The sequence below is a fragment of the Akebia trifoliata genome, chromosome 8, assembly GCF_017979445.1.
Source record: "Akebia trifoliata isolate Shusen 1 chromosome 8, ASM1797944v1, whole genome shotgun sequence".
NCBI lineage: Eukaryota > Viridiplantae > Streptophyta > Magnoliopsida > Ranunculales > Lardizabalaceae > Akebia > Akebia trifoliata.
The window spans coordinates 8,778,008-8,850,096 of record NC_141382.1 but is presented as its reverse complement, the minus strand read 5'-3'; the positions used below and the strand labels follow the sequence as shown (position 1 = coordinate 8,850,096).

At 33.6% G+C, this 72,089-nt stretch overlaps 4 protein-coding genes across 6 annotated transcripts; 1 reads left to right on the top strand and 3 right to left on the bottom strand.

The window, feature by feature from the left end:
* The first annotated feature begins 7,799 nt into the window (after positions 1–7,799).
* LOC147395934 (protein LATERAL BRANCHING OXIDOREDUCTASE 1-like) lies at positions 7,800–11,317 on the top strand. The gene is made up of 4 exons (XM_086452347.1): positions 7,800–8,113; positions 8,201–8,448; positions 10,028–10,355; positions 10,819–11,317. The coding sequence occupies exons 1-4, from the start codon at positions 7,865–7,867 to the stop codon at positions 11,071–11,073; spliced, it is 1,080 nt and encodes a 359-aa protein (XP_086308473.1). The 5' UTR covers positions 7,800–7,864; the 3' UTR covers positions 11,074–11,317.
* Positions 11,318–16,202: 4,885 nt separating this feature from the next.
* Positions 16,203–28,050, bottom strand: LOC147395933 (putative serine/threonine-protein kinase At1g54610). Of its 3 annotated transcripts, XM_086450515.1 has the most exons (6): positions 26,923–28,049; positions 25,310–25,594; positions 24,901–25,218; positions 23,256–23,480; positions 18,450–18,552; positions 16,204–16,518 (listed from the first exon to the last, which is right to left on the bottom strand). In XM_086450515.1, the coding sequence occupies exons 1-5, from the start codon at positions 27,499–27,501 to the stop codon at positions 18,451–18,453; spliced, it is 1,509 nt and encodes a 502-aa protein (XP_086306641.1). In that variant the 5' UTR covers positions 27,502–28,049; the 3' UTR covers positions 16,204–16,518; position 18,450. The 3 variants fall into 3 exon arrangements, with proteins under 3 accessions (XP_086306642.1, XP_086306641.1, XP_086306640.1); XM_086450516.1 differs by lacking the exon at positions 18,450–18,552 and having other exon boundaries at positions 16,203–16,518; XM_086450514.1 differs by lacking the exons at positions 16,204–16,518; positions 18,450–18,552 and having other exon boundaries at positions 22,991–23,480; positions 26,923–28,050.
* Positions 28,051–33,420: 5,370 nt separating this feature from the next.
* LOC147395932 (putative serine/threonine-protein kinase At1g54610) lies at positions 33,421–39,472 on the bottom strand. The gene is made up of 7 exons (XM_086450280.1): positions 38,747–39,472; positions 38,130–38,414; positions 37,733–38,050; positions 36,455–36,682; positions 35,264–35,364; positions 34,216–34,333; positions 33,421–34,115 (listed from the first exon to the last, which is right to left on the bottom strand). The coding sequence occupies exons 1-7, from the start codon at positions 39,086–39,088 to the stop codon at positions 33,879–33,881; spliced, it is 1,629 nt and encodes a 542-aa protein (XP_086306406.1). The 5' UTR covers positions 39,089–39,472; the 3' UTR covers positions 33,421–33,878.
* A 24,562-nt stretch (positions 39,473–64,034) lies between these two features.
* LOC147395931 (putative nucleolar protein 5-2) lies at positions 64,035–68,547 on the bottom strand. Its single transcript, XM_086450906.1, has 9 exons — positions 68,395–68,547; positions 67,908–68,008; positions 67,780–67,821; positions 66,786–66,965; positions 66,515–66,679; positions 66,047–66,247; positions 65,151–65,648; positions 64,716–64,850; positions 64,035–64,621 (listed from the first exon to the last, which is right to left on the bottom strand). The coding sequence occupies exons 2-9, from the start codon at positions 67,983–67,985 to the stop codon at positions 64,160–64,162; spliced, it is 1,761 nt and encodes a 586-aa protein (XP_086307032.1). The 5' UTR covers positions 67,986–68,008; positions 68,395–68,547; the 3' UTR covers positions 64,035–64,159.
* Between the last annotated feature and the right edge of the window lie 3,542 nt (positions 68,548–72,089).

The window sequence follows — 72,089 nt, the reverse complement described above, 5'->3', positions numbered from 1 at the left end:
TATATATATATGGGTCAGGTTCAAACGACAACCATTTCAATACACATATAGACAACGTGTTTTGTCTTATATGGGCAAAAATGTTTGGAATGGGCTGATTTTTTGTGAGGATGATCTCTGTGGTGAGGAGATCATCCTGGCAAAAAATCAGCTCATTATGAAACTTCTAGACCGTCCAATTTTTGTTGAAAAATTATAGACTGTCCAATTTTTGTAAAACAATTTTGATGGGGTTACAAGTTTTGGAATGGGATGATTTTTTGCCAGGATGATCCCCTCATCACAGAGATCATCCTCACAAAAAATCAGCCCATTCCAAACATTTTTGCCCATATAAGACAAAACACGTTGTCTTTATGTGTGTCGCAATCTGTGTTGCAGGAACCCGACCCTATATATATATATATATATATATATATATATAATATAGTAGCGTTCAATGGCCAACAGTTTGGCAAAACATTTTGGCAAACACATTTTTCAAAACATGGGTTAGAGGTCTTGGAATGGGCTGATTTTTGGTGAGGATGATCTCTATGGTGAGGAGATCATCATCACCAAAAATCAGCCCATTCCAAAACTTCTAACCTCATCAAAAATGGTTTACAAAAAATGGACGGTTCACGATTTTTTCAACTTGTAAAATGGGGCTAGAAGTTTTGGAATGAGCTGATTTTTGGTGAGGATGATCTCCTCACCGTAGAGATCATCCTCACCAAAAATCAACCCATTCCAAGACCTCTAACCCATGTTTTGAAAAAGTGTTTGCCAAAATGTTTGCCAAACTATTGGCCACGGATAGGACCCATATATATATATATATATATATATATATATATAGGGTCCCGTTCGCCACCCTTAGTTTTACCACACACTTTAACAAACGCGTTTTGTCTTACATGGGTTAGAAGTTTCGGAATGAGCTGATTTTTGGTGAGGATGATCTCTATGGTGAGGAGATCATCCTCACCAAAAATCAGCTCATTCCAAAACTTCTAACCCCATCAAAATTGATTTACAAAAAATGGACGGTCCACGATTTTTCAACGTGTAAACATGGGGCTAAACATTTCGGAATGGGCTGATTTTTGGGGAGGATGATCTTCTAATCATAGAGATCATCCTCACCAAAAATCAACTCATTCCAAAACTTCTAACCCATGTAGGACAAAAAACGTTTGTTAAAGTGTGTGGTAAAACTTAGGGTGCTGAACATTTCCCATTATATATATATATATATGGGAAATGTTCAGCAACAAACATTTTGACAAACATTTTGGCAAAACATTTTTCAAAATATGGGTTAGAGGTTTTGGAATGGGCTGATTTTTGGTGAGGATGATCTCTACGGTGAGGAGATCATCATCACCAAAAATCAGCCCATTCCAAAACCTCTTACCCATCAAAAATGGCTTACAAAAAATGGACGGTCCACGATTTCCCAACTTGTAAACATGGGGTTAGAAGTTTTGGAATGGGCTGATTTTTGATGAGGATGATCTCCTCACCATAGAGATCATGCTCATCAAAAATCAGCCCATTCCAAAACCTCTAACCCATGTTTTGAAAAATGTTTTGCCAAAATGTTTGCCAAAATGTTTGTTGCTGAAAGGGACCCTATATATATATATAGGGTCAGGTTCAAAGGACAACCATTTCTACACACATATAGACAACGTGTTTTGTCTTATATGGGTAAAAATGTTTGGAATGGACTGATTTTTTGTGAGGATGATCTCTGTGATGAGGAGATCATCCTTGCCAAAAATCAGCTCATTATGAAACTTCTAGACCGTCCAATTTTTGTTGAAAAATTATAGACCATCCAATTTTTGTAAATCAATTTTGATGAGGTTACAAGTTTTGGAATGGGATGATTTTTTGCCAGGATGATCCCCTCATCACAGAGATCATCCTCACAAAAAATCAGTCCATTCCAAACATTTTTGCCCATATAAGACAAAACACGTTGTCTATATGTGTGTAGAAATGGTTGTCCTTTGAACCTGACCCATATATATATAGGTAGGGTCCCGTTCAGCAACAAACATTTTGACAAACATTTTGGCAAAACATTTTTCAAAACATGGGTTAGAGGTTTTGGAATGAGTTGATTTTGGGTGAGGATGATCCCTACGGTGAGGAGATCATCCTCACCAAAAATCAGCCCATTCCAAAACTTCTAGCCCCAGTTTACAAGTTGAAAAATCGTGGACCATCCATTTTTTGTAAACCATTTTTGATGGGGTTAAAAGTTTTGGAATGGGTTAATTTTTGGTGAGGATGATCTCTATAATTTTTGGTGATGATGATCTCTTCACCGTAGAGATCATCCTCACCAAAATTCAGCCCATTCCAAAACCTCTAACCCATGTTTTGAAAAATGTTTTGCCAAAATGTTTGTTGCTGAACATTTCCCATATAGGTATGGAACATGGGACACATGAAAAAAAATGTAATAATAATAAAATTTCAAAATATGGGTTAGAAGTTTGACATTGAGTTGATTTTTTGTGAGGATGATCTCTATGATGAGAAGATCATCCTAACCTAAAACTTCTAACCTCTCAAAAGTAATTTAGAATGTTGTCCGTCGATTTTGTACCAATAATTTGTAAATGACTTTTGATGGACTTAGAAGTTTCAGATTGAGCTGATTTTTTTGTGAGGATGGTTGTGAGGATAATCTTCTCATCATAGAGACCATCCTCACAAAAAATCAGCTTAATCCAAAACTTCTAACCCATATTTTGAAATACCATTATTTTTACATATGTCCCATGATCCGCCCCATATATATATATATATATATATATATATCATTAATGTATTGAGTCAGTTTAGAAACTCAATCGAGTTATGCTCAGTATTTAATGTAAAATGAAAATAAATATAAGTATTAATTTCAAACATTAAAATTATATTAAATGTAATATAAAACCAATCAAGTTGTCATGCAAGTTGTTGATGAAGTTTATGAATTCTAATTTCAAAGACTTGGATTCGATTCGTGTTCTCACCGAGTTAAAAACACTAGAAGGTGGCATGTGCAAACACACATGTGTCAAAAGGGTTCATTTGTAATTTAAAATATTGATTTGAGGTTTATTTATTTATTTTTATTTATTTTTTATATATATAGAATAGATGGTAAAAAACAAGATACTTTTGTAGTTTTGAAAATTAAGCAACGTGATTTGCATTGTAATTTTCTAGGTTTTGGCCAAAATGATCTTGATTATATTAAATTTAAATAAAAATAGAGGCATGTATGGCCACTCAAATTTTGGTGTCGAACCACCTTCTCTCATTATACTAGTAAAGATGTTTATAAGGTGATAATACCAGAACTTATATATAATTTGTTGTTTAGCTTAGTTGATAAAGTCTATGGGTGGTAATATCTTAAATTTGGATTCATTCCATCCTATTTAATTTTTCAATTAAAAATAGGTTTACCAATAAAAATAAAAAGTATTTTAAAAAATAATAATTGAAAGCGTTTTGTTGTTGCCTTTTCTTTCTTTATTTTTTGAGTTGGCATGTTTTTTCTTTTTTGTCTTAAGGCTATGTTTGAATTGAGAGAAGTGGAGAGAAGGGAAACTCATTAAGAGAAGAGAAGAGAAGGGAAGACAAGAGAAGATAAACTCAATTTCTCTCTACCATGTTTGGATTGACGGGAGAGAACTTGGGACAACTTTGAAATTTTAAAATATCTTAAAAGAGATCTAGGGGTAGAGTTGACATTGTAAAATAATTTAAAAGGGTTTCTCTCCATTTCTCTCCTCTTCTCTCTACTTTTGGAGAGAAAGAAAACTCACATTTTTTTTTCTCTTACCTTCTCTCCAATTCTTTTCTTTTCTCTCTCCACTTAACAATCCAAATTGGAGAAATGGAGAGAAAATAATTTATTCTCTTCTCTTCTCTCCATTTCTCTCAATTCAAACACAACGTAAGAGACAAGTGTTCATCACCGAGTTAAAAGAGAAAAAAAAAAATTGTTGTATCATTTTTCCCACATATGTTGAGGAAAGGAATGTTGTTGATTTTTTAAAACTTTGGATTGGGTCCTATGGGAACCCATCCCATTACCACCCCCTGCATGGATTGGATCCATAAGGGTCGAGTTCAAGTGTAGAGGGCGGGGTGTGGTGCAGAGGGAGAGGATCCTCTGTTGTACTTTTTTCCTGGAGTTCCTTGTTACTCTAATCCATAGTTGAGTGAGTGCTACATTAATTAGACACAAAAAATCTAGTCGTTTAAAATTGGGAGTCTCGTGATTGCCATGTTCAAGTCTTTGGATTAATTAAAATTTTTTTTTCTTCTAATCTAATTTAGACCACGATCCTTGGAGGGATGGGGTGATATATTTTTTATAGGTGAGACTATCTTTGGTTTTGGAATTAGAGTTATAGGAAAGAAGTGCTACAAAAGATTCATGGTACAGTTAATTTTTATTCAAACATAATTATTTAATTATCTATTTTTACTACGCAAAGGATTTTGATGTGTTTTTAGGACTCCTTGTTTTATTGTAGAAGGTTAGAAAACAAGAGTGGTACTATTGATTCATTGTATCGAGGTCCAAGAAAAAAAAATTGAATCACATTTACAATGTCAAGTTCAACACTTTTTATTGTCGAATTCAAAATTTTATTATCGAAATCATCAATTTTAGTATTGAGTTTAACATTTTTATTGTCGAGATTAACATTTTCTAAAAAATATTGATCTCGAAAATAAAAAAGTTGAATTTGACACTAAAATTGTTGATTTCTACAATAAATATGTCGAGCTCAACGATAGAAAGTGTTGAACTCAACACTGCAAACAAAAAAAAAATTGGAACTCGACACTAAAATTATTGATCTTGACAATAAAATTATTGAACTTGACACAACAAATGTGATTCAACCTTTTTCCCCGACCTCTACAATTGTGAAACAAACATTCAAATCAAACTTTACAATAAATTTTTAAAATTTTTAGAATTCAAACTTTGTTTGTCAATTTATTACAAATCATTAAGGTAAAATGCAAAATATATTTAAAGGCTCAAAATTAGGAGTATATCATTCTCCATTTGTCATTCACTGTAAAAAGTCATTTAAAAATGATTGCAATCGCGATTAAAAAATCCAAGTATATGGAGAAAATGAGAAAAGTCAGGGATTATTTAGAAAGAAACCCCTTCCACGTGGTCTATAAAGTAAGTTTTCCATTTATAAACTCTTCATACTTTGTTTTATAACTAGAGTTTGCTCGTATTTACAATACGATCATCCTCTTTGGAGTTAAGGGGGGTAAAAGAGGAAAGACAATAAAGTTGTAAGGGCATTATTAGAAAAGGGATAAAAGGGTAAATGTAATAAAGTTGGAGGAAGAGAAGAAAATAAAGTTAGAAGGGTATTATTAGAACGAGGTAGAGGAGAAAATTCAATAAAATTGGATGGTATTCTTTGGAAAATGAGGAGAGAAAAGGGAATACAATTGAACTGTTCCTCGAACTTTGTGAGAAGATAAAATTCCAAACCTCTACTGATGGGGGATAAACATTTGGAAGATGACAACTATGTTTTATTATATAGACAGGTGCATGAGCATCCTTTTTGAGGTTAAGAGGTAAAAGAAAACACAATAAAACTACTGGGGGTATTTTTGAAAAAAGAGAAAGAGGAAAGATAATAAAATTAGAGAGAAAAATAATATTATTGAAAAGTGATTGAAGAATCTATATAATAAGTCTAATGCTGGAATGACATAAACGGAGATGCAAGGGTGACACAAATGATGTGGTGGCGTGCGCATAACCGTAGATGAATTTTACGCATATCTCGCAAAAAAACATCTATGATTATGTACGCGCCACTAAGTCATTGTATCATTCACGTGTCTCCCTTCGTATCACCCCAATATGACTCATATAATAAAACAATACCAAGTTAGTATAGTTGTGAGACACAAATCTTTATGTGGGACCTACATTAGTCACTTTATTATTTTTTCTCTTTACCCCTTGGGCTTTATTTTCACTCATCTTTTACCTTTTTAACTTCAAAATTATTTAATAAATTTATTCCAACTTTTTTTCTTAACTTTTATGCCCTTAATCCTCCCATCAAATTATAGTTTTGTGAGACCTATATTGATCATTTTATTATTTTTTCTCTTTACATCCCAACTTTATTTTCGCTCATTTTTTATCCCCTTTAATCTCAAAATTCTTTAATAATACTTTTTTAACTTTGCCCTTCTCCCCCCCCCCTCCCCCTTTTATACCTTTAACCCTCAAATCAAGTTACAATTTTGTGAGACCCACTTTATTTATTTTACACTTCACCCCCGATAATTTTACTATATTATTTATTTTATCCCTTTTAATCTATTTTATTATTTTTCATTTCTTACCCTTTTAACTTTAAATTTTTTCAATAATATCTCAAATCCAATTAGGTTTGACGCAAACCTACTAATTTCGTGTTGTTTTCAAGTTGTGTTAAAATCGTTACCACCTACTCCAATTTTATTTTTTTCACTTTTACCCCTTAACCTTAGAGAGGATGCCAGTGCCTTTACTCTAGTAAAGGTAATAAAGTTCTAACTTATCCTTGTAAAGGAGAATATAAGAGACAAAAGTTATCATTGAGATTTATGGGAGATTAAATCTCAACCCCTTCTTATGTGGGGGGATAAACATTGGGCCAGGACTATTGTGTTTTATCATAAAGAGATTTTTTTGCTAATGTTTTTTAGAATTTTATCCTTTATAACTTTGTGCCATCAAATCATGTTTTTGGATGCCACAACAAGATATGTTAAGTAACAAATTAATTGCATCAATTTAAATTTTATGACGTGGATCCCACTTCAATATTTGTTGGGTAACAAATTTAATAAAGTAAGGTCCGGTGGGTAACAAATTAAACTTCATGATGTAAGGTTCCCTTGGAGATTTTGAGAATTTTTTTAAATAAAAATGCAACAGCACATCATAGGACAATATATTTTTTTTCTTGGGGATACACAATTGCACATCATATATCCAATTGTGTATCCCCGTGAAAAAAAAATCTATGATTCTATGCACAGCCACATGGGCAGAGTTTTGGGGGTTATAAAATCAGTCTCTTATACATAGATGTAAACAAGTTGACATGATAATTTCAGTTGTATTTTTTCTTAAATGATAAACTAAAAATTTGATTTTTTCAACTATGAAAGAAATGCAAAATTGAGTTTCGAAACAACCACACCACAAACCCAAAAAGGCAAAAAAGTGAGTGAGTCCAAATTTCATGATAAGTGATTGATTGACCCCACACTCACTTTGCATAAACAACAAAAATTTATCGAAATCTATGGTAAAATAAAGTTCTATTTAACGTTACGTACAAATAAAATATGATATCTTTGAAGGAGCTTTCAGACCCCATACCATCTCTTCAGGAAATTAAAGAACCTAGACAAAATTTTTCATTGTGATTCGTGGTCCACACTCTATAGTCTCTCTTCCTCCTTCATACATTGTTTTAAACCTTTATGATGTAAGCAACTATACCTTATGATCGGTAATCGTCACCATCGATTGTTGGATCGATAGAATCAACCCCCTATGAAACATTGATCATTGATTGGAATGATTGGTGATTAGAGTCTGTTGACCTGATGGTGATCAAGAAAAGTTTCTACGGATTATTTTGTTTGTATAAGAAGTTACTTGTAGAAGTGCTATTACGTGATACATGAGAAGTACATATATACACTTATTCTATATCTATAAATAGACACCTCTCAAGTTAGAGCTTCTACAAAAGAGAGCTTGTACGTTAAGCCAAATTGATCTAGTACTTCTCACTTCATTTCCATGGCACCTGCACCCATTTCTCTCGTTAAGGTCGGCCACATCGATGATGTTCAAGAACTTCGAAAGGCCCGACCGACGACAATCCCAGAGCGATATGTCCGTGACATGGCTGAGAGACCAAAGATCGAATCATCGGTCATGCACATTCCGATTATCGATCTTTCGAAGCTGATTGATGGCCATGGAGATGAAACCCAAAGAGAATTATCAAAGCTCGCCGCTTCCTGCCAAGAGTGGGGATTCTTTCAAGTAAAAAAAATTAATCCACTTCTCTTGCATGCTCATATTTTCATTTATTTATTTTAGAAGCTAAGATTACTTATGATATTATGATAGGTGATTAACCATGGAATCAACAAAGAGTTGTTAGAGAGTATAGAAAAGGTGGCCATGGAGTTCTTTATGTTACCTTTGGAGGAGAAACAGAAGTATCCAATGGTACCTGGGACTGTTCAAGGATATGGGCAGGCCTTTGTGTTCTCAGAGGAACAGAAGTTGGATTGGTGCAACATGTTAGCTCTAGGAGTTGAGCCTCACTTCATAAGGAACCCAAAGCTTTGGCCTACAAAACCAGTCAACTTCAGGTAACGTTGGTACTTAATTGTGTGCATATAGAGAGCTTATACAATTATATTGCCGCACCAACTTTTTAGTGTAAGGCACCACTCATAATTAAATGGCTTTCAAGTGTGTGTAGATGGAGAGAGAGAGAGAGAGAGAGAGAGAGAGAGAGAGAGAGAGAGAGAGAGAATATAGTAATTGTGGGGACAAACTTCATCACCACACCATTCTTTCTCTCTCAGTCATGAGTTCTCTACAACTAAAACTAGAGTGGGAATAGAAGGGGAGTTGGAAAATTAATTAGTTGGTGTGTTTACAGCCTTTTTGGTGTATTATATATAATTAAGTTCATGAATTGGCGTGTTTATATTCTTTTTTGTGTATCATACATTAACTCATGAATTGGAGTGCTCTAATAAAAATTTGGTGTGAAAATATAATCTTTCGTGTCTGTACGACACATAAAACACAACTTAGGTGCTGTTTGTTAAATTGAAACAAATAAGTGTTGAATAGAATTAAGCGCTGAAACTTATAAGCGCTGAATTTAAGTGCTGAAAAAGTTGTTTGTTTAGATGCAAAATCATGTTTGTTGCATATTGTTGAAATTGGTAAATTGTCTTTTTTATTACAATCATATTATAGATTGGTTGCATGTTTCAAATACTTATTTCTTATTAAATACAATAAAATATATTATTTCTTATAAAATTAAAATACAATTCATTTTTAAATAATAAGTAATACTCAAAATTTCAATTTATAAATAATAATTTGTATTTATATAAGTCCACAAATTTTAAATTAAAAACAATAATGCCATACAAGTCACCAAAACTTGAAATCAACATTAAAAGAATTTAATTTGGGATGAATAATTTTTTATGGAAATGAAGGATGTGTAATTATAAAAGCACACCACATATTAATAAGGGCAACCCACATCATAACCAATTTTTTTTGTCTTATATGGGTTAAAGTTTTGGAATGAACCAACTTTTGGTTAGGATGATCTATATGGTCTAGAGATCATACTCACAAAAAATCAGCCTATTCCGAAACCTCTAACCACATCAAAACTAGTTTCCAAAAAAAAATGGACGATTTATGGTTCTTGAACTTGTTTTGATGGGATTAGAAGTTTTGTGATGGGCTAATTTTTGGTGAGGATAATCTCCTCATTGTAGAGATCATCCTCACCAAAAAGCAACTCATTTAAATTTTTTTAACCCATATAAGACAAAACAATTTGGCCATGGTGTGAATTTATTAATTTGTGTGGTGTTTATATACTTATCTATGAGATATAAGAGGTAATATCCTTTTAAGTATAAGGGCATACTTGTCCATGCCCACAAAACGAGGGGTATACTTGTCCGTGCTGAAAAAAGCGAAGTGCTTATCGTTTCAGCACTTTATTTCAGTATTAAAATAATGCTGAATTTTTTTTACTTATTTTCGACAATAAGCACTGAAAATATGGAGTAAACAAATGCATTATTTTGACAAAAAGTGCTGAATTTTATTTTTTCAATAATAAACACTGAAAAATAGCACAAACAAACACCACCTTACATTGTTTCATATTTGTTTTTTTTGCAGTGAAACATTAGACATGTACTCAACACACATAAGGAAGTTGTGTGAGACTCTATTGAGATTCATAGCCATGAGCCTAAGCTTGAATGAAGACATGTTCAACAAGATGTTCGGCGAGGCAGTCCAAGCTGTGAGAATGAACTATTACCCACCATGCTCAAGACCGGACCTTGTGTTGGGTCTGAGCCCACACTCAGATGGAAGTGCTCTCACTGTCTTACAACAAGCTGCGGGTAGCTCGGTAGGCCTTCAAATCCTCAAGGATGACACATGGGTACCCATCCAACCCGTTCCAAACGCGCTTGTCATCAATGTCGGAGACACTATAGAGGTGAAGACCTTGAACACTTCAATTTGTTACTAATACCCAAATACACCATAACAATGATATAATGCATTTCATACACATTATTACTGTTACCATAGAATAATAGATGCGAGAAATGATGATGATCAAGCAAAATAAAATGCAAATCAAAAGCAAAGATTACTTACATGCACGCGGGTGATGATGAAGATCCTTTAAATATTATTTTTGTGAAAACTAGGATTACAATCTCACAATCCCTCGTAGAAATCCTAAAATGAGTTCGCTATGAATATATAGACCATATAAAGATAAAATTGTCTTTAAGGTTAAGAGTTACAAAATTGAGTAAAATAGTTCCCCATATTCGCTCCTAGGTGTGCAGTCCATTATGCCAATATAATTGTACCAACAAAATACAAGGCATAAGCATAAGAATCATAATGCAACCTAATGTGAACCCATCTAATTTTTGGATTATTTACAGGTACTAACAAATGGGAAATACAAGAGCGTGGAACACCGAGCGGTGACACACAAGGAGAAGGACCGCCTTTCAATTGTGACATTTTACGCGCCAAGCTATGAGATTGAGCTCGGCCCTTTGCCTGAACTCATTGACGAAAATTGCAGTTGCATGTATAGAAAATTCAATCATGGAGAGTACAGTCGACACTACGTCACTAACAAGCTACAAGGCAAGAAAACTCTGGATTTCGCAAAGATTCAGACCAGTTTTTAATTTTGGAACCCAATAGTGTGTCACTCTCAATGGTCAATATGGGTGTATCTAAAATATTAACAAGTTTTAAAATTAAAGCTCAGTTCCTAAGGTCCAGTGAACATTATAAAGCACAACAAGTAGGGTTATTATGTATTTCAAATCAGTGTTTCTCACCTTCATGGGTACTACTGTTTATATGCAACTCTCTCTTCTATGGCTCATTATTAATGGGGCCTAGTGTTTATTAAATTTCTCTTCTCAAGAGTTTGTTTTCTGACTTTGATCTTGTGGTGTGTGATTGCATGGAATTTATTTTCAAGGGATTACAAATTTCTTCAAAAAAGGAATTCCACCATTTGTTTGCACCTAAGAAAATATAAAAAAGAGAGTTGATTTTAAGCAAATAGTATTACAAATTGACTTGACTTGATTGAATTACAAGCGACTTGGCCCCAAAACTCAATGGAAACTACTCACCAAGTCAAATCATCATCTTGACTAGATTCTAATTGAAAATGCACCTGAGTCAGGTTAGAAACTTAATCGAGTTATTTGGCTATATATACTATTTTGTGTAGAACAAAAATAAAAAAATATATTAATTTCGGACTTGGCTTGAATTGGTGGACATTCGGAGTCGATGTTTAGATTTTTAAAATTATGATTTTTAGTTTTCGAATTAGGGGTAATCGTGAGAGAATAACATTATGTAGTGGAAAAATTATTTTTCAAAAAACATGGGATGGGAAATCATTTTCCCTCCCAGGATGGAAAATCGTTTAGGATGAAAAATTGAATTCTAGGGGAAACACTTAATCATACACCTAAAATTTACATTTTTCAAGGAAAACTAGTTTTCTTGCCCATTTTCATGTCCAACCATACAAACCCTAAAATTGAAACTCTAAGCATTAGAAGAGAAAGAATCAAAACATAGACAACAAAAATCACTTTAATTGTTAGGGTTGAGATTCCTAAATTGGAAAGAAGCATGCAATCATGGGGGAATCCTCCCAACAACATCATTATAACCCCATATGTCCCAAAAATCAATCAGATGGACAGAAGCATAGGTGTTCCATTGTATATGTTGGGGGAACTTTTTCTCAGTGGAGGAGAGGGGGTGGGACCCACAAATTATACATTGTACAATAGTTGTTTTTTATTGACCTGAAAAGCACTAACAAGGCAACTTGTGTTGGGTTTTTGATGATTCAAAGCTGAAATGAAAGTGAGTGTGCCCCCACAATATGTTTCTTCATAAATACTAAGTTGGAACAAAGATCTATTGAGCTAATTATATCAGGGAATGAAACAAAAAGATGATGTAGTCAACAAAAATATTTATAAAAGAGAAAACCATCTTCACCTTAAATAAAAAAAGGTGATGTAATTAAAAGCATCCATGAAAATTAATTTCCCTAGGTCAAATCCATTGGACCAATAGAAGCTTTAAATCTTTCTATTCATTTGACTCTCACACTTTAACTTATGGGGAAATGTTGTTGTTGTTGTTGTTCTTCATTTTATTTTTTTAAGATTTATTTGATTGCATGGAATTTTGTTTTCAAGAAAATTTAAATTCCTTGAGAAAGTAATCATGTAGTTATATCTCTGAAAAATTGCATTCATATTAGGTTAGATTTGTCTTCATAACTAATTTAAGAGATTATTAGAAATTTAAAAAAGATCTAGACTTATAATGTATAGCATCAATTAATATGCTATAAAAGTATTTTTTATTATTTAAAAAAATAATTAATTTAGATTTGTGTCAGCAATACTTACCATTCTCTCATCTTTATATTGTCGAGGCAAATTCATAATAAATAATTTTTTTAAATTACAAAATTATCTTTAGAGAATGGTGGTTATTATTGACCCTAATCTAAATGAAATAAAATTTTAAATTATAAAATTATCCTTGGATCCCTTAAATGAAAGGATAATTTTGAGACACCCCTCTTATTTTGGTGATAATTAGAGATTACCCCTTGTGTTTTCAAACTGATGAGATCCCTCTTGACTTAGGTCTTCAATAACTGAAATACCATTGTCTTCGATCACTTGCCAAAAAACCTTGATTTTTCTTCCAAAAATCCATAGTCTTCAACCTCCCTCAGAACCCTTTAAGGTTTGAAGTTTGAAGAAAAAAGAATCTTGGTTTAAAAAAAAATTACCCTATAGGTGGGGGGAAAAAGGCTTTAGGGAAAAATCAAGGATTTTTTGATAAAGGTTGAAGATGAGAGCATTTCAGTCATTCTCTCTTAGTCTCTTATAAAAGACCAAATTCAAGGGTGGTATGTCATCAGAAATAGCTAATTTTCTTTAAACTCCCGAGTACCTCAAAATTACCCTAAAAGAAACCATAAATGACTTGGGATATTATGGTATTTATTTGTGTGTGTGTGTGTGATCCTCAAAGTATGGTTTATTAGGTAAAATTCTTCAAAGATGTTGAACAAGTCATCATTATAAGGTAGAAACAATTAGCAAGTTGGAAGTTTACTTGTAGAAGAGAATCACAAACAGGAGAGAAAAAAAATAGTAATGTACACTATGGGCAAATTTGTAATTTCAAGATTTTTGATACATAAGAGATTGTAAAATAAAAACTATAGTTTCAGGTTTTGGAGGTTTTAAGAGAAGTAATGGAGAAATCTGGACTATAATTACTTTCTCAAAACTAGAAAATCACTTTCACATCTGTGGAGATAGGCACTACAAATCCACTGCATTAAATCTTGTTGCTTTCTTCGTGCGTTTTCTTCGTTTTGTTGCTTTCATGATTTTATCTATAATTTCATTCCTAAAGTAAACGATCGAAGGAAAAATTTAGAAGATATAATTGGATGACATATATGATTAGATTTCATTTGTATGCTTGGTGGAATCTGACATATCTTAACCAAATCTTTTACATGAACTTGTCGTGCACGTCTATGGTCTAGAAAGATTTACTTGTCTTATAAGTTAAATTTATATGTATATTTTTTGTTTGGAGCCGAGGTATATGGATCTTTTAGAACGTACCCAATTAATCCTCAGGACACGTATAGTTAATGAAAGACCCCTCCTTCCCGAGGCATGGTCTTGGCCATTTCATCAACCCTTAGATTATTAATTAAATTTTTTTTTTTTTTTATTTGTCTTTGATTTCGTCGTTGCTTTATTTGGTTCAATAATACAATTTATCTTAGTTAAGTTTACGAGATCTACTGAATCAAAAGCTTCACAAACTCAAGCATTCACTTTTTTAGTTAGCGACCAACGTCTTGGGAATAATGGATTGGTGAAGGTGTCACCATGATCTAGGTTCAAAATCTGCCTTCGTTGACTAATTACTAACCCTTAACTCTCTTTCTTATAATAAAAAAAACTAATTTAAAATAAAATAAAATAAAAATCTAAAATATCAATGAACAGATTAAGTCAACAACATAACTTGGACATGGATTCATGGGCTGGAATCCATGTTTTTTTTTTAAATAGTAAAAATAAAACTATGGATGCTTGGACTCTTTGACCTTGACAACCCACTAAAGAATAGATGGTACTCACGTCACGCAAGTAGGCTTGTTGTTGCCTCCTTGTTGCAACTCTTACCAGTAAATGTTGGAACTTTACCTCCCACCAACAACTAAAGATCTATAAGTTGTGGGTGACGTCAGCGAATGGATCACAATCCAAGTAGCATGAGTTGCAAAAGTGCCTAACACACGTACACATATTGAACTTATTTTTCCACACCAACTTCTTTTTATAACACACCAAATAATTAAATTAAAACAATGTTTAATGATGGTCATACCTCTTTTTTGTTTGATATTTGTAGGGCCTCCCTACAACCTTTAGGATGGGGCTAGTCCCACAGTCGTACGCCTTAACTTCACGAAAGTTTTTTAATGTGCAACAGAATAAGTCAGGAGACCCCTCAGCTTTGAAAATACAAACTAGAGGGAGAAAACATTTGTCATTAGTTTTATTACTAAGCTAATCATCTCCTGGGGTTAATGACCACACCACTTGGATTTGGGTTTTTAATGTAAATTGGTTAAGAGAGTTTAGAGAAATCGAGGAAGATATCGAAGATCGATCCCAAGTGAAAACAAATTTATTTTAAACCATCATGATTTTAAAGCCTGGTATCTTGTCCCATGCTCATCCAAATCATCTTGTTTCAGATGATTTAAACGTTTTAAATCAATTTAAAATCATTTACTAATACATATTTGTATTTAAATAGTCATAAACTTATTTTACATAGATAATGACTTGATTGGCTGTTATCTTCAATTCATTGGATAAGTCAATGTGATGGGCAATTCTCATTGACTATCTCGCTCGATTCTCTTCACGATCTAGATGACTTGTACATTATTTGATATGATTCAAACTGACCAGTCATTCGAGTTTTTAAACTGCGGTCTATATTTTTATTTGGTGTGTTATTTATAATTTCGATAATTAATATTTAAAAAAAAAGTTGGTGTGGCAATATAAACTCTATAATAACTAAAGGAGGATAAGGGAAAATCTTTTTTCAACTAATAACAAAAGTGCACCAAAAAAAGAAAAGAAAAAAGAAAGTGAGGAGACATATACTTTGGGGGTTCATAGAACCAAAGATGTTTCTATCATCATCAAGCACTCCATATTGAAACTTCCACATTTCCTCTCATTCAATGAATAATGTATGAACCTTCCTTCTCTTCTTCTTCTTCTACCCTCCCTTTTGTTTGGGAAAAGTTGTCCCAAATTTTAGATTCACCGACACATTTGACTAATAAAACACCTCTGCTTCCAATTGTTTATTGGTGGTTGGAGTTGCTTCCCTGTCAAATCTTGGGATACCCATACACCCACCAATCATGTTGGAAAAGAGAATCATGATGCAATCCTGACCACCCAATCTCGATCTCTATACATGTTGATTAAGAACATAGGACACATTTGTACAAGTTGACAAATACGATGGAAAGAAAACATTGGTTGACCTCCATATATACTACCTAAGTACCTATAGTTTCCTTTACCGAATACGACTTTGTTCATGGCCTAGATTAAATACAATACTTGATTTATTATCGAAGTATGAACCAAGAACCCCAAAAACAGTTACCAAATAACCCATACATTGCTTTCTTTCTTTATTTCTTTGGGGGGAAAAAAAAAGACCAGTAGGAAAGAAAAGTTAGAACCTTATGTATTATTGATTGTTCAACAAATTTATAGTATATTATTTTGTTGAATCCAAAACATGCACACCAAGCAAAAGAAGGGAAAAAAAGGGTTAAAACATAACAAATAAACCACAAAAACAGAACAGCTTTTCTTACATAAATCAAAATTGTCTTGAAACTGAACAGTAACTTCTCAAGCAGGAATTGACCTTATGCTCGATCACTTCTGTGAATTTAATCAACCAACCACCATTTTGGCTTTGCCACCAGGAGGTTTTGGCTGCACAAGAATAAGTGATTTTGTTACAAGGAATGAAAACAATATGCGTAGAAGGTACTCTCAATAAGCACAAAAAGAACTTCTAATGGTGGCAGCAATGTGAAGAAACATTATAGTTATGTCGGGCCAAATTTGTCGAGAGAGTTGGCCTTATGGTCGCTTGGACTCCATTTTGACCATTGAACCTCTCTCACCCTTCCTTTCTCTCATTTTTATCAATTTTTTTTGTTGAGATTTTTGGAGGTTTTCCATGTAAAACTTTGGTGTGCTCTTACTCGGTTTCCTTGGCACCTATCTTTACAATAATGCAATTGAATTCATAGTACAACAACCACAACAAGCCTTCTCCCAAAAATCTGAGATAACTCTTGTTCCTCCATCCCCTTTGTCCATAATCAAGTCTCTGGTTATTGGGAGTGAGTTCTCATATGCTTCTACAATCACCATCCATGTTGTTTTGGGTCTTCCTCCTGCTTTTCAGGACCTTCAACTTGGATATTTCTTCCAATTGAGGCTGTAATCGTCCTTCATTGAACATGCCCAAATCATCTGAGTCATATTTCTCTTAGTTAGTTGCCAATAGGAACTACTACATTGTCCCGAATGCGTTAGTCTATAATTTTGTCTTACCTAGTATTTCCATTCATCCATTTCAACGTCCCCATAACTGCTAAGCTCAATTAATTACCATGATGTTTCTTGACCGCCCAACATTCAGCTCCATAAAGCATATCGAATCTTATTACCCTCTTTTAAAATTTTCCTTTTAATTTGATTGGTATGCATCGGCCATATGGTATTCCAGAAGTGCGCCTCAACTTTAACCATCCAACTTCGCTTCTATGGGCACCATCTTCTTTAATTATCCATCCTTCAGTCTAATAAACCCAAGATAATAAAAGAAGTTGTTTCAAGGTATTTCTAGATGATTAATTTTTATTTGACATTCCTCCTCCAAAGTGTCAATACTAAATTTACACACCACATACTAGCTCATGGTTCTACTTATTTTAAAACCCTTCGGACTCCAACATCTCTCTCCATAATTCTATTTTTGTGTTGATTCCCATTCTAATCTGATCAACTCATACTACATCATCCACAAATAACATACACTAAGGAATGTGCTCTCGAATACAAGCAATTACTTTATCTATGATTGGAACAAACAAATATGGACTCAAAGCTGATATTTAATGTAAAATTGAATTCATAGTCCTTGCACTAACTTTATTAAATATCGTAGTCGTATCCCAACAAAGTGGCATCAGAGCCTAAGTTAATCTAGCTACGAATTGGAGTTATGGGAACCCAAGATGGAAGGTATACAATTCCTAAAAGACTTGTATGTACCGATAATAGAGGGAAAATTAAGAAACTGGAGAATATGAAAAACGTTGAATGAGACATGTTAAACCAAAAGGCGATTGATACACAAATGTGTGACTGAATCAGTTTATTGTCAATGGTTTGGGAGATGGGCGGGTGGTGAAAATGGAGAGATCTACTCCTGTACCATGTAGTGAAAGATCTTGATTGTTTTTGCTCATGGATGTAGCACTTTGTCGGTGAACTATGGCATATCTGTGCTTTTGTGTGTTGTGATTTTCTTGTATCTCCTCTCTTTGCATTGTCATCCTACTGCTGGACCATTGGGTTCCACAAAAAATGGTTTTGCAACATAAAGCAAAGGCTTGATTAGGTTCTGTGTCACGATAAGGAAACATATTTTATTGAATTTTTTACATTTCAGATAATCTTTTTAATATTAAAAAAAAAAAAAAAAAACATTTTTGATAAGATTCATACTGCCTTTTCCATTGTGTTCTTGATAAAATTGTCATACTACTCTAAAGGTATAGCTTTGAGAAACTAAATTCATACACCACATCAGTCTCAAGCATATAATGCACAGTTGGTCATCAACAAACCTTAAAGGTTTCTTTTTCCTCGCTGTATAACATGTATCTCCTCGTCTGGAGGACGTTGCGCAAAGCTTGAAGGGTCGCATGCATGAGGCTCGGTTCTAAAGAACTTGAAAACATAAAACAAGCAGGTCATACATACAGTTTTCTATAGATTGCATGATATAAATTTTGAAAAAAATAAATAAATTATGGTTTTGTATATAAAATTTTAGCACGTATATAACACCAACAAAAAATTCAAACCTTAATCTCCTAGTTGGTCCACACATATTTTAACTTATAATCTGACCAAGGCAAAAGCTGAATGCCACAACCAGGTTAATTGTCTGGAAATTGTGGTGCTTTTATTCATTAAAAGTCTTTTCTATGCAAAGAGAAAATCTACAAGAGTTCTCATCCACATGCATGTCTTCTAGAACAAATAGTTCACATCCATTCATCTTTCCTATTGATGAGAAACATAGTAACAGTATACTGGTAGCTCCTATATTACGAAGTCCACATGTTCAACCGGTCTTACAAATAAAAATCCACCTCATGGAGGGCGGATATGAGTAAAGAGAGTTGGAGGAAGGGAGCAGGACAGTGAAATCTAGCCAGAGATGGTGTGTCATAGGTACCATGTATGATCAACTCAGAGCTCTCCTTGGCAAATAAAAAGGGTATCTTTAACCAGACAAGTTGGCACAAAATCTTATGTGTTGCAGTCTACCGTAAAGGCATGCCTAACTAAAACTCACAAGTACCCAACGGAAGCAAAACCTGTTGAGGAATCACGTCAAATCATCAAAACTCGCCCCATGCACCAAAAAATGTGTGTAAATTATCAGGCCCAGCACTGGTTACCCCTAACATACATTTAAAAAAAAACTGACAGTAACCTACCTACACTCTGCTGTCAAATTTAGGGAGTTGGAGAGGGGAAGGTTATGAAATCTCGCAGTATAGAGAGGGTGTCATAGGGATCATGTATGGCCAACTCAGAGCTCTCCCTGGAAAAAAATTTAAGGTAACCTCCATAGTCAGACCAGGTAGCACAAAGTCTTCTCTCTGTCTTTGTTTACCATAGGCACGCCCAACTAAAACCTAAAAATACCCAAGGACACAAGAAATTGTTGACGAATCAAGTCAAATCATCAAAACTTACTGAATGGCGCAAAAATAAAATCAGGGTAAATCATCCCTGATACAAATTCTCAGCTTTAATCCCCTGTAGACTTACACTAAGGAGGGTCCTTTATGTTTAGAACTGACAATAACCTACTTACTCTGCTGTCCCAATTTAAGTAGAAATTACTTTCCTTAACATTCGATCTCCAATACAATAGTTAAGAGTTGTAACATTTGATTGTATAGTTACAGTGGTCAACACACATACACAACCACACAACTTAGGAACCAACATAGTCAATACAAAATGTGTCATCTCCAACACTAACAAAGGGTAGGCATACTTGGAACAACTTCCAAGAGAATGGATGAAGCAAGGCATTGCCTGTCAAAGCATGGATGTGATGTGTAACTAATTAGCATTTTGACCTATACAAAATACAAGAATAATGCTGATCAGTGTCTCAGAACACTAATTTATCCACACATTTCCCAGGCATTTGCCTCGGTTTCCATCCCTATTTTACTGTATTAGGTAAATAATCATGTTATGCCTCGAAATATCACATTGCATATTCTATCATGTTAAATAGGCATATTTACATGAAATAATTGCATTTGTCGAAAATTTGATTAGGCGCATGTTCACTGTGTAGGACAAATATCAAATCATCGAAGATGAACCCAAAATCAAGAAATTGATTTTGCATTACAACCTGGAGGATCAATGGAGCAACCCAGCCCCAAAAGTGCTGACATCACCGCCCGGCAATGAGTCATCAATGTGTGACAGTGGAATTAAAATGGGTCGCTCTAATATTTCGGGATTTCGCTCCGCACGTGAGATTATTCTCAATATTGATGGCGGCTAGAAAAAATCCTTCCAAAACCTTGAATTTCTATAAATAGGTTCTTTCCCAATGTAGAAAGAGCCTTTGGTCCTTGAGACTTTTCCCTTGCCCCTCTTCCTTTAACTTAAGGCCTTTGACTATTTTTCTTGTATTTTTCATTTAGAGCTTAGGTTGTCTTTATAGTTCTGTAATTTTGTAAGTGAGAGAGTGTAATAACCTTTATTTAATGAAGTAAGACTTATTTCTCTTCATCTATCTTTCTTATTCACTTGCAAAGACCTTAGGCTAATTCTCCCCTCCATTGGAGAGTGGAGAAGCCTAGAGCAAACTTAATTTTTGTTGTAATTTAGTTTCCATTCTCTTAGTTTCTTTCTTGTCCAATTTCATGATGTCACTGTACATATCACATAGTTTTATTTTTAGGTACAATAAAGAGTCACTGTCTACTTCCTCATGCACTCTGAGATCTCGATAAATTTGATCGACTACACGGCGGTCTTGTTCTTTCTTAAAACCCTTGTTAGCCAGGATCATGATCTCATTCCATTTTTCTTTTTTGAGTTTTCTGGCTCGCTGAGGAGTTTGTGGAGCTGCAGGTTCAACATGGGGGCGCGCTCGAACCCGGAGCGAAATCAAAGATACAATCAATCAGATTCCCTGAACGCTAACTAACCACTAACTAAAACCCAAAACAACAAAAAAGAGAGTGCGCAATGAAGACCAAAGCAAGGACCCAAGCCATCGTCTTAAGACGCAGGGGTGATCTGATAATAGACAGGAACCTGATGTTCTACTATAGGATGGGGGTGAAGGTTCAAGTTACTTTCTCTTGTTTATGCTTTATTGTTCATAAGTTCACTTCAAAGCTTGTCCAACTCCTACAGATCAAGGCTATAGTGAACTCCAATACCTTTTATGCTAGAGTTGATGAATCATGCTTAGATAAGTTTAAGATACTTCATGCAAGTTTAGATATTTGGTGGTAAGAGATTCACACGAGTGAGTAAAGGAGCTCTACTTTAAGTTCTTTAAATTAAAGCTTCCATTGCTAAGTCTTCCAACCCAAGGAGCTAACGCCAAGCCCTTAGGATGGAGTTAAAAAGAGAATAGGAGCTAGGTTAGGTTGGATTAAGTTTCTCTAGGTGGAACCCTCTCTAATGGTGTTTCTCTCCATTTCATAGTTTAAATTCCTTTCTATTGGTTTATTTTCCAGCAACTTATATTTTCTTTTGGTGACTTTAAATCCTCAAAACAGATTTATAGTTTTGGTTTGCTTTGATTTCATATACTTGGCTTGATTCTACCCCCTTTCCTAGTGTTCGACCCTCACTTGCCTCCCATGTTTGGTTATAAATTTTAAATTCTTTCTATACACATTAGAATTTTGGCACCGCTGCTGGGGAAAGGTGTGTTAGATTCGGTTTTGAGTGAATTTCTTTCTTTCCATTTTTCTGTTTTTAGTTTATATCGATCAAAAAATAAGAATAAAAAAAGAATTCCATTACAATCAGTGAACCAGCTGGAGGTTACTGTAAAAATTTTGTGACCAAAAGTACTGATGTCACCGCACGGCGGTAAATCATCACGGCGTGGTGGTGAAATCAGGGATTCTAGTCCCCTGGTTTTTGCAGCAACTCTCTGGTGATCCCTGGATTGTAACAACAATCTTTGTTTTTGTTTTTATTGCTTTGTTTTGTTCAGTTTCTGACTATCCAGATACAAAGAAATGGGTCTCCATTCCAATACAGTTACTTCAGATTTTAGTGTAAATGCTATAACTTCACCATATCAAGCTTGTGTCCTTGTTGTATATCGGAAACATAGGTGGTAGCCTTCATCATTACTGAATTTGCTACCAAGTTTTCAGTAAGAACAACTTAACCATAATATGACACAAAATTTGATAGAGGTCCATTACAAACAACCAAACATCTGAAAGGTTTATGGTAAGATTATTTTACCAAACAACAGTGTTAGTTGGATAAAGAAATTTCTTTTTCATATGAGTTAAAAAGTAAAGGTTGTCCCCAAAACATCATCATTTCATAAAAGTGATGGATTGATGTTGTGGAGATCCTCACTGGTTGATAGCATCCTAACATGTCTTCATATTCGGCTTAAGTTTCCGTACTAATCATTTTCATGTCTGTTTGGCATGTAGTGAAATAGGCCACAAAAAAAAAAATGATTTTTGTTATAGGTGAAAATATTAATAATACAAGAAAGAGGAGAGGAGGTCAAGAGGACTTGCCTCATTAGAGGAGAAAGAGAGTGAACAAATCACACTTCACTAACTACAAACATAATCCTGTTTAAACAAAAGGTCTTTGAAGAAGATCCCTTTAAACTCTTCAAAGACCTTACTCTAAAATAACAAAATGGTCAGTTTTCCTTTCCTTCAATATGCCTCAACAAATGGGACCAAATTTCAAAGGACTTTCCCATGAAGAAAATGCTACAATCTGCCAATTTTGAAAAACAGACCAAACTGAACTAGGAAAGCACCAATGAGTTAGAAATAATTACAATAAAAAAAAAAAAATCTAACCTATTGATGCTACTACCTGCTTGTACATTCACCAATAAAGGAAGGAAACCCCAAACTATTGGAGCTTATTCATGGAATAAAATCGTGTATGTACAAGTTCAGCATAGGGATTTTAAAATATACTAATGTCTCTTCATTTGATATCCAACAAAAAACATAATCGAATAAAACTTGTGATCAGCTCAATGGACATTAAGGAAAATATTTCACAGAAGTCAGCCATGTCAATAGCCACATTGCACAAAAGGGAACAAAAAGATACAAAATAAAACGAAACAGAATGATGAAAAAAAAATTTACTTCACTCTTCAGTGCAGCAGAAGCAGTTTGACGTTCATCTGGGTCACTTGAGAGAAGAGTTTGAATTAGTGGCAGTGATGATGGTGGGATATTTTCAAATTCAAGTATCTCTGCAATGCAAGGTCTGTACAGACGTGAGGGCTTAGATCGTCGCAATTTTAACGTTTTCCAAAATTCCTCAGGAGGGGAGCCACATAGCTTGAAGATGTTTTCCAGTTGGTTCACCTAAATAATCGAGAAAATGATTAACAACAACAAATATTTATTGGTTTTCAAAAAGTTAGTTGTACTTTCAACAACTAATCAAAGCTAAAATGCAGTGAACATAGAATGACAATGAAATTATCTATTTCTTGCCTAGCATACAAGTAGGTCTGTGATTTAAGCACGAGCATTCCACAATGGTTTTTGTGCATATTGTACACGCTCTGGACTTGAGGGTAGTGTCCTAAAAAAATTGAAAGTACATGGAGGAAACCAGGTTGTACTTGTTAACTAACTTGTTTAACAAGATATTAACAACTTGAAAAACAAACGACTTGGGGGAAAGTACTATGGTACCTATATATAAGAACTGTGGTGACTTGCAAAATTACACTAGTTATTCATGGGATCCAACTTTTGAGTCATGTTACGAAAATGCGGGATAGGGAGATGGGGAAAAGGTTAGGATAGGAAACAATTATACCAACAAACAATTTGACTTCATGCCAGGGAGGCCATTTATCGAGGCTATCCCTTGTATGTGCCTAAAACAGATCAAATAATAGTCACCTGTCACCCAAATAGAAAAAAAGGGGACTTAATGTTAAAAAAAGAGAGAGGCAATTCCCGTTCCAAAAACCCAGAGAATAATACCAAGTGGTAGAAGTGGTTCAAGTGAGTAAATATCCCATGTTTTCAGAAGTTTTCAACTCTTTATAGGAGCTTATGAGTTCCCTAACATCACATTCACATAATTCTATGCAACATATTTAAAACAATAGTACATGTGGTCTAAAACCCTCCAAATACCAAAGTACAAGTGTGCAACTCTGCTTGAGCTGTGAGGTAAACTGAAAACAGAACAATACTTCAAAGCACATAACAATCTTAAGAAAAAAAAGTTGTGCAATTCAAAAGAAAACAATAATTGGAATATGGCAAATAAAAGCACATGAAACCATGTCTATGCCATAAGAAAATGGAATAAATCAATTCTTTCACACTTGAACGCTCTTTCACCATCAAGTAACTTAAACTAGCTTGAAATCTTCTCTGGAAAAAAAAAAAGGTCTTGTTATATTGAGTTCCAGAAGTTAATTTTCATTTTCCTTTTCATATAAGCAAGGATGCAGTTTATTTGCTTTAATGGTGTTTCAGGTATATACAACCTTTTAATGGAGAGTTCAATATGAACTGTGACTTTGTCAGTTAGCAAAATCTTTGCTAAGCGGTGGTGCAAACATATACCGTAACACTATAAAAAAAGAACAACTACTATATCCTCAAGTTCTCGAACAATATAAAAAAAACAAAAGGTTACATCCCCCCAAATGTATCCACAATAAATGTAGCTGGACAAATGGGTTATGGCATTGCAAACAAAGCAAATGTAGGTGCAACAAAGGATGTTAAAGCATAAGAACAGCATTAAAGGATTAACCTCTGTTCCCCCAGGAATTATTGGCTTCCCAACCAATAACTCAGAAAGAACACAACCCATGCTCCAGAGGTCTACACCTTCACCACAGTTAGAAGACCCCAAAAGAAGCTCTGGCGATCCATACCACGGAGTCACTAAAAGACTAGTCAGTGGCTGCTTCAGGCTAGGCTCAAAGAAGGAAGCAGATCCAAAACCAGCAATCTTGAGTACTCCTCCATTGGTAAGAAGGAGATTTGACACATTGATGTCACGATGCAAAACCCCACGATTGTGGCAATGTTCAAGTCCTGATAATATTTGATGCATAAAACATTTTACCTGCATTATCCAGAGGAAATTTAAAAAAAAACATGCATGCCAATTTCATTGCTTCGAAAACTAAGAAGGTAAACAAATGGAATCTATATACCTGAGGTACTGTAAACTTCATTCCTGAACTTCTAGCTAGATCAGCCAAATTATGTTCCATATATTCAAATACAAGTATCAAACTATATCTCATCCTTGAAATCGCCAGACCCTCCAACTTCACAACGTTGGGATGATCCAATCGCCGCAAGATGAGAATTTCTCTAGCCATACATTTCACACTCTCAGGTTCATCAGTGTCAAATCGAACCTTCTTTAAAGCCACAATTTTCCCCGTCAAATTATCTCTAGCTTTGTACACATTGCTGCGTACTCCTTGCCCAATCTTAAAAAGAAAAAAAAAAGATGACGAACTGTTAGATTGACAAGGTACAGGTGTCATAGTCTTACATGGCAACAGCTTGCTGGATTAGGCGAACCTTGAAAACAGAATTCGTGAACTTGGCAGTATACTTAAATAATGTAAAACTAAGTAATTGTTTCCATACGGCAATGACATGGATAAGATAATTTTTCTTACTTCAAAGACATAAACCGTATTATTTAATACAATATGTCACTAATTCTAATACTCTCCAATATCATCCTGAGTACTCACTATTAACCCTAGAGACAGCTTAGTTCTTTCATAACTAATTTACCTCTTTATGATTCACAACCCCTTTACCTTTTTTTTTTTTTTTACAGTCCCATGTGATCAAAAAGATTATGTTAGAACATCCATCTAAAGTGAATCAAATTAGGTAGCATCCCGAGCAACTCATCAATGTACACAAACCTGGTCTGTATCAAGAATGATTATAATACAATTGGGTGAGTCTGAAGTACTGGGGACAATAGACATGGTCTTCCAACTCAACCATCATTTTCTTCGATAGGTTTAAGTCTCTCAAGGCAGGGTTTTGATCCAAAGTCCATAGTATTACCAGGACTTTGTGTTTAGATGGGATTCTATTTGTGAATTTTAGTTTGTGTCTCTGTAGCTTTTGTTGTTGTTTTTTCTCCCTTGTTTTGGGACTATCTCAGCCTCCTCTACTCTTTCTTATTAATAAAATTTTACACTTCAAAAAAAAAAAAAAAGTCCATAGTATTACCTCAAAGACTTTACCACCTCACTGAGGTGGCAACAATCACCAACTCACCATTTATTAATTAACCCAATAATTGAGTTCGCCAACATGAATCATCTTTCATAATTCAATTCTATCTAGATCATGGTTTTGAAAATTGTCCGAGATCGAAATGACTTGCTCATGAATGAGACGAGATCATAACACTGAGTTATCCCTTCCTGCCTCCTATTCTTCTTCTTCATTCTCCTTTCCTCTACTACTTTCTGGTTCACAGATCTCCAAAAACGTAGTTGTCTCGTCCGAGATGTCAAGACGAAATGGTTGACCAAGATTTAAAACCATGATCTAGACCCATATCTTCAATTAAGAAAATTTTCATCAAATCTTTTCCTAGAACATCCATCCACGTCATTTTGGGCTTTCCTATCTATCGTCTTTTGAGAGTCTTCAAATATTATTTATTCATAGTTTTAAATTCCCTCAATTGAAGTATATCTGTAATTTAATAAAAAAAGAACAAAAAACAAAACGAAACCAAGAACTATGCCACAACAACTTTTGTTGAGTAAAGGAAACTCACCTTATCTAGTTTATCATAAGTTTCAGCTTGCCGAGGAGTCCAACCCATGATGGCCTCAGGAACATTAGTCCAGAGCCAAGACGGCCAACCAGACGCAACCACCTCTGAGAGAGCACTCGACCTCGAAGTTGTGGGCATAGTCTCCAACCTTGTTCTCTCACTCCTACCCCTATCACCGCACTTCCTATGAGCCTGAAAGGTACCAGTACTCTCAATGCTACCCAAAGAAGCCAAATTGATCGACTTTTCCTCAGTTGTGGGCATAGTCTCCGAACTTGTTCTCTCACTCCTATCCGTATCATCACACTTCCTATGAGTCTGAAAGGTACCACTCTCAATGTTACCCAAAGAAGCCAAATTGATCTCCTTTACCTCGGTTGCTCTAGCACAACCAAACAACGCTTTTCCAATAACAGTAGTAAACGTAGTCTTGCCACCTATCCCCTTCGATCCCTCAAGATTTTCATGAAGTAAATTGGCCTCCTGAGGTTCTGGGGTGTTGGGTACCTCAGAATTTTCTTGGTTGGACGATGTAGAATCGTCTCGAACCATGTTGCTGAAATATGTTATATTGGTCATGTTTCTTCAAGCCAGAGAATCAATGGTGGTGGTAGAAAGGAAATTAAACAGGTCTGCTGGACTAGATTGTGTAGAAATGATGATTGAAAGATGAGATTGTTGGCATCTCCTCTGAACAAATTATTTATGAATAAAATAAGAATAACGACATCGAAACCTAGAATCATTCTTTGTCTCGAAGTGCCCACAGATTTAACGTTTTTAAATATAAAATTAGTACATAATAACGACATCGAAACCTAGAATTGTAACCTGCAACCGTGGATGCCGCGTTTCTTGAGCTAAAGAGGGAAAAAAAAATACTTTTTCTCTCTACTACTTCTTCTTCTACTTCGATTAGGGTTAGTTTTTGCGAAGCAGAGAGAGAGACAGTGAGAAAATGAGGAAAAATCTGATTTTCTACCAAAAATCTTTGATGAATCAATGATCTAAAACCTTGTACTCTTCGTCGTCACTCCTGTCAGAATTGTTACTTTAATTTTCTTTTCTTCTTTGTGTTTTAGAATTAGGGTTTGGATTAGTTGTACGATTTTGAACAATTGGTAAAGGTCGTTATTTTGAGTAACAGAAATTGATGAACGTTGTTGTAACAACATTCTGACAGTTAGGAGGGAATCTACGCCAGGCTATTTGCACCCACTTAAAAAATTTTTTTGAAAGATCAACAGGGTTAAGACAGGCCCAGGCCAGGCCGGCTATTTGCACCCACTTAAACCTAAGAATAATGATTTTCGACTAGAAAGTCTTCACTCAGCTTACGTGATACGGACAAAAAAATCATAGATTATTTTTATCGGGATACACAAATGCATAGATTTTATGATTTGTATGATTGTCTATCCTAAGAAAAAAGATCTTAAGAAGATCTATGATTCTGCCTTCGTACCACATCAGCTGAGTATTGATCGAGTGAAGACTTTCTAGTTAGAAAATCAAGACTTCAAACTTAAAACACATTTTGGGATGGGATGGGATGTATAGGGTTAAGTGGGTCCATTGGGCATAACGGGGAGCGAGTATTTGCATTTATAGCTTTAGGTTGAAATAACTTATTTAACCCTAGTACTAAACTCTCTCTATTCTTTTAAAAACAACCGATTTTTTTATCAGTAGACAGTTTGTGGTGGAATAACGATGATTGAAAGATGAGATTGTTGGCATCTCCTCTAAACAAATTATTTATGAATAAAATAAGAATAACGACATCGAAACTTAGAATCATTGCGGCTGTAGATAAAGAGTATGTAATCTTTATCGTTGATAGTGAATTTTTCTCCCTCTGCTCCGTGGACGTAGGTAAAATTTGTCGAACCATGTAAATCTTATGTGTTCGTTCTTTATTATTTTCTTTAATCTTGTTACGCTTCCGCATAATAAAATTATTGAAAATTTTCATTATGACTTAATAGGATTTTACTTAATCTATCAAAAATGACTTGGTAGAAAACTATTAATTGGAAAAGTGTAGGAACCTACGGAGTCATTTTAGGTATATTAGATAGGAACTTATTGAATCTTTATTAAAGATTTTGCTGCTAATCTATCGAATGAAACTTCATTCCCAACCTTTTTTGCAAGTTCTAAGGATATTATTTTTTATATCACAAAATCCTCGTTAAAATCTTCGAAAATGCAAATAAAAAGAAGAAGAATGAGAGAGAGAGAGAGAGAGAGAGAGAGAGAGAACAATCGAATGAGGTTCAATTGAAGTGGTGGGTGCAAAGAACCCAAAGGGTGGGTGCAACTAGGGTTTAATAGAAAAATTATATATAATATTAAATATATGTTTTATATATTTCCCGTAACAAAATTTTATATTAGAAAATAAGCAATTTGGAGTGGTATTCTTCTAAAATATCACCAGTTTGGTTGTATGTCTAGGTAGTTATCCTTAATAATGCAATTAAATATGATATTTGAGGTGGATGATCATTTTTTTTGTTGAGTCATGCTGGAGTGACCTCAAGATTGGACCCTATATGGCACATCTTGACGTGAAAGTGGATAGGAACAATAGATTCTTTTTCACTTAAGGAAAAACATCTATGGTTCCCATCCACTTTCAAGGTGTGGTATGTGAGGTCCAATCTTGAGGTCACTTCAAGTGTCACGCCTCTGATTTAAGATCTAGATTTTTTCAAATTTCGAGGGTGAAGTAAAAAATAAAAATAAAAAAAATCAAAATCAAGATCTTCAAAGATTAAATATGATATGGATTTCTTTCAAATAATTTCGATAGAATTTCTCTTAAAAATTGAACTTATGAAAATTTTCACTTGTAAAAAATATACTTGTATAATAAAAATCCATCCACTGCATTCCAACCTTCATATCATAATGAATTTGCATTACTTAAAAAAATATAACTATAATTACAACATGTTCATGTACATAGATCAACTACATATCTCATATCGATCAACAGTTATCCACATTATAAACATTAACTATCATTCTCTGGACATATACATACAAATAGACATAATACACATGATTCTAATATATACAAAGAAGTTTAAATTACACAAAATAGTTTCATTAAACTCTAATCTTGCCTCACATATAATAAAAATAGTGTTCATCATCCTAATCTTGCGATCCTTCTATATAATATTCTCCATTAGGACTATGCATCTCGGTAGTTGGGACATCCATATTGTTTTATTGGTAGGGTAAGTAACATGGAAGTTACTTATTAGTAAACTTACATTTCAAATTAATAGTCCTAATATAAATGAATAAACAAACTAATCTATTATAAATAATGTAGATTTTTTAAATAAATAAACATAACAAATAACACTCAAAACATGCAAATCTTTAATAAAACAGTAACAAAATATCTTCATCTCATAATAAAATAAAATAAACATAAACATATCATAAGAATATCAATCATGGTGGTATATTCGATAAGAATGATAAGGTACACGACCGATACAAAAATAACAATCTGTATATCGATGCTCTACTACTTAACCAGTGTGGAACTCACCGTTAGTTCCTGCTTTTATGATTAGTCTGGCAATTTACTATAATTGGTTAATCGTGTTTTCCGGCTCAAGTTAGTCATTGATTTCTAACGAAAATCAATTGTTTGACTACTATTGACTGTAAATGATCATTTGACAAACTAACTTCATCATACATCTATGGTATGCATGAGTTCTCAATAATTTAGTCATTTACGAATCATCTTTACATTATAATTTGTTATTTTTCAATAATGATAAGATATGAATTTTTCAAATTTTAGATACAATAATATTTTCAAGTAGTATCCCATACTATTAAAGAGAATATCAAACCCTTATTATTCTAAATTAATTGGTTGTTTCTGGAAGGATCTACCGATTAATTTTATAGGCATTCATCATCCTATTAATGGATAACAATAATATATATATATATATATATATATATAATTCAAAATTTATTTGAAATAAATAAAAACATATTTACAGGTGTGATAACCTTCCCAAGCATTCTAGAATTATAAACATGCAGTAATATATCGAAAGTACTAAATCACAAAGCAGTAAATATGCAGGTATACCGTCCCATAGTTATCATCCTAATTGCATCTTATGTTTTATTATATAATGCTCAAAATCATTCTAAACCTGAAAATTCTTTAATACAAGTACATATAGCTGAGAATCTCATTATCGATTCCAACCAATCAAGAATTTCAATCTCAATTATAAACAATCGAGACTTTTATTCTCCATTTCAAATTTAAACTTAAATATTTCATTTTTTTAGCAAATTATTATCCACTGAAAATACACTTTCAAAACAAGTCATCTTAATCATTTTTAAAATGAACACTCTATGAAAATTACTAAGAAAATCAATTTGTTTCAAATTGATTTTCTAATTATCCTTACCTAAATTCATTTATTTTTATTTTACGATATTAAAATATTCGAAAAAAAATTATAAAATTAATTATTATATAATTTAATACATGAATTTTAAATTTAAATTATAATAAATTTGAAATTAACTATCAAAATTGAAAAAAAAACATAGATTCCAAGGAAAAATATACTACGAATTTGAAATTATAAGTTTCCTGCCTTCGCAGTTGGGTTTTACGCGTCTCAACAATATTAAAATAACTAATTTTCTCGGTGATTCAACAAAATAATCTGATGATTAAATAGATATCGACATTGTGGATATTTTGTTTTTTAGTGTTAAAATCTTAATTCACATTTAAAACACGTTTAATTCTCAATCGAAGATAATGTACACGAACCCACTATCAAAATCCATTTGTCTTTGTTTTTGTTTCTCTCGCAATATGAATGAACATTAACTTATATTATAATATATAATAATATAATATATTATATTATAATATAATATATTAAAGGAATACACCTAAGTATCTAATCTATTACCACATTTATAAGTTATAATATATTATAATATTATATTATATAATATAATAATATTTATATTTATATTAATATTAATTACACCTTACCCCTTTAACACTTCAATAATTTCAAATATATTCCTCTTATATAAATATTATAATTAAACCCAATTTTACAATAAAATTTTATTATAATATTTTTAAAAATAAAAAATAATTAAATAATATATTTTTTTCATATATTTTTCTTTTCTCCGTTATGTTCGTTATATTAGATCAATTTGAACTGTATATCTCGAATTTTCAAAATTCCTCACTGATTTTTTTATTTTGACCAAAATATCTCTTACACGCTAAGTTTTCTTGATATAATTAATAATTTTATAATTTATCATATTAAACTCGAATTTAAACATGTTGACAGTCTAAACTATATTTTTCGATGCTTTTGAATTCAATGGTAATGTCTATTTCACCAAAAAAATTTCTTATAAAATTTTGAATTTTATCTACTTTGACTAAATGTTCTAATATTTCGATCATAATTATGGTAAAGTTCATTGAATTGTAAATTTCATTTGTCAAATTCTTTTTCTAGCAAATTCTTATTTTAGATCGATAATACCATGATATATATATATAAAAACTTAATAGAAAAATAAGTCAATATAATTAACTTAATTTCTCGATATACGTAATAAATTTTCATGGCGTTACATCAACATTATTTTATTTTGTCTTATTTTCATTTGTTATTTTTTGAAATAGAGCAACCGTGGAAGACATTAAAAGTTGATTGTTCATATAACAAGAAATTTTGAATCATGGTGTAATTGCTTTTCAAAGTCGCAACATCCAACAAACTGGAGATTTTTATTTTATTTATCACAGGGTATTCTCACACACTTTGGGATGAGGTGGGACTAGTCCATACGGTTACACACCCCAACCCACCCCATGGTGTGCAATCCCACAGAGATTTCCCTACGTGCAACAAAGTAAATCAAGAGGCCCACCCAATTTAAAACACACGACTAGAAAATGCAAAATCTGATTGCTAGTTTTACCTCTGAACCACCTCTGTACGGGTTAACTCTGACGAATTGAACTCTTACAAATCTCTAAACCAAATATCCCAAGAGTTACTCATCGAAAGAATAACACCTAATTATAACTCCTTATATGCTTGCATTTCCTTTGTTTTCTATAAACATTTTTCTATAGCAGATGCCTTGTGCACTTAGCCTTTTAAAGCATTGGGGTGGTGGCCAACAGGGGGTGAAGGGTGAAGTGATTCGAACTCAGGACCTCTGCTTTCTTTCGCACGATCCCATCTCACCAACCCCTTGTTTTTTTTTCTAGAAACCATGATGATTCATGACATAACCTGTCCAAATGCAAGACAGTGAGTGGGTTCATGTTAATCTGTGCAACCCAACCTTCATTACCAAACAAACCCCTTCAGAACCAAAGCAAAATCAGAGGAAAACTTCTAGGAAGGATAAATATGGACTGGCCGGGAAATAAGGAAATATCAAAAGAGAAATATTAATATTTCATTAATTTTGGAATAATAATTGAGTTTGATCCCAAGAGGATGTTGAATATTGAAAATTAGAAAACAAGGGTACCTCACAACATACTAACCCATCAAACTTAATTAACACTCATGTCTAAAAAACTCGAAATTTACACAATAATAAAGCTTTTCTCCCACAATCTATAACAAGAGCGGCCGTTCAGAAAAAAAAATATTTATAAAAATGAAATTAAAAAAAAATATTGAAGATCCCTCACCATAAACATTGAAATGGTTTCCCGCTTGATTAAACTTGTTTAACTGCAACCTCGCGAACCAGGACAGCACAGGCACCCCTCATGAATAGAACGATACCACAATGAGCAAATAGGGTACTTCTTTCCCATTAACTTAAATATTTCCCTCGTCCTTCAGAGATTCCTTGGTGCACAAGTACAACACTCCAGTAGTCTATTTCTTCCGTCTTGGACCGCCAACTGCAGTAGGTTCCACCAATGGACCAGACCAATTTTGAATGGGTCCTTTTGGGAATGTGAACGTTGAACTATATGGAACATGAGGAGGATCAAAGGAAGGGTCAATGTAATGTGAAGAACCCAAAGGGAAGCCAAGCGCTCCATCTTGGTGTGGTGGAGGAAACTTCTCACTCTTGCTCTTTGCATTTGCATGCGTAATCAGACGTCGTCTCTGTTTGAGAAAAATATAGCAAACAAATTACCAATTTTAAGATAATCACAAGCATGACAAGTAAAACAAAAATTGCAGGACAAGCAGTAGTTTAACATACATCTAGATTGGCTTGAAGCTCTGCATTGGCAGCTAGAGCAGGATTTGCTCTTGCAGCTCGATCACGTGTGCGGGTTTTCTTCATGTCACCATTGGCTTTGCCCCCAGTAGCTCGAAGCCTACACAGCACACAAGTGATTTAGGTCACAAGATTAAAATGAAAATCAAAATCATGCAGCATCTGATATTGCTGGAAGGAAAAATTAACTGAGAGAATATGATATGTTCTATAAGAAAAAGTGATTGTAGTAATAACAGCAACAAACATTGTGTTGGATCAACTTTCTTTGTTAAGACCTATAGTAAAAATGCTATTATACTTGAGAACTGTAATACTAACAGCAACAGAGTAAAAAATCTAATTTGAATCAACTTTACTTGTCGACATTTACACAATTAGGGGTAGAGCTAATAAAATAAATAAATAAAACTCAAAAAAAAAAAAAAAAGAACGAAGAAGTTGAACTGCAATACCAACTGTAAAAGGAAAGTAGGCTTGGTTATGGCACCTGAAGTTGCCACAATCAAACAAGTCAAAGGTAATCTAATGGAATATCAGATCACCAACTATGATATGTGATAACAAATAGATCCCAATCATGGAACTAGAAATCCATTCCCCTACTGGAAAGCTTCACTCAGAGGAGAATGTGAACACTACACATATGATACAATGTTGATCATTGACTTTAAGTCAGATACTGAAAATTCAAAGAAAAACTATGCCATCATTGAAAAATTCTCTATGTATTTCTCATGGATTATTTCAAATATATATAATAATAAAAATGGACACAATATGGAAGTTATTGTCTGTACCATGTGTTATCTCCTTGGATAATTTTTTCAAAATTAAAAAATTATGATATTATTTTTTTTGTAAGCTTCTCATAGTCAGATTGGCATACCACTGTTCTTGTAAGATCTGGAATGACATTTTCAAGGTTTAGCATGCTTCGTAGAAAAGAAAAATGAGACCCACCAAATCTGACTCAGAAGCACAAACAATGTTAAAGGCGTACATAGTGGAAATTTAGTAATCCACAAACCTTCTAGCTTCTTCATCCCGTAATTTAACATCTATCTCCTTGCTTGGAGGATATTGTGGGAGGCTTGAAGGCTCACATGCGTAAGGTTTGGTTGTGAAGAACTACAAAAGAGAAAACAAGTGGGTCATGGAGGATGAACTTCGAGAGAGTCCACAGAATAATAGAGTAAGAACCATCAAACTTTCATGTGGGTAAAACATTCAATACAAAATTAAATGAAAAATAGAACTGATGCCTTAACGTCTAAATTTCATCCACCAGAATTATAACTTACATACTCCATAGGCCACACTCTTAAAGCCAGTTGCACAACCAGATTATCCATCACTATATTGTGCTTTTATTCATTAATGCTGAGAAAATATCAGAAAATGAAAGGTTACAGATTCAGATTAGAAAAGAGAGCTTCTATTGCCACACTAACTTTTGCTAACACCCCAAGATGTATGCTAATTTTTTGGTGAATTACATATGAATTGGGTGGCGTTAGCAAAAGTTGGTGTGGCAATAGAATCTCACTAAAAAAACACCATGTTATCAGCGGGTAAGGACATGCTTGTTTGCTGGTATAGGGGAGGATTTTTGTGGATGAGGCTCCATGGAGAAGAATTTTAAAAAAAAAATTGCAATGAGGAAGGGCCAAAATTACAAGAGAGAAGGTGACAGGAGCTCTCACAACAGTGCCAAAGAAAAGACAATATAAAAGTGGCTTAAGACAATCTTCAACAGAAGGGTTATAGAGAAGCCCTTTCTAGGGGTGAAAAGATCCCAACAAGCACCGCTAGCTTTCTTTCGAGCCTAGACAGAACCATAAGCTAGAATATAAAACACATAATCCTCAAGGTGCTCGACTCGATCCAGACTCAACTCAGAATACTGCTATTTCATTAACACAATCATTATTATTGTGTTAGACCTAGTGCTCATTCAAAAAGGCGTACTCTTAAGCCTTGAGGTATAAGCTTCACATTTTAGGAAATTTAAGTGCCTCTCCCCATACCTTCCCATTTGAAAACATTGCTCTAGACTTCCTCATTTAACATTCCACAAATAAAACATAAATCAAGTAAAAGACGCAAAGGTGTGATTAGCACAAAAGATAAAAGCATCATCCAGGACAGTAGCATCATCACAGAAAGTAAATAATAGAAGAGAGCAATTAAAACAAAACAGAATAACATGAAAGCTTACTTCACTCCTCAATGCAGCAGTGGCAGTTTGGCGTTCAACTGGATCAATTGCGAGAAGAGTTTCAATTAGTGGCAGAGATGATGGTGGGAAATCTTTAAATGTCTCTGCTATGCACCGTTTGTAAGGATGTTGGGGCTTAAATATGGTTGCATGTGGCAGTTTTGACTTTTTCCAATATTCCTCAGGAGGGGAGCCACATAGTTTGAAAATCTTATGCAGTTGCTCCACCTAAAAGAGGAAGAAAACAGTTAGCACAAATAAATATGTTAATACCAGTTTCAAAAAGTTAATTATGCACTATAATCAGTAACAACGCAGCGAAAAATATAGAATGATCAAAATAGTCTGCTTTTAGCCTCAACAACAAGGAACCCACACATTCACATTCACGTTCAACAATAGATTTATCTATTGTACATAGTATGGATTCTAGAGTGGAGGACAAACTGAAAACAGGATGAAAAAATCCAGGATGCCTAGACACTAGAGCATGCAAATGGAGGCAAGTTTGTAAATCAATGACCTTGAACAACATACCAAAATCATCAGTTATCAGCATCCTATAAAGAGCTTCCTCATCATCAGAATTGAAGACTCATACCAAAAATTTAGGGTTGTAGGCAAAGAGCTTCCTGATCAATTAGACAATATTTTCCACCAGGACCAATCCATCCAATCATCAAGATTGTAATTTGTAGCAGATAAGGATGAATGTTTTGCACAAATGATAAAACTTCCATTGTATTGTGTTCAAGAAGTTGATTTGCTTCTTCAAGCAAATAAGGATGAAGTTTATTTGTTTAAATGGTATTCCAGGCATAAAATACAACATTCTATTCCAGAATAAAATACAAAAAGCATTCTAACAGTTTGGTATGTGCTTTTCTAATTTTGGGGATAAGAACAGATAAGGTGCTTAAAACATATGTTCTACGTGGAGGCAAAATTTTGCCCACGTAAGAGTGGAAAAAAAATTTGTGGGGGCAAATAAGAGTGCAAATTAATTTTATGGGGGCAATAGCGGCAGAATTTTTTATCTGTCGCAATAGATCATGAATCCATATGGACTTTGAAAATTCTTGTGGGGGCAACTGCCCCCACTGTAAATCTGCCCAGTTCTACATTATAGGGAAAAAAAACACAACCGGTATCCCATTAAATGATCATTATCAACAAAAAAATGAAATTGGAGAAATTGTGGCAATGAAATAAAAAAATGATTAGGCCCAACAAAAGAAGTTAAGAGAAAAATAAATAATAAATAATCAGAGGATTTACCTCTGTACGGCCAGGCATGATAGGCTTGCCAGCCAATAGCTCAGCAAGAATGCAACCCGCGCTCCAGAGGTCAACACCAACACCATAATCAGTAGCCCCCAAAAGAAGCTCCGGGGGTCGATACCATAGAGTGACCACCCGACTAGTCATGGGCTGCTTATGATTAGGATCAAAGAAAGACGCTAATCCAAAATCAGCAATTTTAAGTAATCCTCCATTGTCAAGAAGGAGATTTGAACCTTTGATGTCACGATGCAATACCCCTCGGTCGTGACAGTGTTCAAGCCCTGATAACAGTTGATGCATATAACATTTTACCTGCCATGCCCAAAGTAAAATAAGAAGAAAAAAAAAAAAACTGCACCATGAATTCCACTTGACCATTTCAAGAACAAACCTGAGGCTCAGTAAACTTAATTTCTGGGCTCGCAGCAAGACCAGCTAAATCATGCACCATGTATTCAAATACAAGGTACAAACTACACGACATCCTCGAAGTCACCAATCCCTCCAACTTTACAACATTTGGATGATCCAATCTCCTCAATATGAGAATCTCTCTAGCCATAAATTTCACACTCTCAAGTTCCAAATTATCAAATCTTACTTTCTTCAATGCCACAATTTTGCCTGTTAAAGTATCTCTAGCTTTGTATACATTACTATATGTTCCTTGCCCAATCTGAAGAAAATGGAGGAATCAACCACATTAACCATAGAAACAAAGTTTGAATTCAGTAATTATTTGGTTAGGGGTTCAATTTGGATAAATTCCAGAACGTTTTGCAAGAAAATCCAAAAAAAAAATAATAATAATAATAATTGTGGAATATAAAAATGATATTTTCAGGTTTCATGACATTTGAATGTTAAAGTTACCACATTTTGTGATTAATTGATAAAACACTACTTAATTCGTCAATCCACTAAAAGTTTTAGAAACTTTTCTGACAAAGAAATTAACTTTAGAAACATAATCAAATTGGGGAAAAAAAGAATCAAGAAGAGACTCACCTTATCAATTTTCTCAAAAGTATCGGCACGGCGAGGCGTCCACCCATTGATCGCCTCACCAGCAACGGCCGAGAGCCAAGATGGCCATCCAGCTGCAACTTGTTCTCCATGAACATTCTTGGGGGGATTACTCAACCTTGGATTCGGCCTCGACCTCGACCTAGACTTTTTCCTCTCACCCTGAATATTCTGATCTCCATCTAGTTTCTCCTCTCTCTGTTTCTCCCCATTTTGCTCAACCTCACAATTCTCGATCTTCGAAACAACCAAATCTCTCTCCTTCTCTCTCACCTCTGATTCAACCCCAGCCGAAGCAATCTCTCTCCCAAATACACAACCCATCTCTCACAAATCCAAACCCTCATTTCTCAACACATTCTACTCTCCTCCTCTTCATCCAAAACCCACTGATCATTGTAATTCAGCTAAACCCTACTTAACGAAGAAGAAATCCTTTACGATTGATAATTATAATAAACCTTAATTCAGGAACCCTAGCTTTTTTCCCGACAAAGTACAAGAAGTAATGATTTTGAGTTCACCATGATTTATGGCAGTCAAACTAAACAATGAATTTCGAAAGTGAAATAGTGAAAAAAAGATTAGCTTTATTGGTGATTAACGAAGATCTGCCATTCAAGTTGCAGAGAGAGAGAGAGAGAGAGAGAGAGAGATTTGTTACTTGGAATTTTTGAGTCGCAATTAGTTAAAAAAGACAGATCAATTTGTAGGGTCGTTGAGGCACTCTGTCCCCTGGTTCTGCTTTTTAACTCTTTTGAGAGAATTTCCAGATCACCATTGAAGGTCAATCCAACTCTATCTTTTTTTAGGTTATTTAGAGATACCCCTCTAGTTTTTTGCTAATATTTGAAGTAGCTCCTGCTTCTCTTGACCTCAGTCTTTAGAGAAGATTAATAAAATGACCTAAATACCCTTATCTTCAATTTCTAGCAAGAAAACAACCCTTGTTTTTAAATTAAAAAAATAAAAATAAAAAATCGATTTTTTTTAACAATTCAGCAGCTTCAACTTCTTGAAAAAATGACTTAACTTTTCTTAAAATCCTAACTTTTTTCTAAGATGTGTGGGTTGAAAAAGGTTGAAGACAAAAAAGATAATAAATTTTGCCCTAGAGGTTGAAGATGACATGTTTTAGAGAGAAAAATCAGGGATTTGGGTTAGAGGTTGAAGATGAAGGTATTAGGTCATTTTCTAATTATATTCCACAAGGGTATCGGACATATTTGTCAAAGAGTCGTGATAATCTGATGATTCCCTTCAACATACACCCCCATCACTGAACCGGAGATCATTTGCCTCAAGATACATAAGAAAAAGATTTATGCTTTTGCGTATCCCGAAGCAATTGATCTACGATTCTATGATGGGGGTGTATGTCAGAAGGTGGAGTCAAGAAATCATTATTCTTCATCAAAATGTGGAGGTTCATACCTTTCCACCTTTTAATCAATATTAGGGATACCATTGTGTTTTCAAACGATGCATACCCTTTGACCTATATTTTGTACGACCTAAATGTCTTGATCTTCAATTTTTAAGCAAAAAACCCTTAATTTTTCTCCAAAAAATTCATCATGTCCAACCTTTTCAAGGGAATTATTTTTATTCTATCATTTCTTTTTCATCTTTCTTCAATCCATCATTTTCAATTTTGCTTTAATCTCTTATACAAAATACTTGATTTGTAAGGTCATTTACAACATTCTCTTAGAGAATACCAAGATAAAGGGGGGCATGACATGAGTTTGGAAACATAGGCGTATCTTTAATTTTGACCAAACTATGAAGGGGCATGTCTAAATCAGACAATAAAATTTTTTAACTTTTGAGGATCTCAATCAAACATGCTCTTAAGATTTCATGAAAAATACAGATTTTATGGAGATTTGCATTTGTTTTTAGAGATCTATAGTTCAATACAGTCCCAAATATCTACATCACTAAGGAAGATAGGTGAGAATATGTTGACAAAGGTAAGTATTTCTCAATTATTAATTGAGTTTTGAAAGATGGATACCAAAAGACAACGTTAGTTAGTAAGTAGGATGATTAGTCAAACTTAGACTCCTAAAACAACACTTTGAAAAATATTTTCCTTATATAAATCTTTTAAACTATTATTTTATTAAATATCTAACATTTTTTTTAAAATAAAATTAAAACTTCGAAAAAAAAAAATGTTTCCTTTCAATCAAAGTATCATTCAAAATTTTGATATGTATATTATCATCATATCATTGTCATTGTCAAAAGATCACATGTCGTGGAAAAGAATAGTTTTTTTTTTCTTTCTAAAACTGTGAATGATGATTAAAGTAATATCTCTATAAAGACAATATTATTAAAAGTGGATCTTAAATTTTTATTTTTGTTTTGTTTTGTTGTTGTTGTTACTGAGGGTTATAAACCCCTTGAACTTACGTTCGACTAGTAGGACCAGATGAGCTAGGGCTTGGACCAAGGTATATGGGTCCCTCCCCCGGGCATGTGCAATACCCACACATCACACACACCAGGTAAGTGAGAGGGTACGTACACCCTCGTAGATGAATCTTAACATATTTATATTTTTTGTTAGAAAATCTTTTGATCTCTATTTTCAAAAATACAATGTTCGTGGCCACTTTTCTTAAAATGATTTACCTGCCTTGAGGTTGAAGATGCCTGTCTTGTAGATAAAAATCAAAAGATTTTGACTACATATTGAACATAAAGGCATTTAAGTTATTTTTTATTAGTTTCTCAAAGAAGATCAAGGTCAAGGGCATGTCATCTTTACTAGTATAATGAGACAAGGCGGAGTAGAAGCGATTTGAACAAAAATTTGGATCTCACACAAGAGAAGGTGTAGTAAAGTGGTTTGACACTAAATTTGGGGTTGCCACAAATGCCCCCACTTTTATATTGAATTTAATATAATCAAAGCCATTTTGGTAATATTAAAAAAAAAAAAAAACTAGCAAAATTGCAACCTACAAAATTTCCTTAACTATGTAATCTTTAAAAATACTTTATTTAATATTTTAGATTACAAATAAGCCCTTTGCACATGCCACCTTCTAATATATTATAATGGCAAAAGGGATATTTCATCAAATACTAATCTTAAAAAAAGTAAAGTTTTATTCGTGTATATGTCATTATTAAATATGCATTTTGGGTATTTTAACAAGATCTATTTAGTGAAGAGTTTGTGACTTTTTAAAATTGAACACAAAAAAACAGAGTAATTTCATCAGAGACTTTCAAAATATTGGAAGAGTTCTATCGATTCTAAAATAAGTCAATGTGTAACATGATTCACATTTGATATCTCTAACAAAGGCATGTTTCCTAGACCATATAGTCCATCCTACCATATATATAAGTAAAATAAATAAAATTGTAACTTGGCTTATATCTTTCCCCATTCACATATCTTCTTCATTGATCTTTAACATTTGAAGAGAAGAGATCCAATACAAAGGTTTTAATCTCCTCCAAAGATCCAACATTGGATTTGTCGCCAACAATATCCATACACCTCCGACCAACATTCAGTTTGTCAAGAATTAGAAGATGTTTGAATATGAATAATTGGAAGAGATGTATAGATATTGGTGACGACAAACCAATACTGGAACTTCGATCACTTTAAGCTAAAATCATCCAATACCTACAGGAAAGAGAAATGAAACTATTCGTGAATTAGCATAATAAATTATTATTATTTTAAAAAAAATTAATTAAAAGAAAACAATATTCAAATCTTTATAAATAAATAAACAAGCGTAAAAACCTATATGCTGAGAACTTTATAAAAAGAAATATACAAATATATATATGGGCCTCGTTCAGCAATAAACATTTTGGCAAAACATTTTTGAAAACATGGGTTAGAGGTTTTGGAATGGGCTTATTTTTGGTGAGGATGATCTCTACGGTGAGGAGATCATCCTCACCAAAAATCAGCCCATTCCAAAACTTCTAGCCCCATGTTTACAAATTGAAAAATCGTGGACTGTCCATTTTTTGTAAATCATTTTTGATGGGGTTAGAAGTTTTGGAATGGGCTGATTTTTTGTGATGATGATCCCCTCACCGTAGAGATCATCCTTACCAAAAATCAGCCGATTCCAAAACCTCTAACCCATGTTTTGCCAAAATGTTTATTGCTGAACATTTCCCTATATATATATATGGGTCAGGTTCAAGGGCCATATGAGAAAACATATGTAAAAACTTTTGTTTTTAATAAAATTTTAAAATATGGGTTAGAAATTTTGGATTGAGCTGATTTTTTGTGAGGATGATCTCTATGATGAGAAGATCATCCAAAAAAAAAAAAAATCAGCCCAATCTGAAACTTCTAACCCCATTAAAAGTGATTTAGAATGTGGACCGTCGATTTTTTATCAATTTTTATCACTAATTTGTAAATCACTTTTGATGGATTTAGAAGTTTCTGATTGGGCTGATTTTTTGTGAGGATGATCTTTTCATCATAGTGACCATCCTTGCAAAAAATCAGCTCAATCCAAAACCTCTAACTCTTATTTTGAAAAACGAAAGTTTTTTCATATGTTTTCTCATATGGCCCTTGAACCGCCCCCTATATATATATATATATATGGGTCCCGTTCAGCAACAAACATTTTGGCAAAACATTTTTGAAAACATGGGTTAGAGGTTTTGGAATGGGTTTATTTTTGGTGAGGATGATCTCTACGGTGAGGAGATCATCCTCACCAAAAATCAGCCCATTCCAAAATTTCTAGCCCCATGTTTACAAGTTGAAAAATCGTGGACCGTCAATTTTTTGTAAACCATTTTTGATGGGGTTAGAAGTTTTGGAATGGGCTGATTTTTGGTGATGACGATCTCCTCATCATAGAGATCATCTTCACCAAAAATCAGCCCATTCCAAAACCTCTAACCCATGTTTTGAAAAATGTTTTGCCTAAATGCTTGCCAAAATGTTTGTTGCTGAACATTTCCCTATATATATATATATATATATATCGCTAATCAAAATAATATTCTCACAGATATCAAAACAAAAACTACAACACCTATGTTCGAGAGATGATAAAAACAAATTTTCATTATACTATTCAACAAATTACCTTATTGGACTCTATAAAAATAATTAAACATTAGAAATTATTGAAATAATAAATTTAATATAAATAAATAAAAAATGAGAAAAATCATTTAGAAACAAGTATTCTGAACCTAGGACTGTCAATGGATAAGATTAGACCCAAAATCTGATCCGTTCAAATCTAAATCTATGTTTTGGATTCTAACACAGATCCGATCCGATAAGGTTTCGATCTAATATTTTATTGGATTGGATTTGAATTAACATCCCATAAAATGATAGAAAGACTTATCAGACCAATCCTAGATCCGATGCTGAATGGATTGGTACCAAATCAACCCCGATCCAATTTGAACTTGAATGTATAAAAGACATAATAATTCAATATTGAAGAAAAACCATTGAAAAAGAAATGATCGTGTACTACTTTATCGATGAAGGAAAGAAAAATTGAGACCCAACCACAACATTAAAAATCCAAAACTTGAGATTCAAAGGAAACAAAACAAAAACAAAAATAGAGGTAAGATGACATAACAAAACCAAAACAACGTTGGAGATGAGTATCTTTAGAAACAAGTTATAATAAAATAAAAGATAACAATTATAATTCTATTTATTTAGGACTTGATCGCCACGACCTCACGTGATGATTTCCTAAAAAAAATAAATAAATAGAGTCCGGATTAAGGCTTTAGATCTTACTAAGTAGTAAGGAAAGTGTTAGTGTTAAAAATATGAGGATTTGCTTTATAGCCCTTGTAACTTTTGATATTTAAAACATATTCTTATATTTTAAAATATGTTCACTTGACCTCAACCTTATATTTTCATTTTAATTACATCCCTCTTCGGTCTTCACCTTAAAAACACGAAATCCAGCAGTTGGGAGTTATTCATATCCCCATAACAGATATCTTAGACATACTTATCTCGAGGATAAGTATCAACAATTGGATTTCATATTTAAACGACTGGGAACATTTTTTTTTTTTTTCATGAGTCAAACCCTAAAGTTATATATTATTTGATTATCAGGATGATGTGATAATTTAGTCACGAGTAATCAAGTCTTACTAACTTAGTAAGATTTCAAAACTTATTAAGAGTCGCGATTGGATGCCACAGGGATGTAGAGGACAAAATTCTATGAACTTTTAAAAAAAAAAAATAGTTTTTTTCCATCGTTAAATTTTAATTCTAAATTTGGGAGTTTGGTGGGATTCAATTTTCGTCTATTTTCAAAACTTTGGATCAAGATATATGGCGTTCGGAGGCCCTAAAGAGAGCCAAACATTTTTTTAATGTATGGATTATATGTTTCGGAGCGGGCTGATTTTTTGTAAGGATGATCTCTATGATGAGGAGATTATCCTCACCAAAAATCAGCCCAAACTTCTAACTCCATCAAAAGTAGTTTATAGAAAATGGATGGTTCATGGTTTTTTAACTTGTAAACTAGGGTTAGAAGTTTCGAAATGAACTGATTTTTTGTGAGGATAATCTCTTCACCATATAGATCATCCTCAAAAAAATCAGCCCATTCTGTGTAACCCTTATTTTGAAAAATGTTTAGCCCTCTTTAGGGCCTTCGAACGCTTCCCATATTTTATTTCGGATTTGAGTTTTTCCATAAAATCTAGAGGACTACGGTATTGGAATGCCAATTTGATAATCTAGTTGGACTCAACCACCCTAAGCAAGATTTCTAAGGAAAGTGTTTCTCTTTAGTCATATCTTATTCTTATTCAAGAAATACAAATTGCTTTTACCTTTAAACTTGATATAATAAAAAAAAAGCCAAGGAAATTACAGGCCAAGAACTTTGAATCATGTTTGGTTAGATTTTTTTTTTTTTTTTTTAAATTATAAAAATATTATTTTCACTATTTAAAATCAATATTTTAAATTACAGATAAGATTTTTAATACGTATGCATTTGCACATGCTACCTTCTAGTCTGATTACTAATTCAAAGTATGTCACTTCATGTGACGCCCCGCCAAACGCTAACACAAATCCCAAGGCCACCTCGAGACACTAGATGGCGTCTCGAAATTTCGGCATGGTCTCCTCTGTTTATGTTAGCGTTTCACGGAACTCAAAACCTGATAAATTCAAATCCAAACAATCCTGTATAAAGCACATACCAGCAATGGATAAGAAGCAGAAGACGAAAAATTTTACAAACATCATAAGCGAAGTCAGAGTTGCACGAAAATGAATAAAGATATACAGGATTACAAAAGTTTATCCTCACTCTAACATAATGATATGATTCCTCTTGGAAACTTCTCTTGATGATCTCTTCTAAGAATCTTTTAATTCGAAGGAAACACAAGTTGTGTAGAAACAAAATATGATGTTGATCGGATTAGAACCTTAAGGAAGCTATGTCCTTAAAACCCCAACCTTGAGACGCCACAAAGGATGATCACTCCTTTGATAAGTCGAAGATTCATGCCCTCCTTCAAGAACTCGAACAAAAACTCATAAAGAATTCATAAAGATCTCATAAAGAACTCAAACTAGAACACATGAAACAAAACAAAGTTTTTGAAGAAACTTCAATTCTCATAAAATGTAAATTATCAATTGTATCTCAATTACAAGATGAGGTACACTTTTATAGACAAATTAGATCAAGATTGGTTCTAATTAGTCCTTGGAAAAATAAAGAAAGTCTAATTAGTCCTTAGAAAATAAAGAAATCAAAATTAAGGACAATTAGAACATAAAAATTTCCAATTAACCCTTGCATCCAAATTGATCTTCCAAATTAATCTCTTGCATAAAAAGATAGTTGACCATCCTTGATGAAACTTTGATATCTCCGAAGTTAGCCTTAGAATCTTCTAGAATGGCCTCTTTGTATTGTACTTCCACAATCAAGCCTTGCAATACCTCTTCCATCCTCTTTGTCCTTGTCCTAGTCATCGGACTGCCAATTCCTTGTAATGGTTTTTGAGAAGACTTGAAAACATCAACTTGAGTTATTGGGTCAGCAACTCGATCTCCATTACATAGTCATGTCACTCGGCTCAAAACACTATGTACACCTCCTAGGACAAACAAGTTCCTAAGGGAAGTAATCCCAATGCTCACCGGGTAATGGACACTGGTCGTCGATCTGACCAACCAGATGCTCCTCGACTAGTGGCTCAACACTCGTCTCCCCAAACACAGGCTCCGCAACTAAAAAAAATGGAAGGAAAGGGTGAGTAACAATGGTTACCCAGTAGGTCCACAAACAATTCCTACAAATAACCTCACCTAACGTGATCGAATAATCATACTGCATCATTTAAAAAACATGCAAGTTTTACAATTGAAACTACGATTAACTAGTACATATAGCTAGGGATGAGCAACTAAACAGTTTAAAAATTACACATAGCATCAATCATCCATACTCATTTTACATTTTTCCTTTTATGCAAATACAGTTGACAACCTTGAAATAATAGACATGCTTTACAGTTTATAATTTGAAATATAACAACAGATACATAGTACAAGTGGTGGAGTTATGAAATTTGAGCGTTGGGATTCACGACTGGATCGCTCCCGATCGGGACATGATGTTACAACATAAATCTAGCTTTTAGTTCCTGATTTTGTGGTCGATCGCTGCGTTTACCACATTGGTGACCATTTATCCAGTTCAGGCGGGCCGTTTGACGTGACCGTAAGCAATGGATATCTTTTCGATGTGTCAGAACGTTCGACTACTACTAGATTATTAGTGATCACTGATCAATCATCTTCGTCTATGCCTATCAGGCGTGCATGTGATTCCCAAAATAACACTCCACTCGTATACGACTACCTTTACAATACACGTTCACTGGTAAAGATAAGAAAGGAATGGACCCGGATTCTAGTTGTGACTCCACTCTCATACGCGTCTCATACTACGTATGAACTTGGTGGTCCCTACCTTACATCCTAGGATAGTGCACCCCTCCGGATGATGTGACGCACTATCCCTTCAGGCATTCACAGACCCTTTAACAGCTCACAAAATAGTTACATATATATTTTGTTTTTCATTTAAAACAAAAGAGAAATTAACAGAACAGGGTTGAGAAGGGATATCCAGTTCCTACCATGCAACTGTGGCCCCCTCGACCTAAAAATAAATAACAATACTCAGCGCACGCGTTAACATAATCTTAAATAAACATGCAATCCTTTCATTAATAACCTGGATATCCTTTTACCAACCTACATACAACATACAATGTAAGATGCAGACATCACCCCTTGGATATGACTCTGACATTTTACCGATTCATCCCTTTTTCATTCTCTCGACAATCTCACTTTTCGTCTTTTCAAATCAAACCATTTATTTTCAATCTTTCAGAGTCATTTTTGATCTTTCCATCGAAAACCATCAAGATTTATTCAAAACGAAGTCCCGACGATGTACGAGACCAAAGTTGTTAAAAACAAGAAGGCTGGTGAAAATTTGGCTAAGTGTCGAAAACTCAATTTTTCAAAGTTCTCAAAATTGAAAATGGATTTTTAAAAATTAAAGTCTCGATTACGAGATTCGACACTATATAGTTTTTGTAATCTAATTCAAAGTAACGCGAAAGTTTTTACATCTTAAAAATTTGTCGGAAACGTCGAAATTTACGTTTTGTTCTTGAAACCAAAATTCGGATTTTGATCCTTTGAGATTCAGATCTCGAAACCATTCCCATTGTTCCGAAATGGGAGGTAAAACCTTAATTTCATTAAAGAACTTAAAGTAAATGGGAAGTAAATCATGTGTAAGTCAAAATGATCACAGTCCAAGAGTCAAAGTCAGAAGTTGTTTGAAAACAGTTCTGTCGGCAGCAAAAAGTTGTTCTGTCGGTGGAACCGACGGTTCCTGCCGACAGAAGATAATTATCGACGGAAGAAACTTCATTCTGTCGGTGGGATCGACAGAATGCTCATTTGTGGGTGTTGGTGGGACCGACGGTCCTGTTGACAACACTGAACTTTGTCGTGAATTTTGGGTTTTTCGATCCATTCTTTGGATCTTTGTTCCGTTCTTCAAACCCTTCAACCCACCCACAAATTCAACATTTAAAATTGATAAAACAACATCAAATCTCTAACCCTAATCATGGATTGAAGATTTAACAAATATTTTTACGATCTACAAACAACTAACAAGTTTTGTGAAATCTAAATGCACATTTTGAAATCTAAAGTTACCAATAGGAATTGAAAGTCCCCTACTTGGTTTGTGGACGTCGAACGTGATAAACTCGCACAATGCTCAAGGTTGGTGGTAAAAGAGTCGATGCTGAGCTGAGTTTGATGCAAGGTAAGCGAGGGTTTGCAACTCCTTCGACGACAACACTCTCATTTACTTCTACACTAGAAGATAAGTCTCTACTAACAATGTGAAGCTCCGAGCTTGATGATACCCTAATTTACTCGTTGATTTTTGATAGAGGGTGAGGAAAACGAACCTGAATGGGTTAACAAGGAGGGTAAGGTTGTAGCTATCGTCGTAGCCGACAATTTTATCTTCTTCGTCGGGGTTCAACGGTCCTTCCTTCTCAACGAATCTTGAGGTGAAGAGAGGAGAACCCTAGGTTTGGGAAAATCAGCTGAGTTTGGGTGCTTTGGAGAAGAAAGAGAATGAGTTAAAAGAAATTCAGCTTTCTTTTATAACAAGGGTGAGGGCATACTTGTAATTTCCTTATTATTTCTAGTTTCGACTGTAACTTAACTATTCGGACTCGAAAAATGATAAACGAGTATACCATTTCGAATAATTTTTCGTTGCGGTCCTAATGGTATGGTCGAATCTTCCTGATTCTTCCTCTAACGAAAATTCTCTATTTTGGATCCCGCTCAACACAAAATTTGAGGATTTGTTAACTTTTTCACCCGAACTTGAATTCAAACTTGCTTATAGGCTAAAGTATATATTTCAATCGTTTTGAAACTAATGACGAAGTCGATTTTCAACAAAAACGAACATAGCATAATCCGGACACTTTACTCTAAGTTTTCTTTTTAGAATATTCCTCGAATAAATACTATCTGATCTCTTCGAGATACGAGTTAAAAACACGGGGTGTTACACTTCACCAAAACCTGGAGGAGTATTTATCATGTAAATCCCCCCACCCCAACCCCACCAAAAAAATAAAAAGAGATTTACCCAATATACAAGTGAGGAGTCAGGATTTTGCCCATGTGGGGATAATTAGGAGTGAAAAAAAAAATTGTAATTAGGGGTGCAACTTGGTTCGATTTGAGGTCAAATTGGAATTGAATCGACATAGGTCAGTTCTACTAAATAAGAACCATAACCAAACCAAATTCCATTGGAACCAAACCAACCCAAACCGAATTAAAGTCGGTTTGGTTCGGTTCAGTTTTACGGATTGCATATATTTTATAAATTATAAGTAATATTTTTTAATGAAAAAATAAATATAAAATTTCATATAATAAATCACAAATCTATCTATAAAAAGTCATTAGTTTATCCATAAAAGATCACTAATCTATGTACTAACTCTAAAAGTAATTCTTCATAATTATTATATACACATATATTTATTTATTGCATAGGGGTTTGGTTCTCGGTTTGGTTCGGTTCTATACAAGTTTGATCCGAGAATCAAAACAAATTGATCGGTTCTTCGTTTTCGTAACTCGGAACCAAACCGCAACTTGTTCCAAACCGAACCAAACCACCCCAAAGCTATCGGTTTGGTTCGGTTCTCAGTTTGAACTGGACCAAGTTGCATCCCTAGTTGTAATAGCAAAATAATCTGTGAGGGCAATAGTAGCAAATTTTTTTTTATCCACCATTAAAATCTATCGCAATAACTCACTAATTCATAGACTATGAAAATTCTTGTGGAGCCACAGCCTCCACTGTAAATCCGCCCAAGCCAGTAGATTTAACTATTGTATTTTTATTATAAAAACTCCCTTGTAGTTCTGACAACTCCAAGGGAATCTTACTTTATGAAGTTTGTTACCTAGCAAATTTTGAAGTGATAATCCACGTCATGAAATTCAATTTGATGCGGTTAATTTGTTACACATACCTTCGGGTGGATCCTAATCTCATCAATTTGTGTTATAAAAAAACATGATCTGATGCCACTGGATTATGAAGGACAAAATTTTAAGAACTTTGAAAAAAGAGTTAATTTTCACCGTTGAATTTTAGTTACAAATTTGGGAGTGAGGTAGCCATCTATTTTAAACACTAACGATAAAGCTCAAAAAGGAATTTTTTTTTTTTTTTAATATGAGTTTTCCCATGGAATCTAGAACGCTGTGGTGTTGGATAGCTAATTTGATAATCCATGTGGGATCAACTACCCTTATTAAGGTTTGAAATCTTATTAAGATAGTCATGGTAGCCTATTCATAAAGTAAGGGAGTTTTTGTAATAAAATTGCAATAGATAGACGCCTGGAAAAAAAAAAGTTAGTAAAATTCTTAAAGCATTTGTAATTTTTTTACAATTTTAGATATTTACCGGGCAGACCCATCTATTGCAATTTTACTACAAATAGTTACCGAACAAACCTTACTTTATGAATCAAACTAGCACGACTATCTTAGTAAGACTTTAAATCTTACTAAGGGTCGTTGAGCACAAATGGATTATCAAATTAACAATACAACTCCACAAACATCTAGATTTCATGGGAAAACTCATATTAAAAAAAAAAAAAAAAAAAAAAAAAATCCTTGTAAGCTTGATCGTAGGTGTTGAAAATGTATGACTACCGCACTCCTAAATTTAAAATCAAAATTCAACAATGAATATTAACTTTTTTTTCGAAGTTCTTAGAATTTTAACCTTTATAACCATGTGGCATCCAATCATGTTTTTGAATGCCACAAATTGAAGCAATTAGGATTCACCCCGAGATATAAGTAACAAATTAACCGCATCAATTTGAATTTTATGACGTGGATCCTCACTCCAAGGTTTGCTGTGTGACATACCTAATGAAATGAGGTTTGGTGGGTAACAACCTTCATAAAATAAGGTTCCCTTGGAGTTGTTAGAACTACAAGGGACTTTTAATAATAAAAATGCAATAGTTAAATCTCTTTGATTTACCTAACAAATACTCTTATGGGTTTTGGTGAATTTGACATACTTTGGATAAATAATCCAACCTAGAAGTCGGATGTGCTAACGCACATGTATTAAAAAACTTATTTGTGATTTAAACAATTGATTAAAAAAAATTTGAATATTAAATAGTAAAAAGAATATTTTTATAATTAAAAAAATAAAATTAACCAAATGTAATTCTAAGATCTTAGGATGTAATTGACTACAATGACCTTTGATTATATTAAGATTAAAAGTAAAAGTGAGGACATTTGTACGTCTTGAATAAGATATGACTAAAGAGAAATACTTTCCTTAGAATCTTACTTAGGCGGTTGGACTCAAAAGATTTTTTTTTTAATTTTTTTAATCTAAATTTATTTTTATGAAATTTAGAGTGTTGTGATGCTAGATTGATGATGTGACAATCCATTTGAGCGAAACGACCCTTAGTAAGGCTTAAAATCTTACAACGTTAGTAAGGAAAATGATTTGAACCAAAATTTGGATCCCACACGAGGGAATGAAAAGTAGAAGTGGTTTCGACATCAAAATTGGAATTGTCAAAAATGTCCCCATTTTTATATTTGAATTTAATATAATGAAAGTCATTTTAATAAAAAATTAACAAAATTGCAACCTACAAAATATCCGTAACTATGTAATATTTAAAAACCCTTTACTTACTATTTTAGATTACAAATACGCTCTTATGTTATAATTGTGTTTGCACACGCCACCTTCTAATACATTATAATGGCAAAAGGGATATTTGCATCAAATTCTAATCTTATAAAAAGTAAATTTTAATTCGAATATCTGTCATTATTAAATATGCATTTTGGATATTTTAAAAAGATTTATCTAGTGAAAAGTTTGCGACCTTTTAAAATTAATAAAAAAAAGCGAAGCAATTTTGTGAGAGACTTTAAAAATATTGGACGAGTTGTATTAATTTTCAAATGAATCAATGTCCAAGATGGTTCACATTTGATTTCTCTAACAAGGGCATGTTGCCTAGACCATATATTCCATTCTTCCATATATATATAGTAAAATAAGTAAAATCGTACGTTGGCCTATGTCTTTCCCCACGGTCACACGCACCGCCCCCTCAAAAAATTCTATGTGCAACTAATTGAGTCAAGGGTCAACCGAACTTAAAGGGTGGCCCTAAGGAATTCATACCATGGCGGGGTTTCAAATTATGTCAAACATATTAAGTCATGATAATCTGACTACTCCCCACACATGACATACCCAAAATACTCTTTTGACATAATATGTGCTAGAATCATAGACTTTTATGCCTTGAGATACACAATTGCACATCTACATAAATTTGTGCAGTTTTGTACCTTGATGAATGAAAATCTATGGTTCTAACACATCCTTCGTCAGGAGAGTATTTTTAATATGTCACGTGGGGGTCAGATTATATATATATATAGAGGGTCAGGATCTGTAGACAATCTTCTAGACAATATTTTGTCCTATACGGAAAAACAGTTTCGGATTGGACTAATTTTTTGTGAACGTGATCTCTAAGGTGAGTAGATCATCCTCACAAAAAATCAGTTGATTCTAAAACTTCTAACCTTATGAAAAGTGGTTACAAACTAACAATTAAAATGAACGATCCACAATTCTTTAACTTGTAAACGAGGCTAGTAATTTTAAAATGGGCTGATTTTTTACAAGGATAATCCTCTCGCTATAGAGATAATCCTCACAAAAAATCAGACCATTCCGAATCTTTTTATCCATATAATACGAAACACATTATTTAGAAGATTGTCTAGAATGTTGTCCATGGATCCTCTCTCTCTCTCTCTCTGTCTCTCTGTCTCTCTCTCTCTATCTCTATATATATATATGATTAGGATCCGTGTACACACATATCTACTCATATATCTACAACGTGTTTTGTCTTATGTGGGTTAAAAGTTTCTAATTGAGCTGATTTTTGGTGAGGATGATCTCTATGACGAGGAGATCATCCCCACAAAAAATCAGCTAATTCTAAAACTTCTAACCGCATATTTATGAGTTGAAGAATCGTGGACCATTCATTTTTTGTAAATCACTTCTGACGAGGTTAAAATTTTCAGATTAAGCTAATTTTTGGTGAAGATGATCTCCTCATCATAGAGATCATCCTCACCAAATATCAACTCAATCTAAAACGTTTAGTCACTAGAACAAAACACATTGTAGATATATGAATAGATATGTGTGTACACGGAACCTGAACAATATATATATATATATATATATGGGGGCGGTTCAAGGGCCATATGAGAAAACATATGAAAAAACTTTCGTTTTTCAACATAAGAGTTAGAGGTTTTGGATTGAGCTGATTTTTTGCAAGGATGGTCACTATGATGAAAAGATCATCCTCACAAAAAATCAGCTCAATCAGAAACTTCTAAATCCATCAAAAGTGATTTACAAATTAGTGATAAAAATTGATAAAAAATCGACAGTCCACATTCTAAATCACTTTTAATGGGGTTAGAAGTTTCAGATTGGACTGATTTTTTTTTTGGATGATCTTCCCATCATAGAGATCATCCTCACAAAAAATTCGCTCAATCCAAAATTTCTAACCCATATTTTAAAATTTTATAAAAAACGAAAGTTTTTACATATGTTTTCTCATATGGCCCTTGAACCTGACCCTATATATATAGGGGGCGGTTCAAGGGCCATATGAGAAAACATATGAAAAAACTTTCGTTTTTCAAAATAAGAGTTAGAGGTTTTGGATTGAGCTGATTTTTTGCAAGGATGGTCACTATGATGAAAAGATCATCCTCACAAAAAATCAGCTCAATCAGAAATTTCTACATCCATCAAAAGTGATTTACAAATTAGTGATAAAAATTGGTAAAAAATTGATGGTCTACATTCTAAATCACTTTTAATGGGGTAGAAGTTTCAGATTGGGCTGATTTTTTTTTTTTTAGATGATCTTCCCATCATAGAGATCATCCTCACAAAAAATCAGCTCAATCCAAAATTTCTAACCCATATTTTAAAATTTTATAAAAAACGAAAGTTTTTACGTATGTTTTCTCATATGGCCCTTGAACCTGACCCATATATATATATATATATGGGTCCCGTTCGCCACCCTTAGTTTTACCACACACTTTAACAAACGCGTTTTGTCTTACATGGGTTAGAAGTTTCGGAATGAGCTGATTTTTGGTGAGGATGATCTCTATGGTGAGGAGATCATCCTCACCAAAAATCAGCTCATTCCAAAACTTCTAACCCCATCAAAATTGATTTACAAAAAATGGACGGTCCACGATTTTTCAACGTGTAAACATGGGGCTAAACATTTCGGAATGGGCTGATTTTTGGGGAGGATGATCTTCTAATCATAGAGATCATCCTCACCAAAAATCAGCTCATTCCAAAACTTCTAACCCATGTAGGACAAAAAACGTTTGTTAAAGTGTGTGGTAAAACTTAGGGTGCTGAACATTTCCATATATATATATATATATATATATATATATATGGGGACAATTCCTGGGACATAAAAACATATGTAAAAACAATGGTTTTTTAAAATATGGGTTAGAAGTTTTGAATTGAACTGATTTTTTATAAGGATGATTTCCATGATGAGAAATCACAAAAAATCAGCCTAATCTGAACCTTCTAACCCCATCAAAAGTGATTTAGAATGTGGACCATTGATTTTTTACCAATAATTAGTGATCACTTTTGATGGATTTAGAAGGTTCAAACTAGGCTGATTTTCTGCGAGGATGATCTTCTCATCATAGAGATCATCCTCACAAAAAAATCAGCTCGATCCAAAACTTCTAACCTATATTTTGAAAAATGTGTGTATGTGTGTGTGATTGGTGATCAACTGGTCAATAACTCGTCTAAGGTCAATTGTGGATCACATGTACACACTAGAAGTCCTCATCAACAGTCACCAATTAAAACGGACCAAAGTCTTTTGATTGATCAACTTGTCGATAACGATCACAATCAATAATGTCTGTCCAAAAAACTTCATAGTAAGGGCAAAGACTTAATAAAGACCTTGACTTACTTAACGTTGACTTGATGACTTGATCGTTATTAAATACTACCACCACCCCTTCTTCATGCAAATTGCAGAGAGAGAGAGAGAGAGAGAGAGATGGGGAAGGTGTGTTGTACTGAGGCGGATGGAGGAGTTAATCTGATGGGTCTCCTCATGGCAGCTGTTATTGCTATGGTGCTTATGGTCATATGTACCCCTTCACCACCACGTCGCTTTGTGGTTCCTGTGTACAGGCGTGCTATAGTGACATAGTGTGTACCCATATTTTCTTCTTAGCTTTTATATTTTTGGAATTTTTTATTATATATCCCTCTACGTTTTGGTGAATATTTTAGATACCCATCTATGAGAGACTAGTAAAAAACTCAACTACAAAAGAACCTTACTTACCAAAAAACCCCTTCATTCAAATAAAAAAATCTTTGATCTATGACAAGTTTTTGGATTTATTTATTTATTTTTATATATATCCTTCCATGTTTTAAAATTGAAGGCATACCCAACCCCTTGACTGTAATCTTCTATTAGATACTTCAAAATAAAAAATAATCAACACAGATTTCGATCCGATTTTGTACTCTTTTTATTTTTTTATTTTTTTAAATCAATGAAAAGAAAATAAAGTTTTGAACCTAGAAAAAGGAAAAAAAAATTAAGGATTTCCAGACAAATAATTTTTTACCTAAGGATCAAAGAAGTTGATGTAGGTATTTTAGTCATTTTTTTATTAGTCTCTCATAGAAGAACTTGGTTAAGGGGGTCATATCATAAGTTCAGAAATGTAGAAGGTATCTAAAATACTAATCAAAAACCAGGGGGTAATGAATAAATTACACCTTTTTTAATTTATTTTTTTCCTTCCAGTGTTTGTTAAGACATATTTTTTTTCACTTTGTGTTGTTATAGGAGATAAGTTATTGAAGATGATAGATAGTGATCCAGTGGTGCAACGGACTACCATCATCAGCCAACCATACATGAAAACTGCTAGATCAGGCCAAGACGATCCGTCCGATCTGGAGTGGATAGCGTTCTATTGGTAGAAGAATTTGAATAATATAGTATTTTGGTATTTGATATTGAGTTATGATATGTTGTAGTCTCTATTCAGTTATATATTATTTTGACAACTTAAGGAATGATTACAAAAATACCCTCTTTAAATCATAAAATTATCTTAAATAATAATATATTATGAGTTGATGTTATATGAGTATTTTTGAAAAATAATTCAACCTCTTAAAAAAAAAAAAACCCCTTATCCTAGAGATCTGAGGTCAACTAAACGATTCGTATTCCACTTAATGACAGTCGCTTGTGTCTTTTTTTTGTTTTTTTTAAATCTTCAACTTAAATTATATTTCTTCTAATTGAGATTATAATAGACCTTCTCTGAGTATGTTCCATATCGACTGACTTTCTCTTAAATTTATAACTTTTTTAAAATATTGATATACATTTTAAATGCATTAAATACAAAATCCCAATATACTTGTGCAAAGAATAATGGACTTATTCTTCGTACGATTTTTTTAAGGGCACAGGTTAAAGTGCAATAAATACACTTTGAAAATTGGAATGTGAGGGTATTTCGATGAAAAGAAAAAAAACATTTAAGGGTAATTTTTATACAAAATTCAATTTTCAAAGTGTATTTATTGCACTTTAATGTATGCCCTTAGGGCACACCTTAGCAAGACCCTTTGTGAGAAATCAGAATTCAAGAGGAGTCGTGTTGGACTAACATACATCCACGTCAGCAATGTGAAATTAAAAGTACGTTTTAATGTCATTTCAGCATTTTTCTTTCAAGAGACTTGACTTGTATCTGAACGTAGACATTCTACCGTCCCCAAGGACACAAGAAACTACCATAAAAGACTAAACTGTTAATTCGTTGACCAAAGAAGCTTCTAGAGCGGACCAAACTACCGTAAAAGACTTCCTGCACTGCCAGACTATTATACCCATCTAGTCTATATGCACGTGTGACACGTTGAGACCATAGTAACCAAATTCGGATTCGGTGAGCGTTCAATAATTCGGATAAATACGACAAAGTTTCATTAAAATTTTGGCAAAATTGTATTTCTACAGAAACCTTCACATCTTCAGTCTCTTTCTAAATCTTATCTTCTTTTTGATGTTCGATTAATTTTTCAAATTTATTGGATAATTTTTAAAAAAAAATTGAAGAATTTTGTGACTATCGATGATGTGTTCGAGAACTTGGGATTAAATTCGATTGTCCAATTTTCAAAATTTAATTACGATTTTTGTCACTATGGTTGAAACATCTCAAAAAACTCTCATAGACCGCTCGACACTAAGTCGAACCATGTCACACCGTCAAACATCTCATAATTTGAACTTTTATTCTTTCTTTTTTTTTTTCATACTGTCAAAAATTGATTTACCTAAAAATGGTTTGACATACTTTGAAACCCCACGACACTACGAATTCCTGGGGGCCATCCTTCAGGTTCGATTGACCCTTGACTTAATCAATGGCTCAATGGCACATACTTTGACCCCACCCACTCACCCACCACCCCCACATGGCATATTTAAAATACTCTCATAAACTTTATGCCTTGGGATATACAATTGCACATCCCCATAAATCAGTGCAGTTGTAGATCTAGCACATTCCATGTCTGGGGAGTATTTTTTGTATGTCACATGGGGGCGACAATATTAAAGTATATATATATATATATATATATATATAGGGTTGGGTTCCGTGTACACATATATCTATTCATATATCTACAACGTGTTTTGTCCTATATGACTAAAAGTTTTAGATTGAACTGATTTTTGGTGAGGATGATCTCTATGATGAAGAGATCATCCTCACAAAAAATCAGCTCGATCCAAAAATTTTAACTACGTCAAAAGTAATTTACAAAAAATGGACGGTCCATGATTCTTAAACTCATAAATATGGGATTAAAAATTTTAGAATTAGCTGATTTTTGACGAAGATGATATCCTCGTCATAGAGATCATCTTCACCAAAAATCAGTTCAATTTGAAAATTTTAATCCACATAGGACAAAACACATTGTAAATATATGAGTAGATATGTGTGTAGACAGATCCTGATTCATATATATATATATATATATATATATATATATATATATATATAAAAATGTTTTGTGATCGACGGTCAATAATTCATCACAATCATCTAAGTCAACGATCATGTGGGTAACATGTACACACTTAAAGTCCTAAAAAACCATCACTAATTAAAACCAAGTCTTTTGATTGACAAATTCACCTTAGTACTATACTTCCAAGAAACTTCATAATAAAGGAATATAAGGAAAAGATTTAATAAAGACGTTGACTTGACCATACTTAAATACCACCACCCCCCACTTCTTATCGCAAATTGAAGAGAGAGAGAGAGAGAGAGATGGGGAAGGTGTGTTGTTCTGAGGCGGATGAAGGAGGTTTTGATCTGATGGGTCTCCTTATGGCCGCTGTTATAGCTCTTGTGCTAATGGTCGTATGTGTCCCTCCACCACAACGTCGCACTGTGGTTGCTGTGTACAGGTGCGCTGTAATGTAGCTTTTATATTTTTGGATTTTTTTTTTACATCCCTCTAGTTTTTAGCGAATATTTTAGATACCCATTTGTGTTTTCAAATTTATGATATGCCTCCTTGACTATGGTCTTCTATGAGAGACTAGTAAAAAAAAACTGATCAAAAAATTACCTCACCTTCGAACTCTTGCCAAAAAAAAAAAAAAAAAAAAACCCTTCATTCAAATAAAAAATCTTTGATCTATGACAAGTTTTTGGATTTTTTTTTTAATATATCCATTCTCCATGTTTTAAAATTGAAGGCATACCCAACCCCTTGACTATAGTCTTCTATTAGAGACTTCAAAAAATAATAAAAATAGCCTCGTCTTCATCTATATGCAAAAGCCCTTGGTTTTATTTATTTATTTATTTATTTTTCCAAATAACACTCCTAGTAGCTTTTGGTAAACACAGATTTCGATCTGATTTTGTACTTTTTTTTTTTTTTTTTGGTCCTATTCTTTCATCTTTTAAATCAATAAAAAGAAAATAATTTTTTTATCCTAGACTAGATGGGTTCTAAGAGGTAAAAAAAAAAAAAAAAAATTAAGGATTGCCAGATAAATCAATTTTTAATCTGAACATGAAAATGTTGACGGAGATATTTCAGTCATTTTTTATTAGTCTCTCGTAGAAGACCTTGGTTAAGGGGTATATCATAAGTTCAGAAATGTAGAAGGTATCTAAAATATTCACCAATACCCAAAGGGGTAATGATTAAATTAAAAAAAATTATAAAGGCACCCCAATTATTCATTGGGGGCACCGACGTACAAAGGGCACCCTGTATTATTGGATTCGCAATTAGGGCAACCTAGAAATTGAAAGCAACTTAGGGTATGTTTGATTGCACATGGAAAATAAGGTGGAAAATCAATTTCCATGGAAAATGACATTTTTCAAGTGTTTGATTACACATGGAAATGGAAATTCATTTTCTACCCCATTTAAGAAGTCCACTAAATCATGGATTTCACTTTCCCACCCATATTTTCCATTATCAATTTTTCCCTACCACCATCACCATTACACTAACCTCGCTGTCGTCATCATCGCCGTCATTATCATCACCATCGCCGTCAGCTCCGTCTCCGACCACCTTCTCTCTCTCTCTTCTTCTTTTTCTTCTTCTCCTTTTTCTTCATCCCTCACATCTTCCGCCATCGCTACCACCATCACGTTCTCCCCCCATCTTCCTCACTTATCTCCGTTGCCATCACCGTCGCCGCCACCACCTTCGTCGCCACCGTCACCACATCCTCCCCCCTCCCTCTTCCTCGTCATCTTCTTCTTCCTCTCCCCCTCCTATCATCTTCTTCCTCCTTCTCCTCTTCTTCTTTTTTCTCATAATTTTCCATGATTTTATCCAAGTGAAATCAAATAATAGAATTTGATTTTCCAACCCTACCTATTTTCCACAACTAATTTTCTATGGATTTTAAATTCCATGGAAAGTGACTTTCCATGCAATCAAACATACCCTTAATATTTTTCTTAAAATGTCAACATGGTTATGAATGTCAAAAAATATAAATATCGACATTGAATAAGACTTTTTTTATTCTAAGTCAACATTTTTTATATATGTCGAATTCTAAATGTTGATGTTTTCTATTAAGTGTTCTAATAACGATAAAACTTATATTAAATTCGTCACTTTTCAATTACTTAGTCTTATTAATTTGTGGGGTCCCTTTTATAATTTTTTTTAAATTACTATTTTTTTTTGTTATTTTATTTTTCCTTCTAGTGAGTGTTTGTTAAGACTTTTTTTTTTTTTTTTTTTACCCCCTTGTGTTGTAACAGGAGATAAACATTTGACATGATCAAAAGGAAAGAAAAGTAATTGAAGATGGCAGATAGTGATCCAGTGGTGCAATGGACTACCATCATCAGCCAACCATACATGAAAACTGCTAGATCAGGCCAATACAGTCCGTCCGATCTGAAGTGGTTAGCATTCTATTAGGAGAAGAATTAGAATAATACAGCATTTTGGTATTTGAGATTGAGTTATGATATGTTGTACTCTCTACACGGTTATATGTTATTTTGGCAGCTTAAGGAATAATTACAAAAATACCCTCCTTAAATCATAAAATTATCTTAAATAATAATATATTATGAGTTGATGTTACATGGGTATTTTTACTCTTTTGAAAAATAATTCAACCTCGTAAAAAAATAACAAAACCTGATCCCAAAGATCTGAGATCAACTAAACGAATCGTATTCCACCTTGTGACGTTAACGTTTGTGTCTTTCTTTCGTTCTTTTAAAATCTTCAATTGAAATTATTTTTCAAAAAAAAAAAATCTTCAATTGAAATTATATTTTTTTCTAATTGAGATTATAATATGCCTTCGTTGAACATATTCCATATATATATATATAAAATAAAGGGGGAGGACATTAGTATTTTCTATTTTTTTTTCCAATAATACTCCTATCTATTTTGTCATTTAGTAAAAAAAAAATAAAGGGCATATTAGTTTTTTTTTACATAATAAATGTTTATTTATGTAATTAATACTTGTTTATTTCATAATAAATATTAAAGACATTTAATCTTTAGAATTAAATATCTTGTTGCAATAACTAATTTGGCAATCAATGCAAACAAGTATTTATTGTATAAAAGATCAACATACCCCTATTTATTTTCATTAAAAGATAAAATGAATAGGATTATTATTGAAAAAATAAAGTGTTGGAGAATGCTAACATCCCCCCCCCCCCCCTAAGGTTTTGGACATTAATATTTCTCATATTTAATATTTAAATATATTAAATACAAAATCTCAATGTACTTATATAAATAATTATGGACTTATTCTTTGTGGGATTTTGTTAAGGACACATGTTAAAGTGCAATAAATACACTTAGAAAATTGAAATGTGAGGAGTATTTCGATAAAAAGAAAAAAATTCAAGGGCATTTTCGATACTAAATCCAATTTCCAAAGTATCTTTATTACAATTTAATTCTTCATGAGAAGTTGCGTTGGAGTAACATTGAAATGTACATCAATTCTCACATTATGGAAGTCGAGGTGCACACATAACCATAGATACTTTTCACTCGTATCTCGATGAAATGCATCTATGATTTTATACATACATCCACATTAGGATGTGAAATTTGAAATACCTTTTAATGTCCATTCAGCATTTTCCTTTCAAGAGACTTGACCTGTATGCATGGTTTTAAAACTCGACTAAGATGTATCGTTTGAGTTAACTCAGTATCAGAGTTGAACGAGACCAACTCACAAAGTCATTTTTTGATAGAAATTTAGGGCTCACATTCAATTTTTTATTTATCTCACAAAATATCTCAAACGAATCAAAAAACTCGTCCGAGACAACTCGTTGTAGGCCTGGACGAGACACGAAACCGAGTTTAAAAACCATGCTTGCTTGTATGTTAACATAACTTTTCCCAACGACACAAGAAAATACCATAAAAGACTAAACTGTTAATTCCTTGATCAGAGAAGCTTCTAGTCCGTACAAATCTCTCGTAGGTAGAACTTCCTGCACTGCCAGACTACTAAACCCATCTAGCCTATGCAAGTGTGACACGTTGAAAACCATAGTAACAAAGTTCGGATTCGGGTGTTATTCGGTGAGTGTTCAATAATTCGGATGATTCGACAAAGTTTCATTAAATCCCGGAGGTTGTATAAAATAATATATTGGATTTCTAGAGAAACTTTACCTTCTTCAACCTCTTTCTAAATCTCATCTTCTTTTTTTATGTTGGATTAATTTTTGACGAATTTATCAGATAACCCCTATTTCGGAGAATTTTTATATTTTAAAAAAAAAATCGAAGAATTTTGTGACCATCGCCAATGTGTTCAAGAGCTTTTGATTAAATCGGGCTGTGCAATCTTCACGATTTAATCGTGATTTTCCAGACCATGCTCGACACTTAGTCCAACCGTGTCACACTGTCGAAACATCTCATGGTTTGACCTCTAATTCATTTTTTTCCCACAATGTCGAAAAATGATTTGCCTACAAAATACAATTTTCAAGTAAATGATTCCACATTTCCCCACAAAAAATTACTTTCTAAGGAAATAATTTTCCCACCTTATGTTGCCACATTCCCAAAAAATAAAAACCCATCATATTTTTTTAACATTTTCCTATGAGCAATCAAATGGTAGAATGCATTTTACAAGGAATTCATATCTTCCCTCGAAAATAGATTTTCTTTACAATCATACAGACCCTTAAATTTTATGAACAAGTTTCTTGAATTCTCAAAAGCTAATTCATTCATAGTTTTTAGATAGATAGTTAAACTCAAGATCAAATATATCTAACAATTCGATTTTCCTTCCTCAACTAATTTCTTGCAATTACGATAGAAAAAATTCGATGACTAAAGGTTGAAACCAACTTCAAAATCACATTAAAAGGAAAGGATACATAGAAGGAAATTTTACAAGAGACATACCAACAAGAAGGTCCAAAATTGGCTTTGCTCCGCCTCAAACCTACAAAGATTCTTATACTTGACTCTCTTTTTCCTTTTTCTTTTTCTTTTTGTCTTTCTTCTTGCTTTGTGGTTCGGTTTCTTCCTCCACGTCTACTTGCTTCCTCTTCTTCTTCTTCTTTTTCTTTTCCTCCCCTTCTTGTTCGGCATTCTGATCCTCATTTTGTAAATCGACAATCTCAATTTCAGCCTTCTTCCTTTTCTTTTTCTTTTCTTTTATTTCAGTATCTTCTTCCCCTACTGGTTTGACACTTTGATCCTCATTGTTTTGCAAGCCAATGTCATCTACCTCAGCTTTCTTTTTCTTCTTTTTTTCTTTCTTCTTGTCACCAGTAACAGGAGACCCCTCTTCAACTTCCTCAGTCTTAGATGGTTTTGCTTCTTCATGCTTCCTCTTTTTTGGGACCATTTCTTCATCTTGCATCGATTCTTCTGTTGTTCGCCCGAGTACCGCATCGGAAGACGGATTATAAGTCTACATTCAAATACAAATACAAAGTTTGAATTAATTCCCTTTGTATTTGAAACAACAAACCAAAGGCGGTTGGACACTGAAACAAATTCCAAACCTTTGCAGACGTTATTAACGCTCCTGAACCCTTCTTCCGGTCCTTGTCGTAGAATTCTATCTTGGGCTTCCCTTTAGTTGATCCAGCTGAGTGACTCAATTCTCTGCCCTCAAGATTCCTCAGTCGTGCTTCAAGCTGCTCAAGAATTTGACAATCAGAACATTGTTTTTTTGCGTGTGCACGTGTGTGGTGGGGGGTCCGTAATATGTTTAAAATCCCTAGCATATGTAAGATGTCCCGTTCCTATTCTATAGGAACAGTGCCTACGTGACACATTTCACTAGGAGTTTAAAACACATGGGGCTCCTCGCCAAGCCGTTATCTACATTACATGCATCCCGATGTGTTCAATCTCCAACCAAAACATGCCATGTAGACACCATATGTTGTTATAGCAACGGGGCACCACTCTGGATCACTACTCTTATATATTACCTTGGCTCGATTCTCCAGGCCCATGGAGTTATCTTGATCATCTCCCAAAGCATCATATCGGATGGCCAATGCACTCTTGGCAGCCAAAGATCTAGCTATTTTTCCCTTCAATTTTGGGGGAGCCTGACCAACCAAAGATGCATGATATATAAGCCCATATTTTGGAGTAGGGTGTTTTGTTTTCAAAGCTCTAAAGAGAGCCTTCTCTGCACCAAGAATCTGAACAGTACTCCCAGGTTGCTTTGCAAGATTCAACAAGCTGCCCCCATGAGCAATGAGTCGGGCTCCAACAAGCTCTCCAACTAAAGCAGTCAGGTTCGGGGCAATGGTGTTCATTCTACTTTTCAAGTAATCGTAGAGTTGGGCTCTATACTCTGAAAGAGCCAATACTTGATCACAAAGCTCCTTGATATTGATCAAATCAAGGTCACTGACTTCAGTTCCCATGGATATCAATGCTGCCTCTTTCAGTTCTGTTTCAACCTCCTCGGGTAATATCTGTAGAATCAACAACAGCAATAACCAATGAAAATTTTACAGGTATCAAAATTGGTAACAACCTAGGATGGGAAGAAGCACAAACCCCAGCTTGTGACACGTGGCGACACAAAAAGGAAACCAGGACCCACTATTTGTGGGGTCACATGAAAATATCATCTAGCAAGAGAATAAAACCAACATACAATTCTAACCATCCAAGAATTTCTCACAATTTAAAACAATGTAATACATTGGATATTATTAGGATCGTGCAATAAGGTTTTTTATTATCTGGCATAGGAGTTACTCGTGGCAGGACCATCATATGGTGGGTCTGACAGTCGTGAACATATAATATGTAGATTGCATGCAATTATTCCTCCTTTTTTCTAAAGCAAGGAAGAAAGTAATCTTACCTCAGAGAAATCAAGATTTGCAGCATTTACTCTGTCACCCATCAGCTTCACTGCCTTGGCATACAGGATGTTGTCTTGTACAATCTTTGCAAGCTCTGGAAAATGCCAGCCATACCATTCCCTAACCCTCATTGCATATGTGTTAAGCTCTTTGTCAAGATCATCCAACAAGCCGATGGCCTGAATAATCATTGTATCCACCTAAACAGAATACAAGAAGAATCTAAGTTCCACCACTATATGATACCAAATTTGTCGATTACAAAATAAATGAAGATGAAAAAAAAATGGTGGAAAAGAAATTCTGTTGTAACCCACGTTTAACATTTAAAGAACACCATTTGCCAAATGATGGATTTCAACAACAAATAAAATATTGATCACAATTAGCATACAAATGAAGATAATATAATTGAAAATTCCGTCTCTAGGTTAAAGCACTTTTAAAGATAATAAAAGGAAACTTACCTTATCAGGACTAAATTTTAGTTTATATCTGGACAGACTGTGAGATAAACCCAAACTCATTGGAGCCAAGTCTTGACCACCAAGCCCAGATATGAGTTCAGTTAACTGACTTCTCACTCCCCTCATCAGCTCCATCACAGCATTGTTATGCACACATTCTATTTGCTGCCAAAAGACAAAGATTTATCATAATGAGATTGAATAACAAATGATGATGAAAAATAGTAGCCTTATATAAAATTATTGATATCATTCAAGGTTTTAGACGGACCAATTTTTCCTTTATTGCATTTCCAAGTTTTGTATCAGCTATGGCTAATGTTTCGCCTTCACAGTGAGTACGCAAGAATTTGCGAAGACCCTTGCTGGGCTTGCTATCAATTAGTAAAGTTGCTGCAGACAAGGCTTCCGATGTGTTCTCAAACTTGGTAAAAGCTTTCAGCTTCACTACCTGATATTGATGTTAAACCATACACAAATTAGATTCATAGTAGACACAACAATATAACCATTCTGACAGCAAGACCCATGGGGGAGAAAAAAAAATGCTGACAGGATCACTATTTGGATTCCATTTGAATAGAAACCAAAACCCATCCATCTAACCCTCCCTATTTGCAGATAGAAACCCATCCATTTCTCTGTTGGCTCACCAACATGATCACTCTCTTGCTTGCTCAATTTTCTTAAATATAATCCAAATTACATATTAAGAAATTAAGCTTTAAGTTGAACATGTGAGAGATTTCAAAAAATATAGACCAGTTCGGAAAACCATTTTTGCGTCAAAAAGACAAATTATTGCATCGAAATGCTTTAAACATTATATTTGGGGGGGGGGGGGGGGGGGGGGGGAGAGAGAGAGAGAGAGAGAGAGCAATCCAAGCATTCTAAAATAATATTTTCTTCAGATAAATTGCACAAGAGTGAGGCCATGATTTGTAGAATCATATGTCACTTGATAAGCTGCATCCACAAACTGTTCTTACTCATGTACATATGATCAACTTCTAATCCAGATAACAAATGGGCATCGCCTATTACAACAACCCCGATAAAAATAGAGAAATCCTATTGGCACACCAAACTTTGACTTATAACAGCCCGATCCTTTTAAAAAAATTAAATGCCTGCATATTAATATACAGATTGGTGTGTTATAAGAAAGGGTTGATGTGTTAATAGAAGGAAGCTCTCTAAAAATAACAGAAAGGAAATTATAACAAGAAAATATAATTTAAAAAAAAAAATACTAAAAGTGAAACCTTTCTTGCAGATTCAGATGTGGAGAACTCCTTCCACAAGTCCTACAACAAGAAAATTACAGAAAAATAAGAAAACCCAAACACAATTTACAGAGAATCAATGAAATAGAACTTGCGATGCTGATTACCTCTACTTTAGAGAGCTTTCCTTCATCTAGAACTTTAAATAGGGCGAATCCAGCTGGTGTTTCAAATAAAACCAACATTTTCTTCAAACCTCAGTCGATATCTGAACTAGACCAACAAAACCCACAAATCATCACTCAAGATCAAAGAACCACGAGAAACTGGTTTTTTGATTCAAAGACGCATTTGAATATCCACTAAACCCCATCACACAAACACAGGTTTACAGGAGAAATCAAAGAAAAACTCCCCAAAATTTGAAAATTGGGTTTTCGACTTTTGGGTTTAAATGGTTCTAACGTTTGAGTCTATGAAAATAAAACCACGATCGTTTTGTTTCATTTTTCTTCGAAAGATTAGTGTTTCGAGAATCAAATCAAAGGGTTTAGTAAGAAAAGAAGTCAGGGTTTTGGAAGAACAGATCGATATCAGAGCAAGTTGTGGTTGTTCCAATGGATATTCTAGTGAGAAAAAACCCTAAAAGCTCACCTCTTCGGCTCTTCTCTTCCGCTTTTACCTCCAAACGAGAGAATGCTCAGAGTGTAGGCTTTGGAGCATTATAAGGGTTTTAGGGTTTTGACAGTAGCCTTTGTTGGATTTTAACTTAGTAAAAATTACTTAATAGACCCTGAGGAAAGGTTTTACTAAATAATCCCTAACTTTTGGATGGTAGTTTGACAGTCCATTTAGTAAATTTTTATATCTAAATAGTCCCTCAACCTCATCTCTCTAAATAACTTTTTGGGTGTACCCAAACTACCATTATCTCATCTTCTTCATGTAATTAGGGCTTCCTAATTATGTTTCAAGTTTCTCTTTCTAACTTTCTAAATCAACAAATTGGAGCATTTCACCCATATTTCATAATTTGTAGTAGTAAATTAGGGATAAAGCTATTATAGAACTCAATCAAATCATTTCTTTAATGAGATTGCATGTAATTCCTTATTGCTTAATTGTAATTTGAAACTTTAAAGTGTACTATAAAGCTTACTTTCAAATCTGATCAAACAAGAAAATTTTCATTTAATACACTACAAAGCATTGAAGAATTCATGTTGTTTGATTTCCAAAAATATTAAACTTAGACCTTTAACTTTACGAATATGAATTTTTATTTGTTTCTTTTCTCTCCCTTCTCGATCATGTTTGATGATTTAGTTGAACTTCTTTGTGTCTAAAACAAATCATCACAACTGGAAGTCATTTATAGTTATTTAAATTATAACTAAGGTCCATTCAAGAATAACAATTATTTTGTTGTAGTGGAAGTCGTTAAGTTATTCGTCACATAACATTGTTGTGGTATAATCATTAAGTAGCAACTTAGAGCATTTTGTTATAGTGGCATCACTTGATCATTGAAAACCATTGTTTCATGGGGTTTAGTGAGAAGGTAAATGCTAGGCCCTCTGTAGAGTGACGAAATTAATATATCCATTGAGAATGTTTTTTATTTTGACTTAAATGGATTATGGTGATAGTAGTCTTGGAGTGAAGATATACTCTTTTTAATTGTTTAATAATAGCTTCTTTGTTTCAACTTTTTTTTTCTTTTTTCTATATTTTTATGCTCTTTTTTATTAATCATTTGGTGGCTTCTCAGTCTAACTGTTGCTTCTGAAAATTTAGTTGGGTTTTCTTCCTTTGAATCTCATTCAATTAAGAATTTATGATTTAGTGGGTTAAGATTTATGTGGTGTGGTCTAGCTAGACTTAAGCTTAAAACTTGGGTAAAAAAATACTTTGAATTTCAACTCTGAAGAATCTAAAACTTTTGAAATCTGATTAATAATCATGTGGAGGCTTTTGAAGCAGTACCCTCTATAACACAAAGTGAAAACATACTTGAAACAATTGGTATCAGATTTGCAGTAAATAAGTTTCACGTCAATTTGGTTACAATTCGCAAGCTTATTGTAAGTTCTATTTCTTTCAAGTTTTTTTCAACAGTTTACTTTGGTATGTGTCTTTAATTTTGATTTTTGGGGGGATACCCACGACCCATTTGTCAATTGGAGCAATTAGTGTTGTCTTTTGTCACGTAAACTTATTTTAGTGGGATCATTTTTAAAAAAACATTTTTTTGGTACTTTTAACAAATTTATGAAATTTAAGAATGTTTAACTATCGATTTCAAAGTTATAAAAACTTTAATAGTGTTGAATTCTTGTAAATTTGTTGTCTTACGAAAAGATTTATGGGCTTCAAGAATGTCAAACTTTAGATTCAATAGACAGACCAATTTTAAAGATATCAAATTTGTGTAATTTTGCTTTATAACTTATGGACTTCAAGTATTGAAGTGCTTGTATCCCACCATCGAAGAAATCAATGATAAGGGTGTCATTGTTCTTGTGAATAGACAAGAACGGGCCATTACCAAAGGCTTGCATTTGTCTGGCCACTAGAGACATTTGTTTTAAAGAATCTTCCTGGCAAGGAAGACCTTAGTTATGATTTTATTTTGTTTCTAATGTTGTCGCCTACTTGTTTCATTTGCTCCTTGTTTTATAAGGTTGCAATCATAAAGAATACTTATGGGAAGTTTCAATTTTCAACATTGTTAGGGAGGTATTTTCTAACAACATGTTTGTAGCTAAGACATCGTAGGATGTTTTCATGAGATTTCAATGTCCCCTATGTTAACAAATTGCAGGATTAGTTCATCAAAATATCACAATTCGCAAATGAAATAAGTAAATTAGTCTCACTATCAACTTGGTATTTCTTTTGAAGTGGCACTTCAGTTGAAGTCCTCTTCAACAAATTGTCATTCCAAAATTTTGTATTTTACAAGACTATTTAAACAATTATATGGATGGAAAATAGAGAAAATCGAATAACTGATTCATCTAGCATTTTAAGCATCAAAAGCAATGGAAATTTGATGGTGTTAGACGATAATGGAAAATCTATCTAATTGACCCAAACATATGGGTTGTCTTCGCAATGTCTTATGGAAAAATTTCGATGATCCAACTGATACTTACCTAAGTAGATAGTGGATTTGAATCTCAAAACAAGGCCTTGTGGTAAAGAAGGCATATACCATATTGAGATTTGGATATCTATACTCTCTTTGTTGGGAAGACCCCAATAAAGACTTAAAAATGTAACAATAATATGAATCTAACTTAATAGCAATCATACTTAGCAACAAAAAAAAAAAACTTAATTGCAAACATGTTTTTGTTGTTACAACAAAATTATATGTCCATGTTTTATTCTTCTTGTGTACTATTTTATTTGACTCATGGGGGGTGTCTCATGTTGCTTTAGGAGTGCAAACTCATATTAGTTGTGGATGTTTGTTTTGATTACGGATCTTTAGATCATTAAAAGATCTTTAGATCATTAAAAGATCTATAAATATAACAGTAAACATTATGCACATAATGGCAGGATGTCAGTCACTGATTGATCAAACCTATAAAAAAAAGTATGGAACCCATTCGAACATGCAACGCACGTTCCCTTTACTAGTAATAAAAAATAACGAATGAAGTTAGAATTCTAAATTTTTTAGGGAAAATTACTTAAAGACCCTCACGGGGGGACTTCTTTCTAAATAGTCCCTAATTTTTTTACAATAGATTGGTAGGATATTTAGTGAACTTTTCTTTTTCTAAATGGTCCATCAACCTTATTCACTTCGTCTTCCATATTTGAAATGACCAAACTACCTTTTACTCATCTTCATCACATAATTAGGTTTTCCAACGGCGATTGCAATTATGTATGACAAACTTTGATCATGAATGACAAATGGAGAATGATATTCTCTTCATTTTGAACATCTAGACGTATTGTATTTTTTTTACTTTTTGATTATTTATAAATGAACAAAAATTGAAGAATGAAATTTAGATTCAATTTTTTTTATGATTACATCGTAACTTTTGATTTGCAACCATAATTTATGCATTTTTGGTATTTCGAGGAGATTTACCAAGTATTAAAGTTGGAGAAACAGGGGAAAAAAATGAAAAATTTGGTTCATATTACAGCGTCGAGTTCACCACTTTTTATTTAATTATAGTCGAGTTTGATGATTTTTTTCTTTTGAAAATATTGTTGAACTCAACAGTAATTGAATAAAAAGTGGTGTCGACACTAAGTGGGGAGTTCACCACTTTTTTTATTTAAGTACTACTAAGTTCGACAATATTTTTATAAGAAAA

Coding starts and splice junctions, on each gene's coding strand:
- LOC147395934 (XM_086452347.1), top strand. CDS start 7,865: ATGGCACCTGCACCCATTTCTCTCGTTAAGGTCGGCCACATCGATGAT. Junction 8,114..8,200: donor AAGAGTGGGGATTCTTTCAA/GTAAAAAAAATT, acceptor ATATTATGATAG/GTGATTAACCATGGAATCAA. Junction 10,356..10,818: donor ATGTCGGAGACACTATAGAG/GTGAAGACCTTG, acceptor GATTATTTACAG/GTACTAACAAATGGGAAATA.
- LOC147395933 (XM_086450514.1), bottom strand. CDS start 27,501: ATGACCAATATAACATATTTCAGCAACATGGTTCGAGACGATTCTACA. Junction 25,219..25,309: donor TGAAGTTTACAGTACCTCAG/GTATATAGATTC, acceptor TGGATAATGCAG/GTAAAATGTTTTATGCATCA. Junction 23,481..24,900: donor TAATTCCTGGGGGAACAGAG/GTTAATCCTTTA, acceptor TCGATTATTTAG/GTGAACCAACTGGAAAACAT.
- LOC147395932 (XM_086450280.1), bottom strand. CDS start 39,088: ATGGGTTGTGTATTTGGGAGAGAGATTGCTTCGGCTGGGGTTGAATCA. Junction 38,051..38,129: donor TTAAGTTTACTGAGCCTCAG/GTTTGTTCTTGA, acceptor TGGGCATGGCAG/GTAAAATGTTATATGCATCA. Junction 34,116..34,215: donor AGCTTCAAGCCAATCTAGAT/GTATGTTAAACT, acceptor TTTCTCAAACAG/AGACGACGTCTGATTACGCA.
- LOC147395931 (XM_086450906.1), bottom strand. CDS start 67,985: ATGTTGGTTTTATTTGAAACACCAGCTGGATTCGCCCTATTTAAAGTT. Junction 67,822..67,907: donor GAAAGCTCTCTAAAGTAGAG/GTAATCAGCATC, acceptor TTCTTGTTGTAG/GACTTGTGGAAGGAGTTCTC. Junction 64,851..65,150: donor GCCTGGAGAATCGAGCCAAG/GTAATATATAAG, acceptor ATTCTTGAGCAG/CTTGAAGCACGACTGAGGAA.